At 34.1% G+C, this 71,816-nt stretch overlaps 6 protein-coding genes across 10 annotated transcripts in view; 5 read left to right on the forward strand and 1 right to left on the reverse strand.

Annotated features, from left to right (window-relative positions):
• The first annotated feature begins 9,340 nt into the window (after positions 1 to 9,340).
• On the forward strand, positions 9,341 to 24,028 carry LOC133291785 (protein PIN-LIKES 7-like). 3 transcript variants are annotated; one of them, XM_061490112.1, is made up of 11 exons: positions 9,341 to 9,459; positions 16,451 to 16,672; positions 20,760 to 20,839; positions 21,569 to 21,693; positions 21,933 to 22,054; positions 22,141 to 22,332; positions 22,666 to 22,785; positions 22,914 to 23,014; positions 23,110 to 23,162; positions 23,447 to 23,632; positions 23,739 to 24,028. In XM_061490112.1, exons 2-11 carry the CDS (start codon positions 16,535 to 16,537, stop codon positions 23,861 to 23,863), a joined length of 1,242 nt encoding a protein of 413 aa, XP_061346096.1. In that variant the 5' UTR covers positions 9,341 to 9,459; positions 16,451 to 16,534; the 3' UTR covers positions 23,864 to 24,028. The 3 variants fall into 3 exon arrangements, with proteins under 3 accessions (XP_061346096.1, XP_061346097.1, XP_061346098.1); XM_061490113.1 differs by lacking the exon at positions 9,341 to 9,459 and adding an exon at positions 17,434 to 17,524 and having other exon boundaries at positions 16,556 to 16,672; XM_061490114.1 differs by lacking the exon at positions 9,341 to 9,459 and having other exon boundaries at positions 16,645 to 16,672; positions 20,801 to 20,839.
• A 3,394-nt stretch (positions 24,029 to 27,422) lies between these two features.
• LOC133291789 (serine/threonine-protein kinase/endoribonuclease IRE1a-like) lies at positions 27,423 to 33,813 on the forward strand. The gene is made up of 6 exons (XM_061490120.1): positions 27,423 to 27,931; positions 28,488 to 30,055; positions 30,800 to 30,972; positions 31,311 to 31,557; positions 32,315 to 32,618; positions 33,372 to 33,813. Exons 1-6 carry the CDS (start codon positions 27,521 to 27,523, stop codon positions 33,513 to 33,515), a joined length of 2,847 nt encoding a protein of 948 aa, XP_061346104.1. The 5' UTR covers positions 27,423 to 27,520; the 3' UTR covers positions 33,516 to 33,813.
• Positions 33,814 to 33,974: 161 nt separating this feature from the next.
• Positions 33,975 to 38,944, reverse strand: LOC133291790 (glutamate receptor 3.6-like). Of its 2 annotated transcripts, XM_061490121.1 has the most exons (7): positions 38,810 to 38,944; positions 38,084 to 38,443; positions 36,637 to 37,991; positions 36,271 to 36,548; positions 36,060 to 36,091; positions 35,557 to 35,963; positions 33,975 to 34,713 (listed from the first exon to the last, which is right to left on the reverse strand). In XM_061490121.1, exons 2-7 carry the CDS (start codon positions 38,349 to 38,351, stop codon positions 34,273 to 34,275), a joined length of 2,781 nt encoding a protein of 926 aa, XP_061346105.1. In that variant the 5' UTR covers positions 38,352 to 38,443; positions 38,810 to 38,944; the 3' UTR covers positions 33,975 to 34,272. The 2 variants fall into 2 exon arrangements, with proteins under 2 accessions (XP_061346105.1, XP_061346106.1); XM_061490122.1 differs by lacking the exon at positions 38,810 to 38,944 and having other exon boundaries at positions 33,976 to 34,713; positions 36,637 to 37,983; positions 38,084 to 38,214.
• Positions 38,945 to 59,445: 20,501 nt separating this feature from the next.
• On the forward strand, positions 59,446 to 63,550 carry LOC133291769 (probable protein phosphatase 2C 47). Of its 2 annotated transcripts, none has more exons than XM_061490092.1 (4): positions 59,446 to 60,091; positions 61,654 to 61,848; positions 62,135 to 62,340; positions 62,502 to 63,550. In XM_061490092.1, the coding sequence occupies exons 1-4, from the start codon at positions 59,897 to 59,899 to the stop codon at positions 63,055 to 63,057; spliced, it is 1,152 nt and encodes a 383-aa protein (XP_061346076.1). In that variant the 5' UTR covers positions 59,446 to 59,896; the 3' UTR covers positions 63,058 to 63,550. The 2 variants fall into 2 exon arrangements, with proteins under 2 accessions (XP_061346076.1, XP_061346078.1); XM_061490094.1 differs by having other exon boundaries at positions 59,446 to 60,067.
• A 1,442-nt stretch (positions 63,551 to 64,992) lies between these two features.
• On the forward strand, positions 64,993 to 67,178 carry LOC133291786 (pentatricopeptide repeat-containing protein At2g17525, mitochondrial). Its single transcript, XM_061490116.1, has one exon. The coding sequence runs from the start codon at positions 65,245 to 65,247 to the stop codon at positions 66,817 to 66,819; it is 1,575 nt and encodes a 524-aa protein (XP_061346100.1). The 5' UTR covers positions 64,993 to 65,244; the 3' UTR covers positions 66,820 to 67,178.
• A 3,499-nt stretch (positions 67,179 to 70,677) lies between these two features.
• The window catches only part of LOC133291775 (amino acid transporter AVT3C-like), a 1,802-nt gene continuing 663 nt past the window's right edge, over positions 70,678 to 71,816 (forward strand). The window contains exon 1 of the mRNA XM_061490101.1: positions 70,678 to 71,816. This exon is cut by the window's right edge and continues 663 nt beyond it. Coding sequence (XP_061346085.1) covers positions 70,867 to 71,816 — 950 coding nt within the window. The 5' untranslated portion in view covers positions 70,678 to 70,866.

Consider the following 71,816-nt stretch of genomic DNA (forward strand, 5'->3'; position numbering starts at 1 on the left):
CAAATTCACTATCAATAGTAGCAAATTCAACACATGATAATCTGATAAATTTTACTATTTGCAAAGCAGATTAGTAAAAAATTGCAAAAAACTACATTGATCACTTTTCCCATGTGTCCTAGGTGGCTTGTAGCACCAAAGTTACATACATGTTGTTTCTTTGAACTCGAAAAAGAATAGCCTTTTTAGAGAAACCTACCTTGGCTTTCTTCGTATAAATATAAACCTCTCATGTCAAGTCAATTTAGTTTTTAAAATTCAACACACGCTAAGATGGTGTTTTCATCACATTTCCCCTTCCTATGCCACTTTTTGGGTTTCACCGATTTGTGTGTGGCAGAAACAATCACAGGCATTGATCGCACAAATGCTCAGATATCAAAGGGGTATATCACTACAAGTCCATTTGTTACACGTCAGCCAAGGAAATCTACAAGGAAGAAATGCGTTGGAGCAATGAGGCATGACTACTATTAGCATTTTGTGGAAGCATATATAAGCACATGCAGAAATAGAGATGCCAGCATAATCAAACACATTAAATGAAATAGAAAATTAGATGATAATGCAATTTACATTATAACAGTGCATCAAACTATAAGCTCTTTATGAATACCTTTATTAGATACATAACATATAAAAAAAAAAACAGTTCCTCTGTTTGCTCCTTATTATGAGCCTTTGCTCCAGCATGGATAAAAAATATCAACGTTAAAATCATGGATTTAAAGCGAGGGTAAAGTTTCCATTACTGACAAGTGATTTATGAACATTGAACAAGAATGTACCAAAGTGGTCATCTCAAGTTTAAAATATACAATAATCAATAACATGTTAAAATTTTATAAAAGGAGAAGAATGTAGTGTAACTTTAATGCAATGAAGTGGATCTTTCTAAAGGGTGAGGCTTAACAAATGAGAAATCATCGACATTGTTGGTTTCTCCCTCACCATGGTGTGTATCTTCTTCTGCTTGTTGGTCACCATGATCCACTCTTATAATCAAGTTCGTTGATGGAAATGTGCGAGACAACTGATCAATATCAGATTCATATTCATCTTGATCCTCATTGGTTGAGTGGCCAGTGGTTTTGAAACGGTGAAGTATGGGTCCCGGGAAGTGCAATATTGAGTCAACTGAGCTTCCCCATCCATGGTTCTTGCTATGGGCTTTCCTAGCTGCTCCCTGCTTCTTTTTCACAGCCATGAACCCATTTCTTTAAATCCTTGGATGTTTGTTCATCAAATATTGATTTTTTCATCCTTGAACCCATCTGCATCTGTTTTAGCGTGAATAGTGATCACCAATATCAAACTTTCATAGCCTGCAAGTACAAATAGTGTAATGTTACCTGTAATGATCAAATAATAAATGATGATACCCATTAATGCATAAAATGTACATAACATATTAACATATTAGAGATCACAGCATCAAAATTAAATTTTACTAATTCTTTTGCAAATATACAAGGCAAGACCTTTTATTTTAAAGAAATGGCACATGGCTGTGAAACCCATAGTAAGAACCATGGATGGAAGCACCGTTGGCTCAACATCGCACTCCCCCGGACCCATACTTCACCGGTTCAATACTACTGGCCACTCAACCAATGAGGATCAAGATGAATATGAATCTGATATTGATCGGTTGTCTCCCAAATTGCCATCCACGAACTTGATTGTAAGAGTGGATCATGGTGAGCAACAAGCAGAAGAAGATACACACCATGGTGAGGGAGAAACCAACAATGTAGATGACTTCTCATTTGTTAAGCCTCACCCTATAGAAAGACCCACTGCATTGCATTGAAGTTACATGCTTGTCAAACTCGCGAGTAAACTCGTACTCGCAAACTCGGACGAGTTTACGTTTCACTGCAAACTCGCTTTTGGCACTCAATCGGTAGAAACGCCGTCTTTTTGGCAAAGTCGTAAACTCTTACGAGTTTAACGATTTCAAGGAAATGGAGAAAAACCCATGGATCCGAAAATTTGACCAGAAACCCATCGTATTTAGGGTTTTTTTTAACACAAAAAACCTTAAATACCTGGTTCAGCCGCCATCGTTCTTGCTCATTGAGAGAGTTCTTGCTCATTAAGAGACGACGTTTTCTCCGGCTCCTGCTCCACTGCCTTCTCTGGCTCCGGTAAGTGGAGGTTCTGTGGAAATGCGAGCTTCTGTTAAGCTGTGGTTCTCAGAAACCATCGTTGTTGCGATGACTGTGTCTTAGAAGATGAGGCAGGCACTAGAAATCAGCGTCAGCGGGTGAAAGGGGAAAAGAGAAAGGAGGGGTAGAATGGGTATTACAAAAAAAGCTAGGTCAATTAACTAACCTAGTGGGCCAAGTCCAAAAGCAATGGGTGCTGGAAAAAAAGCAATGAGTTCTATCCAACTCCTTAAAATAATTTTAGTAGTTATTTTGAATGAAGGTCCAAAGCTTTTAATATTTAAATTTGAGAGAAAAATGCTGAAAATAATAATGTTTTATTACTTTATTTAATTGTATTAATAATTATATGAAATTTGAAATGTGAATGTAAAATATTTTTACACTTATAATACATGAAAGTTAAATTTAATATTATTTATGTATATTAATAACTCATTTTTTATTTAAAAATCAATTGTGATATTAAAAGAAAACATATTTGATATTAAATTTTAAGCAAAAAAATTTAATATAACTAACATAACTCTGAATATGAATTTTAAGTAAAAAATATTTGATATTTTGTTTTGGATTTTGATCTTTTGTGCTATGAATTTATGTGTTTGAGACATAATGTGATTATGACTATTGTATGACATTATTTTGCTGGTTGATTAAATTAAATTTGTTTATTATATTACTTTATATGTATATAAATATATATAAATATAATTTGTATCCTGTGTTACGATTCTATTATCCGTGTTACGATTCTATTAAGACGATTGGATCTCATGGTTCTCGCTAGGGGTGGCAATACAGATATTGACCTGCGGGTTGACCCGTGACCCGACCCGCCAAATCACGTGTCGTGTCAACCCGCGGGTCAGGGCAGGTCGTGTCAGGGTTGTGTAAATGTGACCCGTTTTTTTCGTGTCGGGTCACGTGTCAACCCGCGGGTTCGCGTGTCAACCCGCACATTGTCATTTTTTAAATTTTCAATTAAATATTTTATTATATTATTATTATTATTCATTTATATATTGATATATATAGTCATTGTTTAGTATAGAAAAGAATACAAGGAACTAAAAATCTCAAGAAACAGAAGCTAATCTTTTTTTATTTTATTTTTTATTTTTTATTGTTTTTAATTTATTTATTTTTCAAAAAATCCCACTTTTTTTTTAATTTTAAATTTTGCGGGTCGTGTCGTGTCGACCCGTGACCCGCAACGGGTCGTGTCAGGGTTCGTGTTTTGTGACCCGTTTACAAAACGGATCGTGTCAGGGTCGTGTCAAATAGTGTACGGGTCGAAAACGTGTCGTGTCGTGTCGTGTCGGGTTGACCTGTATTGCCACCCCTAGTTCTCGCCTCCACCAAACCCCTCAACGAAATTTACGACAAGAAAAAATGGCAAGACAAATAGCGAAAACAAGAAGGAAGACGTAAAGAACCACTTCAACCCAAAACGTTAAGGTGTTGTGAGGCTAAATTATTTATTTTGTATCTAACGCACCCCCCACGCAAGAGCCCTTAGGCTTGAAGCGTGAATATGGCACAAACCCATTTTGGTCGGCCTTGTGCTGCACATTCTTTGGTCTACCTTGTGCTTGTAACCTTTTACGTGCATCAATATCAAGTCAACTGAGAACTTCACTCCAGAATTTAAATATTGCAAATGGAATTTTGTAACAAGCTGTGCAGCTTGTCACCAATGATAATCTTTATTTAGAATGTGTTGATACTGGTTAGCAACTAAATATTGGGTTGTATTTTCAATTTCATGGGTTCTCAACTTTTTCTGATAATATATGAATTTCTGAACTCTGAATATGTAGTTCTCTCTTTGTTGTGGTAAGTGATCATTGGAATATTGGACTGTTTGGTGCTCTCTTTCTATAAATGTCATGTTCTTATTTTTCCATGCCAAATGGATCTTTTCTCTAGTGAATTTCAGAGGTGATACTTGTAATCTTGGGAGTAGTGAATCTAATTTTAAGAGGTAAATGTTTTATCTTGTAGTAGCTTTTGCTAAAAATCCGGCCTTAATTGATTTCTTAGGTTGGACACTCCAATTTGATACTTCGGAACTGCATGTGTTAAGAGCTTAGCAGTTAGAACTGACATACCTTACTTAGTGGAAAGATGTTTCAAGGATTGTGTCAATATTTTTTATCGGAAACCTCTGACCAAGCAAGAGGAAACGTGTTATCAGATGTGCTGAAAAATTCTTGAGGCTTTCAATGCTAGAAGACATTTTCAGATCTCAAACAAGGAGCATCGACAACAAGGAGCATCTCAAACAAGGAGGTTCTTCTGAATAGCCTCTGCACAATAATTTTTTGTATCACCCAGAAACATTCATATGTGAATGTGTTTTTTTTATGGTTATTAACCAGGAATTGTTTAATTTTTTAATGTAGTAAATTATGAGAAGCTTTCACCTCAAGCTTGCCTACATCTTTCTCAGAATTCAAAATTTCCTGCAAAATCTGCATTTCATGCTTTCATCTCTCAACTATCTAAGCTCAAAGCCATGATACTCCCAATTGTGGTTCAAGTGGTGTTGCTCAAAGGGGAGACACAGACAAAACCAGTGAACAGGATGTGTTGTATGCTAGCAATTTTGATCTTTCAGCTGATAATGACAAACTCAGAGCATATTTGCAAGGAATGCGGCGGAGGGTTATGGAATTACATGAATTCTGTAGGAAAATACAAACCCAGATTGACAAAGATCACAAAATCAAAAAGCACGTTCTGTGAATTGGAGCCACATTTTGGTTGTCCTTGTACTAACACAATTTATTTATTTTGGTTTTTTTAAAGAGGCACGGGTTCATATGCATTGGAATTAATAAGTGTATGATTTGTTATTTACTGAAATTCGAAGGTGTTATATAAACTTCATTATACCGCTGATGATTGAGTGAAATTAACACGTGATTTATTTGTACTATTTTTACTACACTTGTACATTTTATTATCCTTGAGCAATAGTTGTATTGTATAGTTGTAGGATTATAAATAGGAATTGAGGTACTTGTAAAAAGCACATTTAAAAATACGAAAGTTTTCCAAAATTTTCTTTGTTTTTTCAGTTTCTCATCGTCATCCATAGTAGTTAATGTACTCAATTTGTGATATCGAGTTCAAACCATTTATGTTCTATTCAATCTGCTTCTGTAGCTTGATAAGAGTAAAGATCATAAATGGATGAAGTGGTATGAGTAAAACATGATAACTTGAACAACCAACCTACAAAGGTAAATGAAGAAAAAACCTGGCTTATCAAAGCATTCATTTGCCAGTATGATGTGTGTAATTGGGAAAGGAAACAGTTGAGAAACCTACTAAAGTTCTTAACACTAACATGATGATGCAGAAGAAGAAAAGGAACCCAACAACCAGAAAGTTACCGAAATCTATACCATTAAACAACATCCACCATGTTCATTCAACTGGGATCATATCTTGAAGAAGTGTTGTGGGAAAATTAACCATAAAAAGGAAAAATACAAGTGAGCCTTTTCAGCCATGAATGCCGTCTTCTCTTAATCTTTTGGATACATTGGTATTTGATTGTGGCCGGAATAAACGTCCATAAAGGATAGCAACCGAAACCCGACTGAGTTATCCACGAGTTGGTCTATGTTGAGTATTGGGTATGAATCTTTAGGACACACTTTATTGAGATCAGTGTAACCCGTATAGTCCCTTCATTTTCCACTAAATTTCTTAATCATAACCATTGCTTAGCCATGTAGTATATTAAATCTCTTTTATGGAGTAGAACTTGGTTTAGTTTAAGTGTACCAAGAAGGGTGGCGCCCTAAGCAACTTCCAGATTACATGAAGGGTAATTTCAGGGTTAGAATTGTTTAAGATAAACTACTCATGTAAATCTAGGTTATTCTGTAACTAGTTTTAACTTAAAATTCATTTGCTATTATAACTAGCTAACGCATGAAGTTCAAACAAAAAATGTTGATATTGATGACTAAAACGAAGAGATGTATTTAATAAAGTCTTCATTATTTATTGGGCAGAATTAAAAATATGCGTGTAATACTCAATACATTTTGAAAATTTTATACATAGTTATGATTTTATTTATAATATTTTCATACAAAAACTTTTCTATAAAATCACTACGGAGTTTCTTTTGCGGAAAATTTATGCTACAAAGAAAAATTCTATCTTCATGAGATATTTTCGTTTGTAGAGATATTTCATGTGAAAACAAAACAAGTGTGTTTGGATTCAAACTACCACAATCCTGTCAAGTGGGTATGGGAATGAGTAAACTACTCCAGAAAATTTGTTACATGAGTTTGGATGGAGAAAAATTAAAATATTACACTTTTAATAAGTAGCAGTTTGGAAACTATATTCAAATTTATTGCACTTATTTACGTCCAAATTAAGCGTGATTATTCACGTCCAAATTAGGCGTGACTCCCAAAGCATTCATGCTTAATTTAGGCGTGAATCATCTGGTGTTGACACGTGACAAAAAAAAGTCAATTACGAACCGTAAAACTTTGAAAAGCCATAACTTTTGACCCGGGTATCCGAATAAGGTAATTCTTTTTTGATTCCACATAACTTTTCGAGATCTACGCAATGACATCTCATTTGATATATTTTATCTCTCAGAAACACAATTCAAATTTACAATAATTGTATTATATAGTGTATTACCAAATTATTTTAAAAAAATTATTATTAATAAGAAAAAGAAAATAAAGATTTAATAAACTCAAAAATCAATTTGAAAAATCTGTATTAATAAAGAAAATAAATAAATAAATATTCTAAACACTTGCTTTTTTAATAAATAATTACGAATAAGTTGCCGTTTCGAACCTAATTACGAATATATTGCACTCATTCACGCCCAATAATGGTACTATAACATTAAATTCAAAATTCAAATAACCTCCAATAAGTTGATTGCATTTTGTATTTAAATTGTGTTTTGTATTTAATAGAAGCTGATTGCGTTGTAATTTTATGAGTTCGTTACAGATTGTCTCCAATTCAAATAAATTTGCTGATGGTTATTTGAATTTTGAATTTAATGTTATAGGAGTTGATTGTGTTTTGTATTTAATAGGAGCTGATTGCGTTTTGTATTTAATAGGAGTTGATTGCGTTTTGTATTTAATAGGAAATTTGATGTCATCTTATTTATAGATGAGTTAATTCACTTTGGTGCCATCTTTATAGTATCATTGTTGTAAATTTGAATTGTGTTTGTGAGAAATAAAACATATCAAATGAGATGTCATTGCGTAGATCTCAAAAAGTTACGTGGAATCAAAAAAAGAATTACCTCATTCGGATACCCGAGTCAAAAGTTATAGCCTTATAAAGTTTTACGGTTAAACTATTAATTTTTTGTGCCACGTGTCAACACCAGACGAGTCACGCTTAATTTAGGCGTGAATGCCCTGGAAGTCACGCCTAACTTAGGCGTGAATAGTCACGTCTAATTTGGGCGTTAATGACTGCAATAAATTCGAATATAATTTTCAAACTGCTACCTATTCATAATTAATTATTAAAAGTGTAATATTTTAATTTTTTTGCGTGAGTTTTGGATATTGTACCAGCGATTGTATATTCTCATATTAAGAGAGGAGTTCATAAATATACGGTGGTGGGGCCTATTATTTAAAAAAGTACGATATAATTTTTGAAAATATGTAGGAAGAAAAATTATTCTCATGAGAATATTTTTTTCCATTATAATATGAGTTAATCTTTTATCATTAAATATGAGAGGAAAATTTTCTCATACTAAAATATCACATGGTGGAACCCACTAAATTTGAAAAATAATTAAAACATGAAAATTTTGATAGGTAAGTAGGAGAAAAATCTTCATGAGAAAAGGATGAACTCTTAGAATAAATACATAATCAAAATGAGCTTAATATTTTTCTCTTCTTTTCTTTTTCACTCAACTTCACGCCAGACAATTGTTTAGTTGTACAATAATTTTTTTAGATGTTATAATCTCAAATTAATGAGAAAAGTGTGTATAGGATATAAAGTTGTGTCATTCTAAAAGAGAGAAAGAGATAGATAAAGAAGAAGAGAATTGACAAAAAAAAATAAAATTGTGAATTCTATTTCTGTATAGAAGTAAAATAATATAAATTATGTTATTTAAAAATATAAACACTTTTTTCAAAATTAATACACATGTACAAAGAACCAATGAGAAACAAAAATTGGCCACGACTTTAGATCCATCACAGTCCAGTCAGGAATAGTTGGCTCCTCACAAACAATCAATGAGAAATAAAACTCTTCCATATGTTTTGGACAGATGTTGGCATGCTGCTAGCTGTCACGATCTCCAACCCAAATCTGATGACAACAAAGCACAACCAATGTGGGGACACTTATGGATTGATCTTTATTCTTCATTTATTGAAGTAAATTTTGATGGCTGCTGAACATGGTTCATGAATTTTGTTTCCTTTGATATTTAAGTCGGTATTAAATTTATAGCCATGTTGAAAATTTTATTTATAAATACGCGTTTTTGTTAATAATTCTTTGAATTCAGAACTCATAGAGTCTTCGCGGGCGTTTGGTACAGGAAAATTTTTTATTTGTCTGGGAATTTCGATTTTCAAAAATATGATTTTTGCATTCAGTTTACGATAATATCTAAAAATTTAAAATTTAGAAAAATTCAGTTTCCGAGAATCCTTCAAAATTCCGCGTACCAAACGTCCCCGCTTGTTAAAGTTGTTAGTCTCCCACTTGATAACAAACACTTCTGACTCGTATTTGAGTTGGAATTCTAAATATATTAAAAAAATTAATATTTATTATATTGTAAAAAATAAATTTTATTTTTTACACACAAAACATATGTGAGTCTTATTTTTTTTATTATCTTTTCTCCTCACATTAATCCATGTAAATCTTATATATTTTTATATATATAAGAGATAAATTTATCTCTTAAATTGTAATATCCATATCCCAAACAAACGGGACCATACATAGTATCAATCTCGTTGTGTTTGGTCAAAGTTAGAGGAAAGAAAGAAAAATCTTCCAGCATGATAATTTCATCTCTCTCGATATATATATATAATGAAGAGAAGGCACGTATAAACTCTATCCATTAAAGCAAAGTGCAAATAAACCGATTCACCAAAAAATGAAAAATACAAATAACCATAATAATCCAAAGCCCAGGAGTTCCAACCCTTCTTCTTCACAAACTCTGTTCTTTTGGGGAAGATTTTTGTAGCTCAAAGCCTCTGATTCCCAGGTTTTATACGTCACCCCCTCTCTCCAACATATATGCTTTGTATATCTCCTCTGTTTCTATCTCATTCATTAGTATTCTTTATATCGTCTTTGATTTAGAAAATATTATAATCATCTTTTTCATTTCAAATATATTAACAGCTTCTAACCAGTAATCAATTCCTATGGGAATTCTTATTGATTCTATGTCCTTCAGTTTCAAAGGCTTCTATATTTTCTTTTCTCACATAACTTTTACAATATTAAAAAAGTTAATTCATTTCTTCAGAAAACTTTGGTTGCTGTTGATTATTCTGTCGGGAGCTAGTTAGAAAATGCTCTGCTTGTGTTTCCATATGTCACTTATTGGTTACCTTTCTTTTTTTGGTGGGACATGCATGTTTGTTTCCCACTTACCCTTTTCCCGTGCTATGTACGTTGTTAATAATTTATTTCATTATAAACGAAATTGCAGTTTAAGAAAACCAAATTCAAAGCTCTTTCTAATCAGTTTCAACAATAGTATTTATAAATGGATAATATTTTTCTCATGTAATACATACTTCCAAGAGAATAAATGAGGAGAGATAGAAAAGAAAAAAGTGTGAGAAAAAATTTGTAATGAGACCCACATCTCAAACGTGTGTAAAAATATTTTGATCTCTCGTGTAAAAGGAAAGACATTAACCCTTTATAATTAGGCTTTATTATTTATACAGTGAATGTAGATAAGTTATTTACATTTGTTCTCAATAAAAAATTATAATAAAAAAGACTATTATAATCTTGTAATAAATTATAATTACAAAAATACCTTGATTTCTACCTCAAAACGATATCGTTTTGAACTCAGTGTAGACAAGTTATATAATTGTAGAAAAAGTGAATCTTTATATATATATATATTATATAACTTTAAATTAATTTTTTAAACACCTTGTAGGTGTGAGTAAAGATGCATGAAGTCACACCATAGTTATGTGTTACTATTTTGATTATTTAAGACATGACATTGATAATTTTTACTATTTTACAACACAAAGTTGGGCTCGCAATTTAAATCTGGATTGAACAATTCGAAAGCATAATTGTATCATGGATTGATACGCTAACGAAAGATGTCGAAAAGGGTAATAGATCACCGTGCATAATAATAATAATAATATATGATTAAAGTCATGGGGTATAAATAATGATAACATAATAGTAGATAATCAGGTGATACCTACCGAATAGGCTTAACCCTTAATTATATGCAAGCAATGTTACCTATAGATATAGAATCTTCCTTGTTGGAGGATTACATAAATGTTATTAAGGTAGTGTTTGGTTGAAAGATTATTTTGGGATTGATGGAAGAGTGTAAGTGAATATTGGAGAATACCACGTTTGGTTCAGGTTTTTTCAAAAAAATACTAGGCAAATGAGATAGATGGGGAAATGACTTTTGTGTTGATTTTTGGATGAAATTCATTGTTACAGAATACCACTTGAGATGTGGTATTTTGAGATAACTGGGGAAGTGAAAAAACAGGTGCGAAGTTTCTCCCGAACATAGATTTTGCAAATTTAAATAAATTTCTCTGGTAATATTTCGTTCAACCAAACAACTTTTTTTTATATTTTCTTACCAAACTCACTTTCCAACTATTTCTCAAGTAATTACATTTTCCTAGTATTCAAAAAATTTCTCGTCAATCTAACACCCTAAAGATAATTGATCCTATTCTTATCTCTCTAACTCATCACTTAAATCAAAAATTGAAATTATATTATCTTTTCTTAATCAAAAAGTAAGTGTGCCAGCTGGCCACTCTGTTCTCACTCTGTTCTCACCCTCACACCTTTTAAGAGATTCTCCCATCGCATGCATTTAGATTTATGTGTATTACATTTAATTGTGTGCGCCTTTTCCCGAAAATGAAATGAAGATTTAGTAGTTTAGAAAATATAGACTTCTTTCTTTCTTTCTTTTCTTTTTTTCTATTCAATCTGAAGTTTTGATGGTTTTGGAATTTGATTTAAGAATGACATATTATAAAATTAATTTTATTTAACACAAACGCGTCGTTGTCAAAATATACCAAATTTGGCTAGGTAGCATGAATAATTGACAAAATAAGTAGGTTAAACTAATTAAATAAAAGTAAACACAAATTATTCAATATTTGGTTGTCTCAAGCGTAAACTAAATAATATCATAAATAAATAATGTTACAAAAATATAAAAAATTTATTTATGGACATTCACTTGAGCTTTTGGTGAAATGATTGTTATTGTTTTACATAATAGTCACGCTACAAGTCTAAAAGTCTAAAAGATTATTGTATGGGAAAATTTGTTAAAGAAATATAAAAATTATTAGTGGACCTTTACTTACCTGCTTAAAATTTTAGGTGGAATTGTTGTTTGTAAATAATAATAATAATTTTATATGTTTTTATTTAAATGTTATTTGAAAATTATTTAATCTTCTCATACTAATTAATCAAATAAATTATCTAGATTAATATTTTTTAATTTAATAATATAAATAAAGACTTTAATATTTCTACATAGGATGTAGATAAGTTATCTGTATTCACTCCCAAAGCAATGTCGTTCTGGGTTGAAAGATTAAAAAATTATAATGAAAAGGACTATTATAACTTTAAAATAAATTATAATTACAACAACAAAAAGGGAAAAAAATTTCTAATGTTACTTTAGACAACTTTATCTAATGTTCATCAAAACGACGTCGTTTTGGGGTTGAAAAATCAAAAAATTAGAATGATAAAGACTATTATAATCCTGAAATAAATTAAAATTACAAACACACCATGATTTTCGCCCCAAAACAACGTCGTTTCGATGAACATTAGATAAAGTTATCTAAAGTAACTTTAGAAAAAACAAACCCAATTACAAAAATATATTGATTTCCGTCCCAAAACGATGTTTATTGCAGAATAAATGAACCCATAAATAAATAAAAATATATAAACCACAAATCAGTTTAAATAATTCACAAAATTCATATAAAGTGGAAATGAAAAATAATACGAATAAAATAATAGTAGCCGCCAAAAGTCAAAAATATTTACGCACTCTCCTGGCAAAAAAATTTAATTAACGCTTTTTAATAAAATAATTACGTATTTATTACAGTTTTAAAAATAATTATGGATCTATTGCACAATGTGACGCCTCTTTTGGGTTTCAATCAAGAGGCAATCACGCCTAATTTAGGTAATTTTATTTTTGAAAAACATCATAAGCCATCATTAATTTCAGACCACGAATAATAACCCAGAAGCTTATAACATTAATCATTAATTTTAATAATAATATCATTCTTCCTTAGAAATTTAGAATATTTATTTAATTATTTCCTTTATTTCTACAGATTTTTCAAATTGATTTTTTAGTTTAAATCACAAATCAAATCTTTATTTTGTTTTCCTTATTAATAATAATTTTTATTTTTATTTTGAATTTAAATCACAAACCAAATTTTTGTTATAATAAAAAAAATTATTATAAAAAAATTTAAATCACAAATCAAAATTTTATTTATTTATATTAAATCACAAATCCAGAATTCAGAGGCTTCTGAGTTTAACCGCTCTTACAATATCATTCTTGCAAATTAAAATTGTGTTTGTGAGATACAAAATATGTCAAATGAGATGTTATTGCGTAGATCTCGAAAAGATGTGGAATCAAATTTTTTTTTACCTGATTTGGATACTCAAGTCAAAAGTTATGACCTTTAGAAGTTTTATGATTAAATTAAGGGTTTGTTTTTTCTAAAGTTACTTTAGATAACTTTATCTAATGTTCATCGAAACGACGTCGTTTTGGGATGGAAATCATGGTCTTTTTGTAATTTTAATTTATTTCAGGGTTATAATAGTCTTTATCATTCTAATTTTTTAATTTTTCAACTCTAAAACGACGTCGTTTCGATAAACATTAAACAAAGTTGTCTAAAGTAACATCGGAAACTTTTTTCCGTTAAATTAATTTTTTTTTGGAAAAAAAAGTGGCACGTGTCAACACCTCATGAGAGACGCCCCATTTGGGCGTCTTCTCTTTAGGGTGAGACGCCTCACTGAGGCGTCACATGTGACGCCCAAAAGAGGCATCACAGTGTGCAATAGATCTGTAATTTTTTCCAAAACTGCAATAAATGCGTAATTATTTAATTAAAAAACATTATTTTAATTTTTTTGCCATTATAATCAATGTTATTAGAACTGGACCGGTTATTGACCCGGCCGAGGTATTGGGTCACTGGGTCAATGGTACACCGGTGGGTCACTGGTTGAACCGCATGAACCGGATATATATATATATATATAAATTTATATTTTATACTTAATTATATAATAAATATTTTGAATGGTGTCATCTAAAGAATAACCTGATGTAGTTTAGTGGTATTTGCTATGTTGTATATCCTCGATGGAAGGAGTTCGAATTCCATTGGATGCAATTTTTGAATTAATTCTCTAACTTAATAGTTATATAATAAATATATTAAATGGTGTATTTTATTCAAGTGATGATGGTGGTTTGAAGTGACGCTTCTCACTCCAATGTGTCGAGTTTAAATTCCACCTGTTGCGAAAAATTATTTTGTAGCTAATTTTAAAAACCCGGTTTTGAGTACAACTAGATACCAAAAACAATTTGTTTTGTGCTTAGCCCTCCCTTGTTACCAAAAATAAAATAAAATACAATTGAGAGTACAACTTTGCAAGTTGCAAATATAACTTAGAATAAGTAAACACTAGGCTGCTAAAATATGAATAAAATGTTTATTCAAACACGTTTGGTTCATTAGGCGTCACATGTATAATAAAATAGGCTAGTTCTCAGGTACATCTTGAACAACTTGTCTAAAGAAAACTCTTGTTTCTAAATCATTAGATTTTTTTTGCACCGTATAATGTTCTTGGACAGATCTTCATTCTTTGCCGTCTTGTTTCCCTTTTTTATGTTGCTATCAATCATTCACTTTTTCGAATAATTCTTTTGCAAAACGACACTAGAAGTGTGGGGGGAAAGTCAAACATGGAACAAACCTTTTTTATTTGGGGGAGGTGGGATCTGGGACGTGATTTAGGGTAAAAAAAAATTAAAAATTGCAATTCAAATAATAAATTACATAATTAATGTTATTTTTAAATATTTTATGCAATTAGTTGCATCTAGATTGTTGTGCATCAGTTTGCGAGCAATGTACCAGAACTTGACATGTAACACAGTGTTGTCGTTTGTGTAATATAAGGGTACCCTTAATGTTCCGTGGTTAGCTTTGGCGAGTTGCGCCTGATGCGCAATTAACAATTCACGAGAGCTTGTCATGTGATATATTGGTAGTTGCGTAAAATATTTGAAAATGACATTAATTTTATAATCTATTATTTAAACTGCAATTTTTAAAAATTTTAGCTGTGATTTAGTCACTACCCCTACTTGTATTCTAACAATCTAACCAATAAGCTGTTACAATTAATGATGTTAGAAAATGATATCTATCATATTCTGAATACAATTCAACTACATCAGTGGCTGACCTAGAATACAAATTTTTATGTTTGCACATTTATGTTAGAAATTTTTTTTAAAAAAGATTTCAAATGCATTAAAAAATAAAAAATATAAATAAGAAAAAAAAACTTCAACTTAACATAAAAAATTATTTTCAACACTTTTTTTTAATCAAGTTGATTTGTTATATAGCATTATAAAATATTCAATAAAATATATATCTTCCCACATATGTATCAAATCTGTCCATGCTACAACCTTGTTCTTTACATTAATCTTGGCATCATGAGAGATCAGTATTTCAACAATTTTCAACCAATCTTTGCTGGCAGCATAGTGTAAAGCAGTGCGACCCCCATTGTTTTTCAAATTAACATCAGCTCCTACCAAAAATGAAGAACAAGAACATTCAAGATACTTGATGAATCTTTCTGCATTGTATTACTTACAAATAAAAAATAAAAAAATTCATGTCCGCATGGGTGACCAAATAGGTCCGCCCCTGAACTACATAGAGTCATATATAAAGCGAATAAAAGCAGAAATTGTTACGAAAGGATAAACATGCATCTTCGAAGCTGTTATCTGAAAATAAGGATTAATGACAAAAACGGGAAGGAATAAGTCCTTTTTCCTATCTATACTTAGCTAATTGAACATTTAAAACTTCTAAAGTCGTTGCGAAGCTGGTGCAGTTGCTGTTTAATGTATCTAATAATTTGAATATTTTCAAGTCATTGCTGTTTCGGTTCTGTTGTTTGGACAATATTTGATAGAGTAACTTATATTTACAAATTCTTACAAATTAATTATCGAAAAGTACAAAAATAATTTGGGATATGATATTGTAATAATCAATTAGTATTATTATCAATGTTACTAGTTACTATCAATCAATATCATTCATTCTTAGATCAATTATCTTGATTCAATGATTATATTTATTTTCATCTTTCTATAGTTACGAGTCTTCATATTTTTACATTAAATATTAAGAATCATAACCATATAAAGATAAAAATAAATAAAAAGTATTAAATATGGAGAATCATAATCATATAAAGATAAAAATAACTATAAGTATTATATTAATATAATCTATCTAACAGTAAAATTAATTGATAGTAATATTGATTGATTGTTAGAATATCCTTTTCTTTAAAACAATTATTAAAATTGGAGAGTAGCGCACGCCTCATTTGAATTCTTAGAACAGGGGAGGGAGGGTCCCAGTAATCAAAGTTTCATTCACCACCTCAGGCATGTCTGTCGTACACTGCAATATGACGTTATCAAGTTTATTGAATTGGTCACTTAGTCATCGGTCGCTGTCCCTACATCCCACTAAAATCATTCATTGGTTACTGTCCCTACTTAATCACACTAATCTTTCATTGGTTTCTGTCCCCTACTTCATCACACTTTATTTTGGTTCTGATTTCTAATGTTTCATCTCTTATGTTCATCCTAGAGAATAGAACTGAAAACAAGAGTCCAGAATTAATATTGAACAGCAAACAGAAGAAGCAGATCGGCGCAAGAAAAGCAAAGGAAGATGGGTTTTTTGGAACTGCTGGTGGTGGCATCTATGCCAGTTGTTCAAGTCCTACTTATCAGTGCGTTGGGAGCTTTAATGGCAACTCAGTATTTCGATAATCTTCTTTCATCAGACTTTCGGAAATCCTTGAATAAGGTATCAGATGTGAACTAAATTAATTATAATGACTATACACTTGTGACTTGTTTAATGCTTCCCCATCCATTCCTTTCAACAAATACAACCCAAATACTTAAGCTAGTAAGTAATAACTATTAGAGTAGCATTAATTTGTTAGGATCCTGATTGTAACTATCACGGTTTGTTACCTTGTATATTAAAATAGATTAGCTTGATTTATGCTTTCTGTTCCTTAGTTTTAGCTGATTTCCTGATGTAAATAGATTAGCTTGATTTATGCTTTCTGTTCCTTAAGTTTAGCTGATTTCCTGATGTAACCAATTGTAAATCTTGGTCTATATAATAGACCCAATTTAATATATCATCAAGCTGCGAATGACAGCAACTTCTGTTATGGTATCAAGAGCTTGACGATCAACAAGCCTTCATTTTTTTTTTTCATCATGACTTCCGCACCTAAAACCTTCAAGGTTTCTGATTCTAAGTCACCCTTTTACCAACACCCATCTTGGATCATCGACAGTGGTGCATCCCAACACATGACGGGCACACTCTCCTATCTATCCAATGTGCATTCTATTTCTCCTTGTTCTGTGGGACTGCCGAATGGAGTTCATGATATTGCTACGCAATGTGGCAGCATTACTTTGGGCTCTTCTCTTCATCTCTCCAATGTTCTTTATGTCCCTTCGTTGGCTTGTAATTTGATTTCTGTATCTCAGCTTCTGCGCCAGTCTTGCTTGGCATTGTTTGTTAATTCTGTTTGTTTGATACAGGACCTAAAGCAGAAGAGGACGATTGGAACGGGTGTTGAACGAGAAGGGGTGTATATATTGTGTGCATCATCAGCTTCTGCTCATGTTGCCAGTACGTCAGATTCTGCAGCACTATGGCATCGTCGTCTAGGACATCCATCTTCCCGTTATTTATCTTTGTTACCTTTTATTTCCAATGCAAATAATTTGGCTCCTTGTGACGTTTGTTGTAAAGCCAAACAAACACGAAGTCCTTTTCCTATTAATAATAAACGTTGTTTACATCCTTTTGATTTACTTCACTGTGATATATGGGGGCCATATCATATGGCATCTACAACTGGTGCCCGCTATTTTTTAACTGTAGTCGATGATTTTAGTAGACATGTTTGGATTTTTTTGATACGCAATAAAACTGAAACTTCCACATGTTTACTTCGGTTTCTCCACTTGGTTCGCACCCAATATGATGCATCTGTTAAGCGAATTCAGAGTGATAATGGGACTGAATTTTTTGTCATCTGTAGTCCAAGAGGCTCTCTCATCCTACGGTATTCATCATCAATTATCATGCACTTACACCCCACAGCAAAATGGACGCGTTGAACGTCGTCATCGTCACATCCTCAACGTGGCTCGTGCTTTGCGTTTTGATGGTCACTTACCTATATCTCTTTGGGGAGAATGCATCTTGACCGCTGCTCACCTCATCAACAGGACACCGACTCCACTCCTTGGTGGTCAGTGTCCCTATGAAGTTTTGCATGGCACTCCACCAAAGTATGATCACTTACGGGTCTTTGGGAGTTTATGTTACACTACTGTTTTACCCAAACCACATGACAAGTTCGCTCCTCGCTCCCGTAAGTGTGTGTTTGTTGGCTACCCTTTCAACAAAAAAGGATGGAAGGTCATGGATATCTCCACTCATGAAATATTTGTTTCTCGTGATGTTTTATTTCATGAAACTATTTTTCCATTGGCTGCAACTTCATCTGCACCTTCTGTCCATGTACCGTCACCACAAGCTGTCTTCACCGATTATGATGTGGCACCTGTTACTGCTATTGATACTCCCACAGCGGAGCTTGATGACAGGGGGAGTTCGTCCTCCCCAGTTCCGGGTTCTATTACTTCATCCACGGATGTCCCTGGTTCACCGGTTCCGTTGACAGAACCCAACACTGCATCTGTGGCAGATATTCGTGAACAGCGTGCCAGACGTCCCCCATCTCATTTAAAGGATTATGTATGCAACACAATGACTACACCCTTTCCTCGTCTCTCCACTTCTCCAATCGACTCAGGTATTCAATATTCCATTGATCATTATGTTTCTAATGCATTATTTTCTTCGCACCATCAGATTTTTCTTGCCGCCGTGGATAGTAACCTGGAACCCAAATCATTTAAAGAGGCTATGCAATATCCTCATTGGCAGAAAGCCATGCAAGCCGAAATTGATGCATTGGAAGCCAATCATACTTGGCAAATTCAACCTCTCCCTTCTGGTAAGAAAGCTATTCCATGTAAGTGGGTGTACCGCATCAAGTACAATTCTGATGGAACCATTGAACGCTATAAAGCGCGTCTGGTTATTGCTGGGAACAATCAGATCGAAGGAGAAGATTACACTGAGACTTTTGCACCGGTGGCTAAAATGACAAGTGTGCGTACATTTTTATCTGTAGCTGTAGCTCGAAAATGGAGCATTTTTCAGCTGGATGTTCAAAATGCCTTTCTCCATGGCGATTTGGATGAAGAAGTCTTTATGCGTTTTCCTCCCGGTTTCTCCCAAACCAAGTCTGGTCACGCCTGTAAGCTTCAACGTTCACTTTATGGTCTCAAGCAATCCCCACGAAATTGGTTTGCTAAGCTTCGTAGTTCTCTCCTCAGTTTCGGCTTTGTTCAGTCTCGTGCTGATTATACGTTGTTCACTTACTCGACTGGTTCCCATTATGTTGCTATACTTGTCTATGTAGATGATATTTTGTTGGCAGGTAGTGATCCTTCTCTCTGTGACCGTGTCAAAGCTCATTTACAAACCTGGTTTAAAATCAAAGATCTTGGTCCCCTCAAGTATTTTCTTGGCATTGAATTTGCTCGAAGCAAGACCGGTTTGTTTCTTACTCAACGCAAATTTGCTTTGGATATTCTTAAGGAATGTGGACTTCAAAGTTGTAAACCGGTTGCTTATCCTATGGATCCCAATCACAAGCTTGCTCTTGCTGAAGGACCTCCGTTTGATGATCCTAAACGTTATAGACGTATTGTTGGCCGTCTTGTATATCTCACGATTACACGACCAGAACTTAGTTATGCAGTTCACACACTTTCTCAGTTTTTGCAGCATCCTATGCAGATACATTACGATGCGGCTATTCGTGTTCTTCGGTACATTAAGTCCAATCCTGGCCAAGGACTCCTTCTTCGATCTGACAGTGATCTTCTTCTTCGTGCCTATTGTGATTCGGATTGGGCTAGTTGTCCCTTGACTCGAAAATCAGTCACTGGTTATTTTGTTACTCTTGGACATTCTCCTATTTCTTGGAAAACCAAGAAGCAAAACACAATATCCCGCTCCTCTGCTGAAGCTGAATACCGTGCCATGGCAGCTGCGACTTCTGAGCTTATTTGGTTAAAGTCTTTTCTCAGCTCTCTTGATATTCCTCATGCAGCCCCTATGCAACTGTTTTGTGACAGTCAGTCTGCTATTCATATTGCTTCTAATCCAGTGTTCCATGAGCGTACCAAGCATATCGAGTTAGATTGCCATTTTGTTCGGGACTATCTTCTCAGCAAGACTATTTCTACTCAACATATCCCCACTAGTTCTCAACCCGCAGATATTATGACCAAAGCACTTGGATCCAAACAATTCGATTTTTTGACTTCCAAGTTGGGCATCTCCTCCCTCCATGCTCCACCTTGAGGGGGAGTATTAGAGTAGCATTAATTTGTTAGGATCCTGATTGTAACTATCACGGTTTGTTACCTTGTATATTAAAATAGATTAGCTTGATTTATGCTTTCTGTTCCTTAGTTTTAGCTGATTTCCTGATGTAAATAGATTAGCTTGATTTATGCTTTCTGTTCCTTAAGTTTAGCTGATTTCCTGATGTAAATAGATTAGCTTGATTTATGCTTTCTGTTCCTTAAGTTTAGCTGATTTCCTGATGTAACCAATTGTAAATCTTGGTCTATATAATAGACCCAATTTAATATATCATCAAGCTGCGAATGACAGCAACTTCTGTTAATAACACTCCACACATGATTCTAATCCAATGGTAACCTTTTCTTTGTTTCGTTTTTTTTTTTTTTTTTTTTGGTTACCTGTTTTGCAGGTTGTCTTCCTCGTATTCACTCCTTCACTTGTGTTTGCCAGTTTTGCCAAGAGTGTTTCACTTGAAGATATGATATCATGGTACGCATTGATTAATTTTCCACTCTAGAAACTTGGCATGACTTTGTGCCTTTTTTATATATGTATATTTTGGAGCTTTTTTTTTTCTTCATAAAATGCCTATCAAAACTTAATGAAAAAGGGCATTGGAAAGGAAAGAGTTTCTGTTTGATTCCTACATGCCTTCTTTGCGAGGGGTGTAGAATTTTTCTGCATGACCCGTCCCGCACTTCGGATTAGTCTCATGACTAGTTCAAAAAGTTGAAGCTTTGAATATAGGGGAACAAGTCTACCCGACTTAAAGAGATAATTAAGATATGTTTCCAAAAAAAAAAAAAAAACTTAATGAAAAAGCTTACGGAACAGAACAACACGGTTTTGTAGTTACATAATACATGAGCATCCTCGTTGAGGCAGAATTAAGAATGAACTTTGAGCTTTGCATTTGATCATATTGCCTGCAAGGCTAGAACCCTTTATTTGTTATCCTAAACGTTGAGAGCTATTGCACAAAAATTAAATCCCAATGAACCAAGGTGATTTTGAACCTGTGGCCATTGCTGCTTGATCGTTAAAGTGGGCTGCTACATGTCTAAAACAAAGCTTGTACGAAGCAAGGCCTTGTATTTAGGTTCAATTGGAGTAGAGTACAAGAAGAGAGAAAGGATATAAATTTCTGGACGCAAAAGGGCATTCTTTCTTTTTTTTAATTGTTTGTGTAAGCCATATCTTGTTTACTCATCTATGCAGGTGGTTTATGCCCGTTAACGTTGGACTTACATTCTTAATTGGAGGGATTCTCGGATGGATACTTGTTAAACTACTAAAGCCTAACTTGAAAGTGGAAGGTCTTATTATTGCTGCATGTTCATCAGGTAGCATATCATCATAATTATAGTATGCTTGGCAAGAGTAAAATTGAAAGGAATGGAGAAAATGGAGGTGGGAAAATTGACAATGTGTTTAGACATGGATGCATGCCTTGATACATTGTAAAATTTATCTCTATCCTCATTCAATCCTTCCATTTTCTCTCCTTCCAACACCTCTCTTAATTTTCTTAGAAAACCTTTATCGAAAGTCTTCTTATTTCATGAGTGCTTGTGTTAATCAGGAAATATGGGTAATCTTCCTCTTGTAATTATACCTGCAATATGTGATGAGAAAGGAGGCCCATTTGGTGCGCGTGATGTTTGCCACAATAATGCCTTCTCTTATGCATCTTTCTCTATGGCGGTAAGGCATCCTAATTATACTTAAAAGGTATTTTGCTTTTAGCATATTGTGTACCTTATTATCTCTTCTTGTTTTGTTAATTGTAGCTTGGTGGCATCTTCATCTGGACCTATACTTATCAGATCATGCGAAGCAGTTCTATGAGATTTAAGGCACTTGAGGCTAACAAAGATCTTGATCCAACTGCAGAAACTCTCCTTCCCAAGGAAAAGGAAAACGAAAACACAGTGTCAGAATTGCCGCCATCGAATTATATTGGAGACACTGAATACCAAATTGTAAGATCCCAGGCACTAGACTATGGCTATACTTGTTAATTAAAATAAGTTTGTACTTGCTTAGCACAAGAAAAAATGTGGGAAGATTAAAATGAAGTGCAAATCATTTACTCTTCACCCCCACAAAATTAGACTTTATGAAATTGAGTATCCACACAATCTACCAATTAACAAATTAACAATGATTGAAAAGTATAATCCTTCTATCCCACTGTATTAAGTCTCTTTTTTTTTTTCACCTACTAAAAGCATATAGCCCAATAGCCCATATCTATATCAAACATTCTCAACCATTTACTAGATTATAAAATGGATATGGATCTAAATTTTCAGATTGTGGACCAAGATCAGTCCAGTGTATCCAAAAAGGGGAAAGAATCGTATTGGCATAGAATGGTAGAAGTTCTGAGCGAGCTTCTGACAGAACTAATGTCACCCCCAGCACTTGCTTCAGTGAGTTCCTTTCTTTCCTTTTCTTTGTCTTTGCTTTGTTAGGTTTTGTATCTTGGTTTTTAGTTTCTAGTTCCTACTACTACTTCAATGCAATTTGACATTCAACTACTTCCTTATTCCATGATCAGTTTTTTGGTTTCCTATTTGGTGCGGTTGCATGGCTAAGGAACCTAATAATTGGAGACAATGCTCCTCTGAGAGTAATCCAAGACTCGCTTCAATTACTTGGGTATGTTCCTTTGCTTATAAAACCAAGTTCTTCTCCACTGTCTATTTCTTTTCAAACCACACAGTTATCTGACTGAACTTATTATTGTTTTGCAGGAATGGGACAATTCCTTGCATCACCCTTTTGCTTGGTGGTAATCTCACTCAAGGTATCAAGACATTATCTGCCACAAATTTATCAATTCAGGAAAAAAAAAATGTCAAGAATTATAATATAAATTGATTTATATGCCATGCTTCCTCTAATAAAAATAATTTTCATGTTTCAAATGGTAAATTATCCACACTTGAATCCTATAAACCTTTTAACATGAGGTGTATTCAAGAATAATACAATATAAAATTGTATATGTAATTTTATCTAAGAGCTTAAATTTTTGGGGTGAATTGATTAATGACAAAATGGTTTTGTTAACTTTGTCCTAAATTGCAGGCTTGAAATCATCAACTGTCAAACCATTGACCCTCATCTGCATCATCATAGCTCGACTTTTCTTACTACCTGTTATTGGATTGTTTATTGTAAAAGCAGCAGCAAATTTGGGCTTACTCCCCGTGGATCCTTTGTTTCAGTACGTGCTGGTGATGCAGTATGCCATGCCACCAGCAATGAATATTAGTAAGTGATAGATTCCATGAATGCTTTTAATTGAAGCACTTTACTTGTTCTTTCATTAGGCATAGATACTTTGTTGCTAACTTTAAAATTCAATTATATTATGCAGGTACCATGGCTCAGCTTTTTGATGTAGGAAATGAAGAGTGTTCAGTTATCCTTTTGTGGACATATGGTGCTGCAGCTATAGCACTCACTGCTTGGTCAACATTCCTCTTGTGGGTATTGTCTTAAGATTTTAGAGAGAAAAGGCATTGCTTGCTCTCATATCAACCCATGCCAGAAAATAAAGAAGTTAGGAGACTGACATGATTGGCTTTCATGTCTCAACAAAAGTCATATTAGGTGTTAAAAGTTAATTGATGTTTTTATGAAGTCCTCCCTGAAAAAAAGAAAAAAAAAAAAAGTTCATTTTGATTCTTTGTATTTTTTATTTATTTTTAGTTCAACCCTTTCGTATACTATAAATGCATCATCCATTGTTTGCAAGTTTACTGTGAGGTTACTTCTTTTTTTCATTCTCCCTCAAAAAGAAAAGGTTGATATACATCTAGTACTGCAAATTTTCGGATTTGATTATTTTAAAGTGAGGGTGCAATTTAGAGAAAAGATAAAATTTTAGCCATTGATTAAAAAATTTGCTATTGAAATTGTGATAATATATATATATATATATATATAATAAAATTATTAATATCTTATTTCTGTATTTGTCAATCAACAGTTATATACTAGTTAAAAATAAAATTTTATATAAAATTGAAAGGGAATAAAAAATTATAAAATATAAAATTATAACGTAATAAAAACGTAAAAGCACTAGAAATATTGGTAAAAATACTTTTGATGAAAAAAATTATAAAAGCATAATGATAAATTAAGATTTTAATTATCATCATTTTAAAAGAATGAAATTGTAATATTTATTTCGCTGACAGAATAAGTGCGGGAGGTAATAAGCTTATTTATAATATAATTATTTTGAAAATTTCAATTAATTATGCAACTATGGTTAGGTTTGATATAATTGATGTAATCAATTTTCTTGCTTTCATTTACTTTCATTTATGGGTTTTATAAGAGTTATGTTGTAGAAAAAGTGATTGTGTTATGTTATAGAGATTCGTTTTGCATGCTGGAGTTTTTTTTTTTTTTTTTTTTCAAAAATTGCGGGTCCCACAAAATATTGTGTGTGTAGAAAAATTGTTGTGGTCATGTTAAATGATAGATGCAAAACCCTTCATTATAGTTGTTAAAAAAGTTTTAGCAGGCTTTTATTTATAGTAATATAATAAGGGGAAGATTATATTTATAAATTTTTTGTTTACAAACTACATTAAGTATGATTGGTCATATTTCAATCAAGAGTGTATGACCGGTCATACTTAGTGTAATTTATAAAAAAGTTTGTAAAGAGATCTTTCTCCATGTAATAAAGATTTAGAGTGATAGTCTTTTAATGTACGCTTTTCTTCCATCTAAGAGGTGGCTCCACGGAAATTTCTTTGTGTCACGGATGCTGTGTAAATTCGGTGCATCTTTTATTTATATTGTGATAAGTGTCTTACTTTTATTAAATCAATAATAAATAATTTATTTTAAAATTAGGAGAAAGAGAATGATTTAATATAAAGTAAGACACATGTCATAATATGAGTGGGAGATAAACTGAGTTTTACATCTATAATACTAAGGTAGTGTTTGGTTGAAGGTTTATTTTAGGATTGATGGAAAAGTGTAGGTGGATATTGAAAAATACCACGTTTGGTTCAGGTTTTTACAAGAAATACCAGACAAATAGGATAGATGGAAAAATGACTTTTGTGTTGATTTTTGGATGAAATTCACTATTACAGAATACCACTTGAGATGTGGTATTGTGAGATGACTGGGGAAGTGAAAAAACAGGTGCAAAGTTTCTCCCGAACATAGATTTTGCATATTTAAATAAATTTCCCTGGTAATATTTGGGTCAACCAAACAACTTTTTTTACATTTTCCTATCAAACTCACTTTCCAACCATTTTCCTATCAATTACATTTTCCTAGTAAAAGAAAATTTCTCCCGAACCAAACACTAGCTAAAGATATTCTCGTGGCTCCACTGTTGAAAATCATCTCTTTTTGGCTTTTTGCTGCTTTATTCCCAATCAATTTTTTTTTTAATTTATTGCTAGTTTCCTTTTTTTTGATCTATTTTCAAATTTTAATTTCCTATCATTTCCCTATTTTTTTCATGGCAGTATTTTTAATTTTAAATGAGATAAAGTATCATATGTAATTAATTAATAAGTAATTACAATAATTTACATCAATTACCTTCAACACACATTAAAAAAAAACATCATACAAGCTAGTATAATTATAAATTAGAGTAAGACAGAATTGGACGAAACTGAACATTGATGGTGCAGTCTTTAAAAACAAAGCAACTTGTGGTGGCCTCATTCATAATCACTATGGCAAGTAGATTGGTAGTTTTCAAGCTTTTATTAGGTGCAGCTCGCCCCTCCAAACTAAACTATGGGTTATTCTTCATGGCCTAGACCCTAGAGTATCCTTGGTATTTTGGTTCATCGAAAGTGACTCCTATCAGACTATTAATTTGCTTATCTCTCTTAGTAATGAAGCTCGAAAACTGTCTTTCGTAGCTAGGATTCAAACGTGGCTTGACAAGAATTGAAAGATTGACCTCCTCCTTACTAATAGAGAAAGGAATTTTTGTACTAATTGACTTGCCAAGAATGCCTTAGCCAAGACTTGAGGCACTTACTACCTGTCTTCACCCCTTGAAGAATTAAAGAACCTGATGATTTCTGATCCAAATATGCAGCCTTCTAGTCCTTCGTGCGAAATCCTGACTGATGGAGAGCTGTTGATGTTTTTTCCTTTTGTCTCTTTATGTTCTGTTCTTTCTTTTGTTGTCTTTGTTGTTTTTCTTTCTAGTTGCACCTTTATTGTACTAAAAAAAATAAAAATAGAGTATGATAACAATATAACATCTTTATGTATTTATTTTTCTTCTTCTTTTTTCTATCAAATATAAAGGTAGAATATTCTTACTATCAATTTTTTCTACTTTTACTCTAATCATCATCGAATTATAGAAAAAGTTGAATGAAGAGAAAAAAAACTTTTAAATCCAATGATGATTATAGTAATAGTGAAAGAGTAATAAAAAAATTTGTAATAAGAATATCCTATTTCTCAAATATATAACTTTTGGATTTATTTTTCTTACTTTAATTTCCGTTTACGTCTAACACTCCTTTCCTTATCGGTTATAAATAAAACCTGTTACGCAATTCTTAATTTTGTTTAATCAATTTTCTATCAATTCCTGATTCTTATGTTTTAGTTATCTGCTTAATTAAATATTAAATTATTATGTATAAGATTCTACATACATTGGTCATATTAAATTATTAATTTATCTTCTTTCAAATTTAAATTCTTTTAATGAATTGTGCATAGTTTTTTTTATAATTTTAAATATTAAATATTCTTCTGTTAATCAATATCTTTTAGATTTTAATTTAAATTAATTATTACATATTCCTTAAAATCGGGAACATTGTTTAGTTAAGTAACATACAAAATCATCAATCAATCACGATTCAGTTATAAAAATCAAAAACATAATAAGTTGAGACAAGATGAAATTGAAATGGTTCTGACCTGGCGAGAAATGAATGGGCAAGCTCATAAAAATAAAACATAAAAACGTTCAACGTCATGTGACGAAGGATTGTGTGTGTTTGTTTGAAAAGTCCAATATGGGGGAAGTGGAATCGGCGATCCTAACATAACATAACATTATTGCAGGATACGATTCCGTCCCTTTTAGTTTTCGTTTGCAAATTGCAAATTGCAATCCACCATAAAACGCAGATGAGATTTCGCGTTTCAAACGCTCTGCGATCACTCATTGTGGTTTTCTTCATATTGAGCTTCATCGTTGCTGATGCATACACCTCACAATCCCAACAACTATCGCTTCTCAATAATGGATTCTCTTCTTCATCTCTTCTCTCTCTTCCACCTTCAGTTCCGAATTCCTTGGTCAGAAAACCAGCTACTGCACTCATCGCTGCCCTAGATGGAACTATTTATTTGGTTGAAAGTTCTTCTGGAAGGGTCATTTGGTCATTTCCAACTGGATCCCCAATCTACCATTCATATCAAGCACCAATCCTCAACAACAACAACCCTAATAACAATTCATCTGGACCTATTAGCGGTCTCATCGAATGCGGTGATGACTGGGAATTAATTGTGCATGACTCGCACTTTGGTAAAACGGTATTGTTATTTTGTCGTTTAGCATTTCAATTCCATTTGTCGTTGTTATGTTGCATCAATACTCAGTGCTTGCTTTTTTAAACTCAAGCTTCTTCTTTTTTGCTATTTTGGATGAACGAAATTGTTGCTATCTGTTCAGGAGTTTCATCATTCCTCATTTTGAAGAATGGCATCAGTGTACGTCTTACAATCTTGTTCGTGTGTAATATGCATTTCCTTTTTGCTAGGAATAGAGATGTTTTTGTAGTTTACCAAAATTGTAAGTACTGAATCGAGTGACAGAGAGATAATGTTGTAGTTGTGAGAGTTCTTCTGGGAATGGTAATATAGGTCTTGTGGGTATGTTTGTTGTGAGACATGCTGTAGTTGTTTGTTCGTGTCCAAAATGGAACTTTACCTTCTATTGGTATTCTGCTTTGCTCAAATTATTTTCCTATCATTGTGATGCTTGTTTGCGTCAATACTTACTGCAATGTATGATTAATAAGAAGTAATGTTAAAGCTTCTTTTGATGACAGACTTGATGTTCCCTTGATTGGTTTTTTCATGCCTGCAGCCACTCCAACAATCTATTGCAGATTATGTTGCTTTTACACCTACCATGACAACAGATGGTGCAGTTATAGTTGGATCCAAAATAAGCACTATGTTTGAAGTAGATGCTAAAACTGGAAGACTCGTTCGAAGCTATCCTGCTGCTGATGTTGATAATACTTTAACTGTAGTGTGGAGTGATGACGGGCAGAGTGTTACTAATGTCCTCAGTACAAAGAGTAATGTGCTTGCTGATCCTGCAAAGCTAAATACTCCTGAATTTATAATCAAGATAGTCAGGACAGATTACTTTTTAAAATCTGTCGGTCCCAAATCAGGAATGGTTTTGTGGACTATGGCTGTGGCTGAATTTAAGGCTGTATTACTTTGCCAACATAATGAAAATCCATCTGGCAGTGCTTCATTTGATGCAGAGGATGAGTATGCTTTTGACAGTGGCTTCGATTTTGCTATGCCATATGCATGTCGAGACAGAAAACTAAAAGAAGTCTATCGCCAACGAAAGAATTTTCTGTTTGAACCTGCTAACCTGGAAAGATGGGATAATCGAGACCGAATGCGTACTTCAGATCTGATGCTTCCATCACAGCCTAATATTGATAGATTTGTCCCTGGTCATGATGGTAATATTAATCATAAGATGCTTCCTGTGCTCTCTTTGCAGCCAAAAATTGGCTTTTATGACTCTAACGATAGAGCAGTTGTGCTCCATCAGCCTCATATGAAGATCACTTCACCAGGGAAAGTTGATCCAAATAGGGTTCAAAAAATCAGCTATGACCCCAACGATAGTGCAGCTGTGCTTCATCTTCCTAGTATGGAGATCACTTCACCAGGGAAAGTTGGTCCAAACAGGGTGATTGATTGGTCGACAGCACTACTTGTTTTATTGTTTATGGTCTTTTTCTTTGGGTTTTTTATCTTGTACCAGCCTCTAGTGGTTAAAATTCAACTTATATTGAAGGACCAAAACAGTGAGCCAGATTTAAAAAGTTTACCTCCTAAAAAAAAGAGAGCACGTAAGTCAGGAAAGAACAACATCATTGTTGACAAACAGGATAAGCATCTATCATCAGCTGAGGAGGATATACTTACACATAAGGAAACTAACAGTGAAGCATGGTTGCACTTTAATAAAGTTGATGGACGAAGGATCGGTAAACTATTTGTATCCAATAAAGAAATCGCTAAGGGAAGCAATGGTACCATTGTCCTCGAAGGGCTATATGAAGGGCGGGCAGTTGCTGTCAAACGTCTTGTCCAGACTCATCATGATGTAGCCCATAAAGAAATCCAAAATCTCATTGCTTCTGACTGTCATCCAAATATTGTCAGATGGTATGGGGTGGAATATGATCACGATTTTGTGTACCTTGCTCTGGAGCGTTGTTCATGCAATTTGGATGATTTGATTCATATTTACTCTGATATATCAGAAAACCCAGTGTTTGGCAAGGACCAAGCTTCTAATTTCTTTATAAAGGCTCAGATGGAGACAGGGAGGGATGATATGCAATATCTTTGGAAAGCAAATGGCTATCCATCACCTCTATTACTGAAAATGATGAGGTTAGTAAAACAATATCTTGATTTGATGAAATATTACTGGACATAATATATGGGATTTACAGTTGTCACATTTCCTTGATTAAAAAAAAATGTCAAATTCAAGCTATTGAACCTCTCGAAATTCTTATGTAAAGTTTGTATTATATGCTTGATGGAACTCTCCTGATTTTGCAAACAAGTGGATGCATGGATGATTGTTTTAGTTCCCATCAATTAAAATATTTTGAGATCAGAAATAGAAGCAAAGGTTTTATATGGTAGTTTGGTTTTAGGCTAAGAAAATCTACCTTGTTAAGGTCGTTGTGGAGGAGCATTGCTGCAAATAAGTATAGACAACTTCTATGAAAGAAAAGGATGGGTGATAAAAGGGAATTCTGGATCCAAGGTAGTCGCTTCAATGAAGAGAAGATGAGATGATTTTCTAGAATAATTTGTAATAGAAGAATCTAAGAGGACAAGAATGATAGAAGGAAGACATAATTGGAGGTAAAAAGATACGGTAGCAAAAAGGGTGGTGGAAAGAATAGCAGTGAATAAAAAATAATGATTAAGAATACTCACAAAGGATCCTGTTTAATTTCCCTTAAGGACTCGTTTAGTTGAGCCAAGCCATTGAAGATAGATAATTGTCTTCATTTAGTGATAGCTCAAACGTGGATGTCCATTTTCTATGTTTTTATTTTATACTATTTGTTTCTTTTTTGTTGACGTCATCTTGACTTTCACTTGTATATTGCAACACAGGGATGTAGTTTCTGGTCTTGTTCATTTGCATGAACTAGGAATAATCCATCGGGATTTGAAACCCCAAAATGTTTTGATAATCAAGGAAAGATCATTATGTGCAAAGCTTTCTGATATGGGGATTAGCAAACGCCTTCTTGGAGATATGTCTTCTTTGGATCATAGTGCTACTGGTAAGTAGAAGAATTTGTGTGTTTTTTTTAGCATGGGTCATGTGAATTACAAGTCATGTCTAGCATGAGATGGGCCTATCCTGATATCATATTGGTGATCTATATCTATGAGTCTCGTTCCCTGTAATTTTTCTCTCATCTTTTTCTTTCTTTCTGTGTGGGTGGTATGTTTTAGCACATGTTTGGTTTTGCTTAATTTAAAACAGCTTTTCAGCCACAAATTCTCTCGTTAAAATTATATGCCTTTCTGAACATAATATGCTAATCCAAAAAACGCATTAGTCTAATCCAGTTCATTATTCATAATCTTCCAATAAGTTTTTATGACTTAATTGCAGGCTGTGGCAGTTCAGGTTGGCAAGCACCAGAGCAGCTTGTTCAAGGACGCCAAACAAGGGCAGTAGATTTATTTAGTTTAGGTTGTGTCCTCTTTTTCTGCATGACTGCAGGAAGACATCCATTTGGAGAACGTCTTGAGCGTGATTTCAATATTGTGAAAAATCAAAAGGATCTTTTCTTAGTGGAGTTCATTCCTGAAGCTGAGGATCTTATTTCTTGTTTATTAAACCCTGACCCTGATCTAAGGTATATCATTCTCATTCATTGTGATTCTTAGGAGAATGGAAATATATACTCTCATATCTTCATTATTAGTTTGCATCTTGTTATAACTGAATTGTTATGTAGTATTAAATGATGTATTCACATATGAAATGTTATTGCCCCTGAAATCCAGCTTTTGAGTTTGCTAGGTGCTATCCATGTAAAATATGTCAATTGAGATTTTTTCTGTAACATTCAAAGTTCAAATCAACATGATGTTTATGGATAATTTAATGGAAGAGCATTATCCTATTTTGATGATTCTGCAATGATCAATATTTTGTATTTGAATTTTTTAAATATCTGCTGGGTCAGAATGGGTGAAAAGGAAATGATATGTTTTATGAAATTTTCATGAATAAGAATGGTTGTGACGCAATTAGACATGGAGGTATTCATCCTGAATGAACTGCGGAAAATAGTTAATCAGGTTGTTGTGGACCTAATGCTATCTTTGTTTCTGGTACATATTTACATTGATCTGCATGAATTCTGTTGAAAACCTCTGTTTAATGGCAGGATCTGAGAAAAATATTTTATATCCCTTGGAAGTTATCAATGGGATTAAGTTGCATGTGATTGCCAAATTGATAAATCTGAGATTTGATTGCATAAATTATTATCAGAGGGACTGTATGATAGCTCTCGATGATTAGAGGGACTGGATGAATATATTTGTGTTTTTGCTTGTCTGGTTGCAAGCAAATTTCATTGAAGAAATTATTTCATTTATTATCAGGCCAAAGGCAATTGAAGTATTGCATCATCCTCTTTTTTGGAGTTCTGACAAGAGGCTTTCATTTCTCCGCGACACCAGTGATAGGGTGGAACTTGAAGATAGAGAGACTAATTCTGATCTATTGAAGGCATTAGAAAGCATTGCTCCTGTGGCTTTAGGTTCAAAATGGGATGAAAAGATGGAACAAGCTTTCATTACTAACATTGGTCATTACAGGCGGTATAAATTTGACAGTGTTCGAGACTTGTTGAGGGTCATGAGAAACAAGCTAAATCATTATAGAGAATTGCCTCAGGAAATCCAGGTTTTTTCTTCGACTAGCATTTTCACAAGATGATTCTTTTTTTCTGTGTTTGAGAATTAGGTCTGTCTAAGAAAGTTGAATCCCATCATCCTCTATCATGTTTAACAGCCCAATTCCGTTTTAAGTAGTGTGCCAAATTAGGAAGAATTGATTATCAAGTTTTCCAAGGTGTCCATAACAGAAGTGAAAAAATATAGCTTCTCCTGCTCACAATCAATGACTGGTGGGGTCAATTTCATATTCAAAATATATCCCTAATATCAATTATGCCAAGTGGATTCCTGAATATTTTATGTATTTATTTTAGTAATTTTTTGCTTTGCAATATCCAAACAAATTATTTTCTTCTTTCACAATCAGTTCTTAGAAAAAATTTCTCCAATATCTAAACCATGCCCTTTCGATTTTTTTTTTACCAAAACAATACATGTCCACTTGAGCTTTTAATTTCTTTATAGTCGTATTTTCCTTGATTGTGCTTGACTCTGATTAATTTTGCATAATGAAGTTAATTGAAATCAATCATATGAATTTCTGAGAGATGATCCATATTTTATTTTCTGGCGAAAGCTTTTTATATGAAAAGTCAAAATGCATCTTTGTTAGTGGATGATATAATCCTCTAAGAGCATAAGCTTTTAGGATACTATATATTAACAAATGGTAATAGCTCTTGAATTAGCCAGACGTCTTTAGACATGTAAGCTTTCTACGTGGACATGTATGGCTTATAATTTCTTGCTGGCTTATCAGGAACTAGTAGGACCTGTTCCAGAAGGATTCAATGACTACTTTGCAAGTCGCTTCCCCAGGCTCTTGATTGAAGTATACAAAGTTATATGCATATATTGCAAGGACGATGAATGTTTTCAAAGGTATTTCAGAGACAATGACTAGTGCTTTATCCTTTTTTCGGATGGCTTGAGAATTATCGAAAAGAAAAGAACGGTTGTTTGCGCATTGGAGCTATTTATAACCTCAACCGGCAGGTTTTTCAAGGCGTGTAACATATTGTACATATGTCGCCACTCGATACTGGTTAATCTAACGCAATGTTACAATGGAAAACCATTTGTATAATCTCTAGTGTTCAGAGGAGTGAACTAAATGTATAGTAATATATTTTACAAGGCTGGCTAGGACCCTTGAACGATACAATATCTTTTTTCCTTTAACCCTCTTAGCCATATAGAATTGTAAAATTCAATGTGTCAGAATTTCTCATATATGTGACCTAGTTACCAAGCTCATGTAATATCGGTTGCTATGCTACAAGGAGGAGATGGAAGCCCGCATTTTGTCTCTTGCATTTTAACCAAAATTAGACATGATTATGACAATCTCAAAGGTATACCCTATTTGATTTTTCATTTGATTTCGTTATGTCGTATGTAATCTTCAGAAATCGTTAGGAACAAAAGTTGCAACGCCTCCCTGTTCCCTACACTCCTACATTACGGTCCGTTCCAAATAGACATTTCCTATACATATGTATGTACTTAAAAAGTATAAAAAAAAAAATATACTAGTAGTTGCAATAGGGATGGCGGGTGATGCGGACAAAGTTGGCATCAGATGCTAGAAAATGATGTGGAGGAAATAGGCAAACAGTTGTTCAGGCTTCATTAGCACAATAACTTCTGTATGAAGATGACTAAGCATATCCTTTATTGTAGTTGATGGAAGATCCTCCCTCACTGCTTCTGTAGGACATCCTCTCCATTTTCCTTCTCTTGGAACGGTTCTTAACGGTCTCTTCTTTTTCATCAACAAATGAAAGGAAAGTCCGTAGATGTGAAGATCCAGATCCTGATCCTTCTGGAGACTCAAGCTCGTCTGAATAGTGCTTGATGTACTGCCTTATTATCTGTATAATATATATGAAGAGAGCAAGCAAACAGGCACACCCACAGATTACATAGAGCCCCCAAAAACTTCTAAGTTCTAGTCTTTCCACTTCAAGCTTTGCACCTTGTGACAAACAAGCACTACTCAAAAGCCATTTGTCATGGATCCTTTGTAAATCTCCATTCTCTGCCATTTCCAAAATGGCTGTTGACAGGTCAACTGCTAATGGCGAGTCTCGTGGAAAGGCCTGAAGAAAAATGAAAGCATTAAGACATACTACCATAAGCTGACAACTTCAAATAAGGGGACCAACAATTAAGCGTGGTGTATTAAACTTAAACTAATATGTTGGAAGGTAATTTCCTCTTAACTTTTTTACCCCGCTTAAGAATAAAAGGTTGAATTCATTCCATAGATTAAGAATATGTTCTTGAGAAAAATAATCAAATAAAGCTTACTATACATAAAGAAAATCACATCTTTGTTTCTCCTCCTCATATATCACTCGTGTATGTGCTGTTGATGTTCTATGATTACATGATTCTACAAATTATACAATGTACTAGCGGATTCTTGAGTTAGCCTAGGGAAGCTGCTGTCTTTTTATAATCATGCATGACAGGAAGTACTGAAGAATTCAAAGAAGATTAGAAACAGCTAGGATGATATTTCTAATATATGCAAGTGTTATTATATGTGTTTTGCTATCATTTGCCTTTAGGATACATGTTAACAAATTAAAATTAGAAACCATTTAACACAATATATAAAAAACACTCCAAGCTTTTAATGTTCATTAGGAGTTAGGTATGATTTGGATGTAATGTCCTCTCTGCATTTAATATGGCTGTAATTGTATCATTCCAAGCACCCAAAACCCACCAATGCTTTCATGTTTAGCAGAGAATTAGTGTACTGGACAACATGAGCTGCAGAATAATGTATTGACCAGAATACTTGACAAAAAAAATGCATCTACTCTTTCTTCTTAGAAAAGGAAAAGGAAAAAGACAATAAGTGACGGTATCCAAAGTATGTAAAGATCAAGTAATAAAAAGAAAACTAGGACCATCACAAAGGAGATACTTACAAATCCCCAACCGTTTCTGGTGAACTCTTGACCTACAATAGTAAAATCACACCGGCTTGATAGGAAGAGATCCATGTAGGCACGTTCATCAACGTAAGCAGCAACACCACCATCTTGGGGACCCTTTTTCAGTGCTTTAGCAGATTCTTCTGGTGTTTTCAGTGGAACAAGCCTGGACTCATCAATGCCAAGTTCCTGAACTAAATAATTTCTAACAAAAGAAGCCTGTGTGTACCCAATAGGATCTTTACTATTTACTAAACTTTCAATGCCTTTGATGGGTGAAGAAAGCTGTTGCACTGTGAGGATTGAGGTTAGGCTTGCTGTGTAACTTGAGGTAATTATAAGAACTACAAATAACCATATAATCAGCACAAAGCGACCAAGTGTGCTCACTGTATTTTCCTCTGCGTAGTATAGAAAAAAGCAACTTGATTAATCAAAGGGAAGCTACCACTTGGACCATAGTTGTCGCAGAAGACAAATTAAGAACTGGTACTTACTGTGGGAAAAGAACATAGTTGAAAAACTAAACCTGCCAGATACAACACAAACAAAAGTTATATACAAAACCAAAGCTATATACAAGCAAATATAGTAGGAAAATTGCAGCCTCGATGTAATTATTGCATGCATCATTAACACAGGTTGTGTTCTAAAATGGTTCAATATGGTGAGCCATGGGGAAAAGGGGAAGATACCAGATTTCCTTACCATAAAATAGTAACTAGTTGTCTTTTGGGTGGACCTCTAAAATCATCATTCACCCTATGCTCCAAAATCCAAATAACAGCTCCGACTACTATGAAAGAGACAGCTGTGACAAACCACAAAGTTGGCGTAAATGGAGACAAAAAGGCCAAAGCACTGGATTCTGCCTTCTTAACTGGTGCTACTACCACTAGACCAGACTCAATATATGGCTGAGTAAAATCCACCATTCTTGTTCTTTCTGTAGTAATTGCAATGTCACCTACAGCACCATCAAATTCCTGTATGGGGAAAAGAAAACTGGTCTCAGAAGAAGATTTCCATAAAAAAAATCCAAACCACACAAAATATCATTGGTATGATACTCACACCCGTTGTGATGAGACGGACAAGCTCAGTCAAACTAGGATTGTTACGACCATCCCCGTATGGGACAAACTTATAGGGGACAGCATAAGGCAACAAGTTCAAAGCAGAAAGAAATACATCAATGCAGAATCCCTCAAATGAATCAGCAGTGCCTTGTACATGTGAGACAAATTCATGGTAACTAACACTTATTGGTACTCCAATTTTTAAGAGCCTTGCATTGTTTGGAAAAACCCAACCACGAGGCTTCTGGTCTGTGTCTCCAGGCCAAATCACAGGGAACACCTTTTGACTTATCTTAGAATGATTGGCTGGTTTGGAATAAAGAGCTTCTGGAGGAACAACTGATAATCCAGAGTAATTAGACCAATAACCAATCCTCCGAGACCCAGTTCCAATCACATTGATGATATCATATGCAGGGTTCACAAGGTCTCTATTAGATGTATACTTGAATGGACCTGATACACCAGTCATGTTAACCTCATAAATGCTTCTACGTAACAAATTTCCTTCATTAAAGACGTTCAAAGAATCAAGATGCAAGGTGTCTCCACGAAGTGCAGATAACTTTGAATCATTTGAGAACGAAATTGTGTTCCCATGTTTGAAAAATGCATCAAGTGCATGAGCAAGCAAATAAACAGTATCATATGCAAAGAGAGGTAAAAAGCTCAATCCAAGGGGGCCATTAGCAGTCTCTCCACTAGTCAAGTTTTTCCATCTAGAAACAAACCTTCTTTTGAGCTCAGAATCTGGCGTGTACACACGTAGTGTTATAACTCCTTGAATATCATCCATAAAATCTAAAGGGCGAGGACTATTCATATCAAGCAAAGCAGATAGAAAACCAGTGGCTATCCACACATAACCATTTTCCATCATCCCAAGAAACTTTGCAACACTAAACACCTTGGGACCCCCTTCAGTATTGGCATGAACAACTATAACCCTTGATTCTGCCAGAGCCACCTGAACAAGCACATTAGTAATCTCCTCCTGAGTTGCATTAGGGCTCAAAGGTGCTTTATATGAGATCCTGCAACGTCTCTCTGCAAGCTTATCCCCTAATGCCACTATTCCATTCCTCCCATTATCATCATCAATATAAACAGCAATAACATCTTTCCAACTATAATAGTTCACGAGGTCTGCTACTGCAGTCATTTGATAAAGATCACTGTGACAAGTTCTAACAAAGAATGGGAACTGAAGTGAAGAAAGGGTTGGGTCCAAAGCTGAAAATGACAGCAGAGGAACTTGGAGCTCATTTGCAATATGAGTTATCACGTGAGCTGTTACAGAGGTATGAGGGCCAATTATTGCCACAGTGTGTCTCGACATAACCTGCAAAACTGAAATGACAATTTGAAAGAGTTGAAGCAATTTGAAAGATTGTTTTCAAGCTTTAACGGATTAAAAAAGGGTGATGTTATGAAAGACATACCCTCAGAAATGCTCAGAAAACCTCTATATTTAGAATCTTCTTGAGGTGAGACCTTCAGCTTAGTTTTACCAAGAATATTTGGATCCGAATTCACATCTTCAACAGCAGCTTCTATAGCAATTCGTATACATCTACCAACACTGGTATTGAAAGAGAAGAGAGCTCCAATATTTACAAAATCAGGTATTGTGGAATTCTGAATGCCAGCCCCAGTTGAAGAAAACCCATTGGAGAGAACCATCAACGCCAAGAACCAAACTTTAATCATGGTTGAATGTGTTGCCTATAGAATAATAGCCACTAATAAATTATAAACTTCAGCTCTCAACCATGGCCTTGGTTGGTAAACAACAGGCACACCTAAAGCAAACAAAAGCATAGAGGTAGTAGTAACATTAGCACACAAAAAAAAAAAAAAAAAAAAAAAAAACATAACATCAGACATAAAGCAAATCTTAAACACACAAACGAGATGGGAAAGAATAAAACACTAAAAAGTATCAGATTTGAAACGACAAAACAGCAACACGTGAAGAACAGAAAACTTTATTAAAAAAGGCCAGTGAGTTACTAGATTCACAAGACAGGATGTGGAATCTATATTTAGCAGCTAAATGGTACTGAAAAACGTACAACTTGGTTCAATTTGAGAATAAGAAGATAAACATTAACCAGAGGCCATGAGTTGCACATGAAGAATGAACCAAAAGTAGAAGCAGTGCTTACACTATAAGCACAGTGGAAGACCAGGGCAGCACTGAAGAAAAGTTGAGAAACAAGGATAAATCTTGAAAGGTAAGGTTGATGCTATTGTTGGTGTTGAGAAATATTGTCCACAAAAATGAACAATAGTAGTAGCACTCTTCTGGGCATATTCTTGTTCTCATTGTCCTTTAATTTGTATGGGTAAAAGTGGGAGTGGCCCTTAGCATCAATAACTCGGGCATTGATTCGTTCAGTTCATGATTAATGTCAAACAGAACAGACACAACACCATTATTTTTGAGCAAATTGGTGTCAATGACGTGGAATTTTCACGAATGGAACATGACACAACATGTCATACTATTTTTATAACTTCCTTGAACAAGTAGATATAAAATGAAATATGTTACTCTATCTATTATTTTTTATGCTTACCTTTGTTTATTATCTTCCAACATCGTTAGATTAGAATCTCAGTATAAGAGAGAAATAATAAATGTAATTGAGATTCTAATCTAACAGTATTGGAGAGTAATAGGCAAAGATAGACAGAAAAAAATAATAAGTAGAATAACATATCTCGTATAAAATATTAAAAGTAAGTCTTTATTTTATTATTTATAAAGAGAATGAGTTTGAGTATACAAATAATTAAAGCATTGTTATTAAGAATTTATTTAAAGTTATCTTGTAGTTTGTCCATAACGATAAGGTTTTCTATCCTTAAAATTTAAGTTTAGTAAAATATTATAAAAATATGTTCCAGTGATTTTAAATGGTAAAATCTAAAATTACACTTCCTGTAATTACTTTTATAACTACAGCCGTCCACGAAAAAAAATGTGAATTTATATATATTTTTCTTTATAATAAGGGAGAAAATTTTCTATAAATACTTGTCATTATTTAAGTGGTGAAACATATAAAATTTTAGTAGTTATATTATTTCTTAAATATAAAATTCTAAACTTTGACCTGCATTTGATAATAATAAGTTAATTATTGATAAATCTCATGTATTAATTAGTTAACGGATTACTCTCTCTTTTAGGTTAAAAAAGCATATCTTTAACCAAATAATACACCTTATCAATTAATAATTAACTCATTAATACTGGGTATAGATAACAAAAAATAAGATTTCAACTGCAAATAAATATTTTCTTTATTTTTTTTCTTTATTTTCAAGTGCAAAAATAATATTATTTCATTTTAATATAGACTCGCTTGATCTTTAAAAATAGCCTAATATGAATATATGACATTTAAGATAATTAATTCTGTATTAAGTATGAATATAAATTGGGTTTTGTGTTTCTCTATTTGTAGAAGTTAAAATTTTAAAACGCTTTTTTTTGATAAAACGCTTTGTATTCTTTTCCTAAATTTCAAATTGATTTTTGAATGGTAAGAGATAATTTTATATTGACAAACACTTTTTATATAAATTTGTAACTTTAACATTTTTTTTATTTTTATGAATTTTTTACTTTTTCATATCCGTCGTTTTTCTTCTCTTTGTTGTTTTTTTTCTTTCTCTCTCCGTCATTTTCTATTCTTTCTATATTACTCAAGTTTTTTTTCTTTGACTTTTCTCACTTAAAATCCAAAAAAAATATGATTCACGTTATATGAAGGTAACAATTTATAATTTTTTTAATAAAACAGTACCAAAATTTTTTTATAAAGGAGAAGATGGTACTATTTTATAATAATTGTGTACTATAAATAAATAAATCATTGTCAACCTCTTCATGAACGTTGAAAAATTGAGAAGATAACAAAACTCCCATCAAATAGTCTTGGAGCCACCTGCTGTAAGGAATGACCCATTAGTACCAGGAAGGCCCACACCAAAGAAGAAGAAAAATCTGAGAACTTTACAATTTTACCATGCACAAAACACGTGATTCTCAATGGTAGAAGCTTCATAGTATTTGTGGTGGGGCTATTGTTGATTTTTAAGGTCCTTTCAAAAAAAAATAAAAAATTAGCACTTCAATATATTTTTCATTTTAACCCCTAGGAGGAAGATAAAAAAATTTATGTCTGAGAATTATGATTTCTAGAAATATGATAAGAAATTGAATTTATCGAGAATGGTATAATAAAGTTGTTTGGTAGGCGTAAATATTATCGATAATATTTGATGATTTTACTGAGCATATGTTTGATTGATGGTAAAATATTACTGAAAATATATGTTTAATTTATGACAATAACCTCAAATTTTCACTCAGTGGCGAAAAGCTAAAGGAGGTTAATTTTGTCTAATAATTTAGTAAATATGATATCCATTTCATTGGAATAATGAAATACCACACATTCAAGGAGAATTAGACTTCAGCTTTTCATGTGTTAAAATGATTTCTAGGAATCTTCATTTTCCAAATCCAATTTGAAACACCCTTCTACCAAATATGGAATTTTTAGACTGCTAGGGTTATTTTCCAAGGAACAAAAAATATTCCATCGTACCAAACGGCCCCTAATAACTGCTCATAATCCTTTCAACCTATATTTTATCCAAATAACACCTTTTTAATAACTGCTCATTCTATTGTAAATATCATATAAAGTAACACACATAAAGGAAATAAAAAACATCGGGGCAAAATAAAGAAGAAAAAAACATATAATTTTAATTCTCTACATGTTTAAAGGATGAGAGTTTTTCCATTGAAAACTCCTAACTACATGTTTAAAGCATGCAAGTTTTGGTGGGATTTGAATATGGTGACAGTGCACACCTTCGCGCAAGGTACTCTCAAAAAGGCACCTGATTTTTTTTCAAGCGCTTGATTTGTGTTTTTATCAAAAATATTTTTTTACGTCAATCTTGTTTTGCCTGATGCATTCAGGTTTTGCCCCTTTTATTTATAAAAAAAAATTGTTTCTCATAATTTAAATTTTTAGAAAGCGATCATAAATTTTTTTTTCATATATCACACCAATTGTGGATGCCACCGAGCCAAACCTCGTTCATCCTTTACATAAGCATGTGCCAAAACTCTCTTGGAGAGCTCTCGAATGTACTATCTCCATGGGTTGTTGTGTGTGATATTATGAATTTTTTACTTATATAATTGGTGATATAAAACTAAGATAACTGTTTAGATAACTGTTTATGTGAGTCGTTAAATATAAATAAAATTAAAGATTAAAATTATGTATAAAATTTGTTATTCTAATAGTGGTGTTGGTTGATCATCCCCTGATATGGGGAACAATCAATTTGTCTTGTGTAACAACAAAATTTCTTACATCATACTTGTATTTTTTTTTGGTACATCATCTTACTTGTATTTAATTGTTCATGTGAACTACCATTCGTAATAAATTATAATTATTAGATGCACGTAAAACTAACTAACAATAATAGATGTTAGAATTCTTATATATATATATATATATGGGTCATGATCATTTTGCATTAGCATAGGTTACATTCTCAATCTTGATCCTTGATTTTATTTATATCCAATGATTCTAATTTATTAGATATTTGAGTTATTAGATGCAAGTAAATCGATGATCCATATTTGGTATAAGATTTTTTATTCTTACTCCACTGTAAGAATATTCTTCTCTCTCTCTCTCTATATATATATATATATATATATATATATATATATATATATCGAAAAACATTTCTCCCGTAACCATTATTAAGTTTTCCTCCTCTTGTAGCCATATGTTAATACAAGATAACCATAAAATTAAAAACATATAAACAACATAATAAAATAAAATAACATATATATCATTCCATTACCATGAAATAATTTTCTTTAAACTTTAACACCATTAGTTAAATTTGGATGAAAAACAAGTAAATGGAGATAATTGATTATGAATCTGTTATGGACCTGAGTAAGGTCCACACCCACAAGAAGCTCAAACCATACAAGCCCAAAGGTAAGCACTATAAATAGGAGTTAAAGATCACAGGTACGACTGATCTCTCTCTAACCCTATTTTATGCATTCACAACAGCGCACACATACACCCCCTTTGGCTAAGGCCGTCATATAGTGTGTAGTGATCCGCTGCCCCCAAGATACCTAATTCATAGGTATCTAGAGAGAAAGCATTAGATCCAACATCAAACACCTGACCTACGGTTGGACATCTCTGCCTCAGGCAAAACAGAATCAAAACACAAGTAGTAGATGATAAAAAAAAATACTTCAAGGGTAAATGTTTTAGAAGCAAACCTCACGGGGGTTAATGAAGTTTTCCCAATAAAAAATGGACATCAATTATTTAGTATGATAAATATAAAAATTATATAATAATAAAAACTAGGTTGATTGACCCCTTTGCCGTTGTTTTTAAAAATAATTATCACTTTGCCCCTCTTTACAAACTATATGATACTCATATACAATGCATGTCAAGACTCCCTTCTCCTCACACATTATACATGTCTCACCTAACTTAGACAACATACATAATATGTTGAATACAACATAAAACATTAATAATAATAGAATAGACTAACTATTATAGGTATTTTTTAGGGAGGGACTAACTATCAGCGCTAATAGTTTATTATTATTACACAGATATCATTTTATATAATAATAATAATAATAATAATAATAATAATAATAATAATAATAATAATAAAATAATCAAAGTTTAGATAGGGGCGACTGACAACGCTCACCCCTCCCTCGATTTGCCTCTGGCAGCAAGTTTTCTCCTCCTAACTATAAGTGTCACTAGAAGGAGTGCTTACACCATAAGCATTGTGGAAGACCATTGGATTTGGATGAACGCTAAAATAATTTTTTAAAATCCTAATAGAATACCACATGACTTTTTTTTCAATCCTTTAAAATTTTAATTGAATACTAATGAATTTTTTTGTCCAAAAACAATCCATTAAAATTCATGTTAGTATTTCTATATATAATATAGTCTCTGCTGTGCTGTTATGACACATGAATTTATTCCAATATTCCTTTCGTCTCTTATTACTCTACATGGTAGCTAGAGTCTAACGAGAGGAACCTGCTTATTTTCTCCGGTGAACCAACTCTTCATCGCCCTTTTCAAAAAAATTTCGGATACTATCTCTTTGTCAATTTCTGGACGTCTCTTTTGTTCTTGGGTCGTCTTTGTATTGTTGCTGGCCCTTTCTCCTTGCAAACCATCATCAGAAAGTTGTTGACCATCATTTCCTCGTCGTTGACCACCATTGTCCGATGGTTTTTCCCGGTGACACGAGCTGTCGAACTGGCGCAAATTAATTAAATCAGGTTTATTAAAATTTTGTAGTAAAGCGTCATCCTGAGTCATCTCTCGAGGAGTTTGCAAGAAACTTAATTGCTCAGTTACAAAAATAAAAATAAAATAAAATGAAAACCAAATGAAAATGGAAACTAAAATAAACAAGAACTAAATGAAAAAGGGAATCAAATAAAAACGAAAAACAAATAAAAATGAGAACTAAATAAAAAGAGAAACTAAGGAGAAAAAGAAACTAAAGAAAAACGAAAACTAAAATGTGGGGTTTTAATATGATTGTCAATTTAAACGAAAATAAAAAAGAGAATAATCAAATTAAAAGCAACCAACCCAAGAATTAGGATTCCAAGGATATCCATCATTGGACAAATAATTACCAAATCGTGGTTGACCCTAATTGAATTGGAATCCTTGCATTCGCTTAGGAACCCCTCTCTAGACGATCGCCTAGCGTTTGGTCGAATACGACGTGTCTACTCGCGCAATCGCTAAGTATCAACCCGTTCGACTTGAGTTCATTGGATTAATCAACCTAACCATTAAATCTAATGGTTAATCACTTTCCCATGAACGCAATCACATATCTCATATTGAACACCCACAATCGCGCGATGTCAAACCGAGTTGGAAAGAGAGACATATTTGGTTCAAAATGAGGTGCAGGTCCTCATGATTCAACCATGAAATCCTCAACCCTTGGGTTGATTAAAGAAAAGAGGAGAGAAAAAAACAAAAATTATATTAATTTCAAAACTGTAAAATTCAAATTTAAACGAAAGATCATCCACAAGGTCCCTACTCTTGCCCTTTTAACCCATAATCAAGCTGGGCTTCGGGCTCTACAAATCCAACCCAAAATAAAAGGAAACAAAACAGAAATAATGGCTTTGGGCCTCATGTACATTGGGTTCAAAATTATAACTTAAATCCAAACGTCAAAATAAATTTCCAGCAAAATACGTTCATCTTGGGCTCAGGTTTCGACCATCTTACCGTCTGAATTGGGATTCAGTGGCTGAAATATAAATTGTAGAACTTTCTGTTATCTGAAAAATGCAACAAGAACAGAGTCAATCGAATATCTGTAGAGTGAGATATGACCAAAATACGAAAGTAGTGTAAATCTGAAAAATTATAACGAAAATCAATTAATCCCAATTAAAATCTAGAATTCTAATTTGACCCAAAAGACCTTTATTTAACTCAAATAAATCCTAAAAATATTAACCAAGAGTAATAAATAAGTCTATCATTGTGATCGCCTCGACAATACTGTCCTTTCTGTCCAGGTCACGTCACCATTGGCTCATGCATGCATGCATGGAAGTTAAGCCCCTCCCTTTAGTTGGCCAACATATGGAGGGCCTTTTCCAGCACAGATCGGTTAGATTTTTCTCCCTTCTCCTAGGCGGTTCTGGATCTGGTTTTGTTTTGATGTTTCAACTTCAGTGCAACACGAATCCCACTTCTTCCGGTTAGTCTTATGATCTGTCATTTCTGATTTTTTGGTAATTAAGGATTATACTTTTATCTATTCTTCTTTTAAGTCTCCGACTAGTCATAGACGTAAACCCATTGAGTGTCGGTCACTTTGCACTCATTATCATCAGACCAATCATACTATTGATCGCTATTGGAAGCTCCATGGCAAGCCACCTCAGCCTCGTCGGACTGCTCATGTTACTCAGGCTCCTTCTATTGCTCCTTATCCAGGGTTATCTTCTGCATCACAATCTCATGCATCTCTTCTTAATGAATTTGTGACTTGGTGGTCTGAGAATCAAGCATCTAGTTATAATGCCTCTATTGTTCTATCTGGTAATTCTTTTGTTGGGATCTCTTAATTTCAATCACTAGACCCTTGGAGTCTTGATTCGAAGGTTTCTAATCACATTTCTGATAATAAGTCTTTATTCATATCTCTTTATACTACTGGTTCATTTTCTATTATTACTATGGTCAATGGGTCTTTGGTCCAATCCCGTGGAATCAACATGGTCCTTCTTTTCCTTACTTTATCTCTAGATCATGTTCTCTATGTTTCTTATTCCCCTTTTAACTTACTTTCCATTAGTCGTTTGACCAAATCCCTTGATTGTGTGGTTTCCTTTACGAAAACTTCTTTCATTTTGCAGGATCGAAGTTCGCGAAAGGTGATTACCAGATGATATGAGTCTCACGGTCTCTATCAAATTTCTTCTTCTTCTTCTTCAACTTGTTTTGCTGTGGACTTTCCCATCACTATCCATGCTCGTTTGCATCATCCAAGTCTTTCCAAGCTTCAAAATATGGTACCCCATTTATCTTCTCTTTCTAGTTTACATTGTGAGTCATATTAGTTTGGGAAACATACTCGTAGTACGTTCCCAAGTCGTCTCAGTCGTCGAGCTTTGTCTCTTTTTTCTTTGGTCCATTCTGATATTTGGGGGTCGAGTCGTCATCCTTCTTCTTTAGGGTTTAAGTATTTTGTTACATTTATTAATGATTATTCCAGATGTACTTGGTTATTTTTAATGAAAAATCATTCTGAGTTATTCTTTAGTTTTCAGTTATTCTATAATGAAATCAAAAATCAATTTGGTATTCCTGTTTGTACTTTGCGCAGTGATAACGCTTGTGAGTATTTATTTCATCAGTTTCAACAGTTTTTTTCTTCTTACGGCATTTTTCATCAAACATCTTGCCCTCATACACCTCAACAAAATGGTGTAGTCGATCGCAAGAATCATCACCTTGTTGAGACTACTCGCGCATTATTAATTGATGGCAATGTCCCCTACAAGTTTTAGGGTGATGTTCTCACCGCATGCTATCTTATTACTCGCATGTCTTCTTTTGTTCTTCATCACAAAGTACCTCACTTTGTTTTGTTCCCTCACCAATCTTTATATCCTTTGACCCAACATATCTTTGGTTCTATGTGTTTTGTTCATCATCTCGGCCCCGACTTGGATAAACTAACTCTCAAGTCTAATAAATGTGTTTTTCTGGGTTATCCTTGGTCTCAAAAGGGTTACTGTTGCTACTCTTTGACTCTACGTCGATACTTTATCTCGACAGATGTTTTCTTCTTTGAATCAGTCTCGTTTTTTGACTCCACTATCGCCCCTATGGAATCTGGTTCTATTCAGTCGTCTTTCCCTGTCGCCTCCTTTGAATACCTTCCACCTTTCCCGATCCCTGTGTCTGACTCTCATTCGGTCACCTCTTCTCCTGATGAGTTGCAACATGTTTCCCAATTTTCGGTTTCTCTAGATGCTTCTGTGGGATCACATCCTATTACATTTCCTCCCTCGGCTTTGGTCCCACCTTCGGCTACTAACCTTCTGTAAAGGTACCCGTGATACCCGCTCTCCGACTAGGTATTCAATTAATATTTGTTACCATCATCTTTCTTTATCATATTTTGCTTGTCCTTCTTCTTTGTTTTTTGTGTCTATTCCTAAGACTATAAGTGAAGAACTTTCACATTTTAAATAGAGACAGGCTATGATTGATGAAATGAGTGCTATTTAGCACAATGACATATAGGATCTGATCCCTCCTTCGTCTGAGAAATCTATTGTTGGTTGCCGTTGGACTTATGCTGTTAAGATTGGTCCCAATGGTAAAGTTGATTGTCTTAAGGTCTACTTGGTGGTGAAGGATTTCACTCAAGTGTTTAGACAACATTATGGTGACACTTTTTTCTACTCGAACCTGCTGGTGAACCTGCCGGTGAATGCACACGTTAATAGTTCTTAATTTTTTGATTTTGAAATCAGTTTGAAGCATTGGCATGGCTGTGCGGGGGATTTGGATTTTTCGCGTCTCTGGGATTACTTGCCGTGTGAAGTACAAGGTTGTAAAAGAGGCCTTCTTGGTCTCTTAGTCATACTACATATCTACAATTGTGGATCTATAGGGATTGGAAGAAAACTGATAAAAGAAATGGAGAAATATATATTATTTTGACCAGATGCTAACTTTGGTGGCTCTGGATTTAGATTTGGCTGGCAACAAAGAACATGCTCATATGGGATTCGTAGTCTTTGGTCTACTTTTCATTCTTGTTTTGTTTTCTTATTGATTCCCCTTTGCTTATTGTGGCGTTTTTAGTCTAAATATGAAGCTAATTTTTAGCCAGAGAAGATTGACATGAGTTTTTTTGTTTTTTTTCCTATTTATACCTAATATATTTAACATGGTAGTTGCTGATTTTCGCTTTTGTTTATTGTTCTCTCCTGGTTCTAGATATTAAATCGAGATAGAGTGTTTAGTTTGAGAGAAGTGTTGTTACTATATTATGCATCTTCCTTCTTCTTTTTTTCAATTTTCTTTTCATCCATAGGAATATAGGATGGCTCTTGGCACGTCCTTATCATGGAGGTGTGTGGAAAGTAAGAGTCGAGTTGCGAGATGCTTTGTTATTATTAGCCAAGACATTAAAAAGGCATCCGTATTAGAGGAATTATAGAAATTACTTGTTTATTGTAGGGTTTTTTTGTTGTTTAATTTTTTTTTTCAAATTTTGCGTGTCTTATTGACCTGTGACATGCAGCAAGTCGTGTCTGGATTCTCATTTTTTACCCGACAACAAATACGCGTCGTGTAGGTCACTTGTCAGGTCGTGTTGACCCGTTTTGCCATCCCTTCACTTTTATACCTTATAATGATCAATTATCAGATGTATTTACTAAATTTTTGAGGGTCCTTGAATAGAGTGTATATGTAATAAGCTTAGGGGTTCTTGAATAGAGTATATGTATGTAGCATGCTCGGTGCTTATGATTTATATATTCCAGCTTGAGGGGGAGTGATGCAGTGGCGGACCCAGGAAAATTTTTTATGTCCGCACATTTAGTGGCGGAGGTTCGGGGGCAGCGTTCCCGAAATTTTTTTTTATAAAGAAAGTTTAAATCAACGCTTGAATCCGCTCATAATCTAGTTGCTTCCATAATAAGGGAGGCCAAATCTGTTCAAAGATAGATACTGGATAGATACTTTATATGTAATGTTAATAAAGGGTATCCTTGTACTGTGAATCATGTTTTAGTTTAATTAGATTTTGTAGTTTCTGTTTGATGAAAAACGCAAGCACTTAAGTATGCATAGATGCTATGTTTAGCGTATTTAGTGGCTAGTAAGTAGCGATTACATTAAGTGTTTTTCTTTACAATAAATATCTTATATCAAATGAAAATTATTTCCTTAGCATCCCCACCATATGTACTGGATGAGTGTAACAAAGGCTATTTTTTTCCTCTCTTTTTTGAGCCAACCCTATCTCGGCTCGGGTCGAGTTGGGTTGGGTTTTTTGTCTTTTTTTTTAGTCAACCCTAACCCGACTTGTTTTTTCGGGTTGCAAACGTGTTAGACCGGGTCGAGCCGGGTTGGCCCGTTTTTCCATCCCTATATATATATATATATATATATATATATATATATATATATGGGTCATGATTATTTTGCACCGATATATGTTACATTCTCAATCTTGATTGTTGATCTTATTTATTTCTAACAGTTCTGATTTATTAAATATTTGAGTCGTTAGCTGCAAGTAAATCAATGATCCAGATTTGGTATAAGATTTTTTATTCTTACTAAGAATACCCTTTCCTATGTATATATATATGAAAAAACGTTTCTTCCATAACCATCGTTTTTTTTTCCTCCTCTTGTAGCCATCTGTTAATACAAGATAACCATAAAACAAAAAAAAATATAAACAACATAATAAAATAAAATAACATATATATCATTCCATTACCATGAAATAATTTTCTTTAAACTTTAACACCATTAGTTAAATTTGAATGGAAAACAAGTAGAGGAAGTTAATTGATTATGAATTAAAACACAAGGGGTAGATGATAAAAAAAAATACTTCAAGAGGTAAATGATTTAGAAGCAAACTCCAGTGGGGTTTATGAAGTTTTCCCAATAAAAAATGAACATCAATTATTTAGTTGGATAAATATAAAAATCTTATAATAATAAAAATTAGACTGATTGATCATTATGCCCTTGTTTTTAAAAATAATTATCACTTTGCCCCTCTTTACAAACTATACGATATTCATATTCAATGCATGTCAAGACTCCATTCTTCTTACACCTTATACATGTCTCACATAACTTTGACAACATACATAATATGTTGAATGCAACTATAAAAACATTAAGAATAATAAAATGGACTAACTATTATAGGTATTTTTTAGGGAGGGGCTAACTATTAGCGCTAATAGTTTATAATTACTAGACAAATATCGTTTTATATATAATAATAAGATAACCGAAGTTTAGGGAGGGGTGATCGACACTCGCCCCTCCCTCAGTTTGCCTCTAGCAGCAAGTTTTCTCCTCCTAACTAGAAGTGTCACTTAAAATATGCATTAAGTGACTATATCTTAAAGGAGTCACATGTTACAAATTTAAATATATACTCCTCATATTTAAATACTCCTCATATATTCTTTAAAGTAAACAAAATAACCAGAATAAATAAAATTGTACATAAAAGAAATGGGATATGATTAATTAAGTGAGACTTCATGATAGCATTCATGACCAAAACCTAAAGGCTTGCATTTATTTCAGCAAAATTAATCCTCTGATCAGTATCTGAATCATATCATTAGTATAGTATTCAAATTCCATACATGCAAGAGTAGCGTAATTCTCTATTCGGCGTCTATGATTTGTTAAGTTGATGGAGGTGTAGCGGTTATATTCTCTTCACGGACTTGGTCAGTTGAAGGAGTAGTTCCAGCATCTCCATGCATGACCAAACTATAACATTCAAAAGAGTAAATGAGTTGTATGCAAAAGACAAGGAGAAAATAAAGTTGGACCTCATTGAGAGATCTAGTCACCCATGATGAACATGAATTTGACCTGCATATTAAGTATTGGATATAAGATTGTAACTTAAGCAATATAGAACTTAAAAATACATATGTAAGACATAACTAAATTAGAACTTAATTACTTATACAAGGTGAATAATATCATCGGCCCTTAAATATATAATCCAATTTGTCGAAACACCATGTGTAATACCACATGGAGTATCACATACATATAACTCAAAACACACTCATAGTCATCTAGATGCAGTTCAAAAAGAAAACAATCGTGGTTTATTTTTATTTTTTTGGTAGCTCACAACCTTGCTTTTTGGTTTGCCAAAAATTATTCTCTAACAGTAATGTGTTTTTGGTTGGGAGAGGCATTTAAAAGATCAAAAAAAAAAAAAATCATGCTCACACGTTAATTCACTCTTAGGGTGAAGCTATTCATACGGGGATAGTTTGACAGCAACATTTTAAAACTTATTATTTGATAATAGTGCATTTGGATTCTGGAATTGGATACTTGAAAATTGAATTCCTTGGTACGTGTGAAATTAATGTTCGTATCAGTGTTAATTTGATATTGGTTCAATAACACTACTTTGTGCCTGGACAAGTGTTTAAGAGTTAATTCTAATATTGATTATAAAGGATTTTGTGAAACTTTTTCTTGTTTGATTCATTCGTATAAAGTCTCTTAAATAGACTTTTGATGTTACAAAGCTTTGCTGTTACAAAACAGAAAATAATATACAAAAAAACTATAACCAAAATATATGGCTCTCCTATACAATCGAAAACTATAGCTGAACATATTTGCAACAACCAAATAATATGGCAGCAACCAGCACATGCAGCCATAACAAACCGCAACAACCTTATCAAGAGAATAATGCTGTTAACACTCCCCCTCAAGTTGGAGTGTGTAGATGCGAAATACCCAACTTGCTTAATAAAAATTGAAACTGACTCTTGCCTAAAGCTTTAGTAAAAATGTCCGCAAGCTGTAATTCGGATCGAACATGAGAAGTAGAAATAGTATTAGTCATAATATGTTCACGAATAAAATGACAATCAAGTTCTATGTGCTTTGTTCGTTCATGGAACACGGGATTGGCAGCAATGTGTAGTGCCGCCTGACTATCACAACAAAGGCGCATAGGAGAAGAATGATATACACCAAGGGCAAGAAGAAAAGACTTTAACCAAATACGTTCTGCAGTGGTGGTGGCCATGGCCCTGTATTCGGCCTCTGCTGAAGATCGCGAAACAGTGGGTTGTTTCTTTGTTTTCCAAGATATAGGAGAAGAGCCAAGCATAATAAAATATCCTGTGACAGAACGGCGAGAAATAGGACAAGAGGCCCAATCCGAGTCACAATAAGCCGTAATACGCAAGTCATTATCTGCGCGTAAAAGCAAACCCTGTCCTGGATTATTTTTTAAATAACGCAACAACCTGAGAACAGCTTCGAAATGGGCGATTTTAGGATGCTGCATAAACTGAGCCAAGACATGGACTCCATAACTTATTTCAGGACGGGTAATGGTGAGATAAACCAAACGGCCAATCATCCTACGATATCTGGGTGGATCAGAATAATCATCAGAGTCTGTAGTAGCTAGCTTATGATTTGGTTCTACCGGAAAGGCTGCTGGTTTGCATGCTAAAAGACCAACCTCTTTAAGTATGTCAAGTGTATATTTTCGTTGGCTCATAAACAATCCTTCTGATTTTCTTGCAAATTCTATGCCGAGGAAATATTTAATAGGACCAAGATCTTTGATTTTAAAACAACCATTCAGATAGGATTTTAACTTTGAGATAGCAGCAATGTCGTTTCCAGCAAGAACAATATCATCAACATAAATGAGGAGTGAGAGAAAAACCTGATCATGTTGAAAAATAAAGAGAGTGTAATCAGCTTTAGATTGAGTAAAACCATACATGCGCAAAGCAGAAGATAGCTTGGCAAACCAATTTCGAGGTGATTGTCGAAGACCATATAGAGATTTTGTCAATCGGCAAACCTGGTAAGGTTGGGTAGTAGAGAAACCAGGTGGGGTCGCATATAGACTTCTTCTGATAAATCTCCATGCAAAAACACATTATTAACATCCAGCTGATGAATATGCCAGTTTTTAGCAACAACGACTGACAAAAATGTGCGGACACTAGTCATCTTGGTAACAGGAGCAAATGTTTCTCCTACATCCTCTCCTTGCACTTGGTGATTTCCAGCAATGACTAGTCGAGCTTTATAGCGTTCGAGGCTGCCATCAGACTTGTATTTTATTTTAAAAACCCATTTGCATGGAGGAGCCCGTTTTCCATGAGGAAGAGAAGTGAGTTGCCATGTTTTATTTTCTTCAAGTGCCAAAATCTCTTGTTTCATGGCATCACGCCAATGCTGATGCTGGACCGCATGTTTATAGCTTGTGGGTTCAACCCCTGCAGAAACAACTGCTAGAAAGGCCTGATGTGCAGGTGAGAATTTGGAGATAGATACATAATTATCAATAGGATATAAAATACCTGAAGAAGGAGACTGATTGGCACTGCTAGTGATGGAGTTATGTGTGTGAGTAGCATGACATTCATAATCTCTCAAATAACTAGGTAGCCTGTGTTCCCTATGTTCGCGTCCAAGCTGACTTTGTTCACTGCTTCCTGTAGGACGGTGTGAGGTTTCCGAAGACATATGTGGAGGATGCTGTGAAGAAGTCGAAGCAGGTGGCTGACTCACGTTATCATGGTCATCAGGTGACGCGGCTGAATCACGTTGTGTAGGGCTATTATGGAACGCAGGTAATACGGCTGAACTCCCCCTTGATACGGAAGGACTGGAAATTCTCGGTGGAGTTTGAGGAACATCATTCACGACGGACAGCACAGTGGGAGAGATGGTGTCGTCCTTTTCAGAAGAATGCAATTCAGAATAATAAGGCATGGATGTGGGTAACTTGGGGAACGAATTTGACGTAGTGTTGTGGTTCTTTGTGGCAGTAAGGTAAGGAAAAACATGTTCATAAAATTAAACGTTGCGAGAAACAAAAACTTCTTCAGATTCCATATCGAAAACACGCCATCCTCTCTTCCCTATAGGATATCCAACAAATACACAACAGCGAGAACGTGGTGCAAATTTGTCTCTGGTGTTTGGGCGCTTCTGGGCATAGCATAAACAACCAGTGATGCGCAAATGATCATAACATGGAGGCGTACCATATAGACACTCATACGGTGTTTTTCCTTGTAGAAGTTTGGAGGGAGTCCTATTGATAAGATGAGCAGCACTTAAAATGCAATCACCCCAAAACCGAATTGGCAAATGGCCGTGAAAACGAATAGCACGAGCCACGTTCAAAATATGGCGATGCTTACGTTCAACACGGGCATTTTGCTGAGGTGTGTCAACGCATGTTGTTTGATGAAGGACTCCATGATCATTAAAAAATACTTGCAGATTATGATTGACAAATTCGGAACCATTATCCGTGCGCACCACTTTTATAGTTTTATGAAATTGTGTTTGTACCATAGCGAAAAAAGATATCAGAAAATGGGACGTTTCACTCCTCTCTGTAAGCAAATAAATCCACACACCACGACTATGATCATCAACTATGGACATAAAATAATTAGCACCTTGAATAGAGGCAGTAGGATATGGACCCCAAAGATCAACATGAATCAAATCAAATGTAGCAGCACTTTTATTAATACTCAAAGGAAATGAGTTTCGCGTTTGCTTTGCTAAATGGCAAGCTTCACAAACAATTTTATTTGAAACAGAAGAAAATGATTCATGAGCAAAAGGCAAATAACGAAGGCATTGAGATGATGGATGTCCCAAACGCTGGTGCCAAGTCCTTGCAGAGTGCGTCGTAGCATAAGACTTCAACTGCTCTCTTGGACACACATAAACTCCATTAGCAAGTTTGGCCAGACCAATCTCCTTCGTCGTGAGGTCTTGCAAGGTACATATATTATCAGAAAATATGAGTTGTGCAGAATATTGTTGGAGGAGCTGTCCAACAGAGATGAGGTTGCAGGTTAAGCTTGGAACAAAAAGAACATTTTTGATAATAATAGAAGAATTTAGAATCACTGAGCTTTCTTTAATAGCCTGAGTTGTGGTACCATTTGGTAAACCAACAATCAATGGTTTAATTGAGTGAGTGTCGTGTAAAGCATTCAGATCACCCGTCATATGGCGTGAAGCACCACTATCCACTAACCAAAATGAGGGAATAAATTTATTACCAGATAGAGGCTCAGGAGAAGAGGCTACTGGTTCCACTAATGAGAGGAGACGCTGCACGACCTCAGGCGTAAGAGCAGAAGACGCAGAAAGTGCAGGTGCAGGCTGGTCTATAACCGTAGCATTAACAGTTTGGGTAACTTGAGGAGGTTTGTTTCGGTTACGACCACGTCCAGCAGCTGATGAAGGGTAGCCATAAAGGGCGTAACAGCGACTAACGTCATGATTCTGGCATCCGCAATGGGTACATCCGCGACGCTTGTTTGAGGAAGACGGATGGGAACCAGCAGCAGGAGCAGACGAGGGTTTGGCAGCAACCGCAAAACTGACGGAATCAGATTGTTCAAAATAGGAACGGGTGAGGTTCTTATAAGTTTCCTCTTGAATTACCATGGCATACACCTTATTCAGAGACGGTAAGGGAGAAGTGTTGAAAATCTGAGTCCGTAGATGACCAAAAGTGGACACATCAAGTCCCATTAAGAACAAGTAAGTGCGTTCTTTTTCAGCTTCATCAACACCATGCTTCGTAGCCGGGCATAATTCGCCACTAGGGCAAGCTGCGACAGTTTTGCATGCTTCAAGCTCATCCCATATTGCACGCAGACGAGTGTAATACGTGCTGACAGTGTTACCTTGTTGTTTGACACCCAACAAAGCACTCTTCAATTGGAACGTGCGCGGGACATTCTCCACCGAATAGCGTTCTTTAAGGTCGTCCCAAAGAAGTTTTGCTGTATCAAAATAGCGTATGAAGGGCTGAAGAGCAGGATCTATTGTATTATGGATCCAGCCACTGACCATCAAATTACAAACGGTCCAAAAATGAGCGTCATCAGAATCTGGATCCTCAGGAGCACTCACAGAGCCATCGATGAAGCCAAGTTTGTTCTTGGCTTGCAAAGCGTTCTTCATGGCTTTGCTCCAATTATCGTAGTTAGCATCTCCTCGTAAAAGGACATTGGTGAGTAAGACACCAGGGTTGTCAGATGGAGCAACATAAAATGGGGAGCGTATGTCAGATTTCTGAATAGGTTTAGTTGTGTTTGAAGTTGCCGCAGACTTAGGGGAAGACTCCAAATTGGCCATGCGGAAATGAGAAAGAAAAAAAGACGTAAGCGGAAGAAAATTTTGGATCGTACTTTAATCTGATACCATAAAGGATTTTGTGAAACTATTTCTTGTTTGATTCATTCGTATGAAGTCTCTTAAATAGACTTTTGATGTTACAAAGCTTTGCTGTTACAAAACAGAAAATAATATACAAACAAACTATAACCGAAATATATGGCTCTCCTATACAATCGAAAACTATAACTGAACATATTTGCAACAACCAAATAATATGGCAGCAACCAGCACATGCAGCCATAACAAACCGCAACAACCTTATCAAGAGAATAATGCTGTTAACAGATTAGAAACAGTATTTGAAACCTCCTTAATTCATTTTGCTGCAAACTGCACACTTATCATTGCCTACTTCAGTGAGTGTGATAAAAAATTTATTTTTTTATTTTTTAATGAATACTCTTAGCATATAACTGGATGTAGCTTATTGTTTTTTACTCCGTCAACTACTCAACACTTGTAGATAGCCTTATGTGGCAAGTTGGCATATTGAGTTGGACAGTATTTCAGTTTGGGCATACCACTTAAATTCTTGCAGAATTGGATTTATATTGTTCTTATCATACTAAAGTGCTATATAATTTTGTCTTTATATAGTTGTTTTGCCATCTGGGCATATATGATGGCCTTGTTGATGTAGCATTTCCCTTGTTTCCTGGTTGGTTGTTCTGATTGATTAATGATCGTTGGGGTAGAATAAATTGGTCTTATACAATCACCATCTGCTGCCTTTGTTGCCCTTTCATTTCATGTGTCGGAAATTAGACAGTCCTGTTCGGACCGATACATGTAAACTAGCACTATATATAAGTCAATATTTTACCAAATTTGGATCATGATAAGAGCCCTGTTTCGTCATTAACTGCTGGAACAATGGGAACTGATAAAGCTGATGTTTTCAGCTATGGAGTGGTTGTGCTTGGAAATGGTTAATCTGATTAATTGGGTTTGGGGGCCTGCATACTAAAGGAAAGATAATTGAAGCATTAGACAAAAGGTTTAATGCAGAATTTGAGGAGGACACTGCTTGAACAAAAGGTTAAAAATGAGCCTATATTACAGGGGCTAATATTCGTCTATTTTAGATTTTTTTTTTTTTTTTTTTGGTTTGTTCATTTGTTAGCTACAGTTTCCAAGTCCCCGTATATGAAATGCTTTTATGTTTAATTATGGATTTTCATATAGAAAGCAAATACTCTTGCGATTAATTAAAGGTTTTAATTTACATTATTTTCCAACTGTTTCTGAACTCTTTGTTATAAAAATTTATTTACCACTATACTTAAGCAACTAAAAAAATAAAATTCTATAATTCCTAGAAGGCTTCAATGTTTCTACAGTGAAATATAATACATTCGCTCCCAAAATGACGTCGTTTTGGGTTGAAAAATTAAAAAAATAAAAATAAAAAAGACTATTATAACCCTGAAATAAATTATAATTACAAAATATCTTGATTTCCGCCTCTAAACGACGCCGTTTTAGACTCAATGTAAAAGAATTATCTACATTGATCGTAGAAAAACCGAACCTATTTTAAAAAGCTAAAATGTTATTGCTTCTACGATTAATTTTATTTTTTTATTGGAACTTAACGTATGAATAAAATATAATTTAAAAATAAAGAAAAATACATAGTAAAGTGATAAGTTATTATTCTAATAATTTCTTATTGATAAAAATTGACCATTAATGTTGAGAAATGATGGTGCTGCACTGTCAGATTAATAGTAAATGAAAAACTACACTAGTGTAATAAAATTTTAAAAAAAATATATGGAAAAAAATGCAACAACATCACAAACTGAAGAAAACATTAAAATTATAATTAAATAATAAAAAAGGAAAGAAAACTAAAAAAAAAAATAGACGGGTTAACGAGACGAGACGTGCTGACTTGCTTAGCTCACTATAAAAAACAGGACGGGACAAATTGATTCATTTGTAAATAAATTGATGACGGAAGATGGCGTGCGGCTAGGGGTGTTAACGGGACGAGCCGAACTTTGGTCTTAAAAGGCTAAGCCTGTGTTTAAATGTGTTGGCCTTACCAAGCCTGTTACCTGTTACGAATATAATTATCGGCCTGTGACCTGCCTTATTTACAAAAAAAAAAAAGAAGAAGCCTGATTTAGCCTGTTAGAAAAAAATAAGACAATAAAATTTTATCCAAACAGAATATACAATCAACAACACTAGTAATTCTTTAAATATTCATAAATTCAATATATATCCAAAAAATATAATATAGAACAAAATCATTCAAAAAGTCTGTTTAACTAATAAAATAGAGGTGAAATGAATTGAGAGGAGAGAGAGCTATTACAAATAATATAAAAAATGTAAATAAAAATAAAAATTAATATACTAGGCCAGCCGTCGAACTTTTGAATTGGAACCTGAGGTCTTTTTACTAAACGAGCTTTTATACAAGTCCAAGTCTGGTTCTAATAACCAATATTAGACATATAAGCTCAGACCTTCACGAAATGAGCCAAAGACCCCTAACTTGTTTATCATCCCTACGTGCGACCCATTTTGTCATCTCTTATTGTAACAAAGCACAATTTTTTTTTGTTTCATATGGGTCACACTCTTATACTTCAAAATGTTGCCTTTAAAAGAGTAAATCACTAAATCATCTCAATTTAAAAAGTAAGATAATCATTTCATCAGAAAGAAAGTGAATCGAATCAAATTTTATGTACGTTTAGGAGGGAGTTTGGTACGCGGCATATTTTTGAATTTTTGGAAAATTAAATTTTTTAAAATTTTTAATTTTTGAATATTATTATAATAAAAATTATATTTTTGAAAATCGAAATTTTTGAAAAAAAAAAATTCTTCTGTACCAAACGTGGTTAGACTAATGCATTAAGACAAAATCTAGATAAAATCTATATGGCATAACAGAAAAATGAAATTAAAATGGAATTTATACATTCATATAATAAAATGTAGATCAAAAGATTCTAAGATGTTCGCACTGCCACAAGGCCATACGGTCAACCAATGAACACAAATGGCGAGCACAAGAAGCCACGTGTAACTTGCGCAATCTCCCTTTCAAGCGCTACAATGGCGAGCGCAAAACCTGCAATTGCCAATCAGTTTATAATGATATATATTTACCTGCCACTTCTTTTTTCCTCTTAACGGTTCCCACTTCTCTCTCATATCCATTTATCTCTCTCTCTATTTGGGTCTTCGTTTTTCTGCTCTTTATTCTTCGTTCACCCTTTGATCTCTAATGCTACAAAGCTCCGACATTGGCACGACCATGTGTTTGGTTCTATAAATTGTACAAACTAATAGAGGATACTCTCTTTCATCCCTTGGTCCCAAAAGAACATGTTCATGTGATCTGTGTTGTGTCTCTCACGTTGTTGGGTTTTCCTGAGTGTTGGCTTTTTTCTTGGATCAAGTGCAAACCACGTTTGGAATAGCTGTTTCTTGCTGTGTGATCTTCTGGGGTTGTTTAAAAAATGGATTTTCTGTCGGCTGTGGCAGTTTTCTTTTAAAAAAGTTTTCTTCTTTGGGAAACTTGTGGTAAAGGACAAATCTTTAAGCTCTTGTTTGGTTTTGGGGTGATTGGGAGATTTGTGTTATGGGACAAGGATGGCACAAGGGACTAATTGCACGTCTCAAACAACTATATTGAGTGGTCGTTATGCCATGGAGGATCAGAATGGTGATACTGTGGGGAATTTAAATCAAAATATTGGGAAACCTCCAAGGGATCATTCGGTTATGCGCCATTGCAGCAGCTCTTCATGGTTGGCTGAATCGGTTAGTATAATGAAATCCCATGTTGTTTTTATATTCACGCTTGTTGTGGTGTTACTTTGGTGAGGATGAATATGCTGACGAATTTTGCAGCATACCTGTATGTTTTGGATCAGCATTTGCATCCCCCAAACTTACGTTTTTCTTTTCCCCCTACTTAAATTGTCTAGCAGAAAATTATAAAGTGCTGCATGCCACTAAGTTAATGAGTCAGATGTCTGAATGAACATGTTGGAGTCAAGTGAGTTCAAGTATCATCGTACATTCTGATAAATTGATGATGCAGCTTTGAACTACTAGCTGTCCCCTTCTTTCTTTGATTAAAATAATCGATCTCGACTATTGACTTATAGCTACTCTATGTTTTTTAAGATGTCGCAGCTGAAATGAGATAGAGTTTAACCTATGAATGATACCTCAGCATAATTTGTAATTTAAAACCTGTGCAGCATACACAGCTTTTCATTTTGCATATATGAAAGCGAAATTTGATAGAAATCTAGGATTTAGGAAGGCTTAGAACAGATTATTTCCTTAGTTATTGGGACTTATTAGTTGTTGTACTACAGAAGAGGCTAGGATCCTACTGAATCTGAAGCTAATTGCAAAATGTCAATAAAGTTTCTAGTGATTTTTGTGGATGATAATAGAAGCTGCAGTATTAGGATAGTTTCCCTTGGAAGCTGGTAACATGGCGCTTTCCTGTTAAACTTTAGAGCAACTTCCTGTGTATGTTAGTTCATATCCCTGTTTTGACCACTTTGTTTCAAGAAGAGTGTCTATGTCTGTGAAAGCTTGGAAAGAGAAATGCATTTTTAGTTCTGTTAAGAACCTTGAAGTCACCACCCAAAATCTAGGATTTAGGACAGCTTTTCATTTTGCATATATGAAAGCGAAATTTGATAGAAATCTAGGATTTAGGAAGGCTTAGAACAGATTATTTCCTTAGTTATTGGGACTTATTAGTTGTTGTACTACAGAAGAGGCTAGGATCCTACTGAATCTGAAGCTAATTGCAAAATGTCAATAAAGTTTCTAGTGATTTTTGTGGATGATAATAGAAGCTGCAGTATTAGGATAGTTTCCCTTGGAAGCTGGTAACATGGCGCTTTCCTGTTAAACTTTAGAGCAACTTCCTGTGTATGTTAGTTCATATCCCTGTTTTGACCACTTTGTTTCAAGAAGAGTGTCTATGTCTGTGAAAGCTTGGAAAGAGAAATGCATTTTTAGTTCTGTTAAGAACCTTGAAGTCACCACCCAAAAGCTAGCTCAAAGGGTGGGAGTGCCCAAGACCTTATAAACTCCACATTAGTTGCACATACAACCAATGTGGGACTATATATCTCAACACGCCCCCTCACACGAGAACCCATTGAGCTTGAAGAGTGGACAATGCAACAGGCCCAGCCTACTTGTGCTAAGAAACGCCACAAGAGAAAGTGGGGGGCGGCGAGGCTCTGATACCATGTAAAGAACCTTGAAGTAGTTCCATAGAAAGATAATGGGTTGTTTATTTGTTCAAATTGTGGTATACTTTTTAAACCGAAATATTTTGTTATAGTTTTAACTAATAATTATTTTTTGTCAAGGAATCAAATATTGATATTATTGGCTTGAAATCAAGCACAGAAGAAAAATCTGAGTTTTCACCTATATTGCGGTCTGGAAGCAGCTCTGATAAAGGACCAAAGCAGTACATGGAGGATGAGTTCATATGTGCTGATACTCTTCATGAATGTGTTGGTCCAAAAGAGGACCTTCCTTCTCCAGCAGCATTGTATGGGGTATGTATCTTCATGTTGAGTTAAATCGATCATTTTATTTACCTAATGGAATGATTCTCTTCATAAGTGGAGTAATCTCCAAGATACTTATTTCCAGGTCATACAAATGAATTTCCTGTCACTGATTAACCACATGGGCCTAAAAGATTTACAACAATTAAAACAGGAACTTCATCTTGTAGAAATTATTTAGTTGACTATATGCATTGGTTAATATTCTAATCCGCTAGCCATTTGCATGCCTTTTTAGAAACTCATGGAAGTTGTGTGTACTGTTAATATACAGGTATTCGATGGACATGGTGGTATTGATGCAGCATCATTCACCAGAAAGAACATCCTTAAGTTTATAATCGAAGATTCCAATTTTCCATCTGGCCTTAAGAAAGCTGTTAAGAGTGCATTTGTGAAGGCTGATCTTACATTAAGAGATGCTAGTGCTCTTGATAGTTCTTCAGGCACCACCGCTCTAGTAGCCATTGTGTTGGGAAGGTGAGGACTAAAGACCATGTTATTCTCAATTCAGACCTATGCCCTTTTGCTTCTTGCATATGGGTTTTCATATATGCTAGCTGTTGTAAAGTAATAGTTGTTCAATTACTCTCTTTTTTTTTTTTTTTGTCATGGACATTCTTGATGTTGTAATTTTGCAGGGCCATGCTAATTGCCAATGCTGGGGATTCTCGTGCTGTATTGAGCAAACGAGGAAGAGCCATTGAACTTTCTAAAGACCATAAACCAAATTGCACTTCCGAAAGATTAAGAATTGAGAAACTGGGTGGTGTGATCTATGATGGATACCTCAATGGCCAATTATCAGTGGCTCGTGCTCTTGGAGATTGGCACATAAAAGGTTCAAAGGGGTCTAAAAGTCCCTTAAGCTCTGAGCCTGAGCTGGAGGAGATTGTGTTGACAGAAGAAGATGAGTTTTTTATAATGGGTTGTGATGGATTATGGGATGTGATGAGTAGCCAGTGTGCTGTTACAATGGTGAGGAGGGAACTCATGCAGCATAATGATCCCACAACATGTGCAAAGGCACTTGTTACTGAGGCCCTCCAACGCAACACATGTGACAATCTTACAGTTGTTGTGGTATGTTTCTCTAAAGATCCACCTCCTAAAATTGAAATTCCTAGATCACATAGGAGGAGGAGTATTTCAGCTGAAGGCCTTGATCTTCTCAAGGGTGTCTTGAATGGGAGATGAATAAAACTTGTTAGTGATTTGTACAGATTGAGTTGAGTGTTCATAAAATATGTGGGGATTTTTCTGACTAACTGCTATCCCTGCTGCTGCCTTTGAAGATTGTTGTTTGCTTAAATGTCAATCATATAATGTTTCACAACTTGAATTTGGAAGTACCAATCAGATTCAGAGCCTTCTTCACTTGTATTGTACTATATGATTATTACAAGAACTATATCACCCAGCTTCCTTTAGACATTCTTTAGGCCTTGTATACACAGCAAGCTTCTCAAGTCCAATTTTTGAGAAACGGCTCGTCAATAAGTCTCCTTCTGCCAGTTTTCTCATTTTCTATGGTGAGAAGGGATACAAATATACAACAGAAACTTTCATTCACAGGTGAAAAGAACTATGAAGTAAATGTTTTGTATTTTTTTTTTCCTTTTATTAATTTATCTTTTTCATCTTTTTTGAGCCATTGTAAATTTGTAAGAAATATTCACCTTTTTATTTATTGTTGACTTTGACTTGTTTTCACGTTTAGTAGAAGAAAACCAACAAACGGCACTTCTGCATTTGGCATAAAAAAACACAGAGTGTTACTTTTAAAGCTATAATACAATGTACACTCAACTTTGTTGTATAACAGCTCATAGATGGATTGAATCTCAAAAAAAAGGAAAAAATAAAAAAGCTTGATAGTGTTAAGAGTAAAGTATTTTTTTGGTGGTCAAAAAATATCATGATGCCTATTTTAATCCTTTAGAAAAAGAAAATCTAGTTGTTGTTGTTCCGAAATTCAAAGTAGTTTCACTTAATCAAAATTGTAGTCTCTCTAAATTGAAAAAAGATCCACGTTAGTCCCTCAAAAATATAAACATGAATCTATTTTGAATTTCGAGGGACCACGAGTCCACTTTTTTCCATAAAGAATTAAATTGAGTCTTGTGATATTTGTTGAAAATTCGAAAGGTACTTTATCCTAGTGTTAAATAGGGATGTAAATGAGTTGGATCGAGCCAAACTTGTCTTAAATATGTCAAATTTATGTAAAATATTTTATGTCTCGCTTGATCTTTTAACTTGATAAGCCTATTAAAAATTCAAGAATTAAAAAAATAATTAAAATAGTATTATTTTATTATTCAAAATTATTTAAATAATACTTTTATTTGTTTTATTTAAAACAAATAATAATAATAATATTTGCCAAATTATAGGCTTATAAGCCTATTAAAAGAAAGTTTATGGCATATCTTTTTAAAAGGTTTAAGCATGATCTATTTAACTAGATAAAGTTATACTTACAACCTATTTTCTTTACAACCTCTTACAATCATATATCTTAATCGTTGATTTCTGTCAATCAACGGTTATCATTTATTGTGATTTAATAATTAATTAATAAATTTAATTTGCGAAAATCTTAACTGTTGATTGATGAAAGTCAACGGTTAAGATATATGGTTGTAAGAGGTTGTAAAGAAAATAGGTTGTAAGTATAACCTTCTCCATTTAACTATATATATTAAGTCAAGTCTAACATAATGTAAGTTAGGTCATAAGCCCCTCACAAGATGTGTGACTTATTTATACCTGTAGTATTAAATAAATAAATACTAGACTCATGTGAACATAAATATTCAATTACCCTCATGTTAAAAAAAGAGTTAATCAGTTAAAAAAAAAATTAGAGGATTATATGAAATTTTTGTTATCATTCTATTTTTGACCCATTTTGATTTAATATTTTTTTCTTTTACTTTTTTTAAGAGGCAGTTTTTCCCAAAATAAAAAAAACAAACAAACAAACATGAAAAAAGGTCATATTGGCGAGAATGATTGTTGCTTCCAGAATGCTCGAAGATTGTCCTATTTTCCTTTCAACTCCAAAAGTAAGTTTTGGCGAAGCAGAGACATCATAAGATGCTTAAACTGTGCAAGGCGTTGTCATTTTCTAAATTCTCTTCAACCCCTTTTCTGAGGTGTTTCACAGTGCATTCATCTTCAAATTCTTCTTCAGTCCCAAGCCATGAGCATGTTTCTCAGCTCATTCTAGACCAAAAATCCGCTTCCAAGGCGATTGAAACCTTCAGATGGGCCTCCACAATCCCAAACTACGTTCATTCTCAATCCACATACCGCGCCTTGATCCACAAGCTCTGTGCTTTTCGGCGTTTCGACAATGTCAAGCAACTGCTCGACGAAATGCCCAACTCAATAGGCTCTCCCCCCGGCGACGACATCTTCATCACCATCATCCGTGGCCTCGGCCGTGCCGGAATGATTAGAAGAGTCCTCAAAGTTGTTGACTTGGTGTACAAGTTTCATGGCAACCCATCTTTGAAGATTTTCAACTCAATTTTGGATGTCCTTGTCAAGGAGGACATTGACATAGCTAGGGAGTTTTATAGGAAGAGTATGATGGAAAGTGGGGTTGAAGGGGATGATTATACTTTTGGTATTTTAATGAAAGGGTTATGTTCCACAAATAGGATAGGTGAAGGTTTTAAGCTTTTGCAGCTCATCAAGTCTAGGGGGGTAACCCCGAACACTGTGATTTACAACACTTTGCTCCATGCACTTTGTAGGAATGGGAAAATTGGGAGGGCTAGGAGCTTGGTGAATGAGATGGAAGAGCCCAATGATGTTACCTTTAATATTTTGATATCTGGGTATTGTAAAGAAGAGAATTTGGTTCAGGCTCTTGTGCTGCTGGAGAAGAGCTTTGGCATGGGTTTTGTGCCTGATGTTGTTACCATAACTAAGGTGGTGGAAATTCTATGCAATGCTGACCGTGTAACAGAGGCTGCTGAGCTTTTAGAGAGAGTTGAGGGCATGGGAGGTTCACTCGATGTTGTGGCTTACAACACCTTGATTAAGGGGTTTTGTGGAGCGGGAAAAGTGAAACTTGGACTTCATTTCCTGAAGCAGATGGAGAGTAAAGGCCATCTTCCGAATGTAGATACCTATAATATACTGATATCTGGTTTTTGTGAGTCTAGGATGTTGGATTTGGCTCTCAATCTTTTTAATGATATGAAAACAGATGGGATCAAATGGAACTTCATTACGTTTGATACAATAATTAGAGGTTTGTGTTCAGAAGGAAGAATCGAAGATGGTTTTTCTATTTTGGAGCTAATGGAGGAAAGCAAAGAAGGCTCTAGAGGGCACATCAGTCCTTATAATAGCATACTATATGGTCTATTTAAACAAAATCATTGTGATGAGGCAGCTGAGTTTCTAATAAAGATGGCAAAATTGTTCCCTAGAGCTGTTGACAGAAGCCTGATGATTTTAGAGCACTGCAAGGAGGGGACTGTTGAGGATGCAAAGAGGGTATACGATCAGATGATTAATGAAGGTGGAATTCCAAGTATTCTAGTTTATGACTGCCTTGTTCATGGATTTTCCCAAGAAGGTAGTGTCCGAGAGGCAGTTGAGCTGATGAATGAAATGATTGCTAATAACTGTTTTCCCGTTCCATCTACCTTCAATGCTGTCATCACTGAGTTTTGCAGACAAGGAAAAGTTGAGAGTGCCTTGAAGTTCATGGAAGACATTACCGCAAGAGGTTGTGTACCCAATACAGAAACTTACAGTCCTTTGATTGATGTCCTATGTAGGAAGGAGGACCTTCAGAAAGCCTTGCAGGTCTTTATAGAAATGGTTGGGAAGGGCATCCTTCCCGACCTTCTTATTTGGAATTCACTGCTACACAATCTGAGCCAAGAAAAACATTTCAGTAAGAAAATGTTCAACATAGATGACCTACTTTAGTGATCTCTGCTCTGGTGGATTAGGGAAAATTTAAATTTGTTCCCAGTGGTGGTTTCACTTGAACAACTGTGACATCAGCTTGCAGCATTATATTGTCAATACCATATGGGTTATTGGTTTTATGTGGGAAATTTCGTAGATTATTTCTGGATGGATCATCTGAATTCAGCAGAAGTAGTTTGTCCGGTGTAATTTCAGATTTTTTGCTGAACTTCAAGGAAGATATTAGTATACACCATTATATTGATGACTGACACAGATAGCCTTAGATATACTGTACTCTGTCCCCCATAGTGATAGAGATTTGTGCAAACTAGCCTCCGCAATTAATTTCTTAGGTTAACACTCTTAATACTCACTACCCTGTTAAATACGTATTCTTGTAACTTGTAAGTTTGTGACGAAATCTTCTAAAAACTATAAAATCTTTGAAAACATTTGATCTGCTGAAAACATGTCCCTTTGTGCAATCTTGTTGATAAGTTTTGGGTAGGTGACCATCACTACCTCCCTAATTTACTAGGTAGAAACGGTGTAAATGCTTATCAACGGTTTTTAAATATAACATTAAGCACTTCCTGCAGACCTTATCCCAGCAATTATGGGTCTCCATAACGTGGTGGAGTCCTCTTGGGTGAAATATTGAGTTGTCTTCTACAGAATTCACCATTTCTAAGTGTGAACTAAATTCTTCTTGGTTCTCCATAGTCCACACTATTATTCTTCATTTTCCTTTTCTAGCATCATGGTTTTGATTCAACCTGAGATCACAGCTCAATAGCTGCCTCTTATCTATCTGTGTAGCTTCTTGTTATGCAGAAGTCACATATTTCACATTTTCTTAGTGTTGTTAAACAACATGAGATAATGAACTGGATGACGTCAAAGTTCAAACTCATCAATGGGCACACGGACACTTGACTAGTTTGGTTGGTGATGGCTAGGCAAGTGTAGTTAGCCTGTCACTGTCTTACGCCCTGGATATTTAGCTTTTTTGCTTTGCTCCTCATCTTTAAGATAATTTCCAATGCTTTTTCTTAGCTTCTAGTGAACATGAATGATGGTACAAAACTTACACACGTCTGTTGAAAGGTGTAAAGAATCGACATAAAGTGGCTGTCCTTTTCTTTGGTCTTTTATGAATGTAGTTCCAAGTTATAAAGGATGATGTAAAATATAATGTTAGAAAAATCCTTTCTCGCCGACAAAGATAAGTACATTTTATTAAAACAAAAAAAGATAAGTACATTTCGCTGAGGATTTGATTCATATCTTATAAAGATATGGGTTCCAATCCATTAGATTGATATCAGAACTTTATTAGTGGAGTTATATATAATTTTTCAAAGAGGTTAAGAGTCTTTTCTAATTCTGATAAAATATTGATATCTAACTCCATTTAAATTTTTAAGAAATTAAGAAAAATTCTTTCCTTGATAATATCTGTAGCATATGTAACGTTTTATATTCTAATTGTTTTGTTCATTTCTTTTTCTATTTATTACATATGCATTTTTCAACTTGATATTATATGATATGTATAGATTTTAATAATAAGTTTTATAAAAATCAGGTCATCCACACTGAAAGTCCAATAAAACGTTACTTAAATGTCTTACAAAGAGCTTTTTTTTTAATCACATATTTTTCCTTTTTTATGGGATGCTTCATCCTGCGACTTCTTTCTTCCTGTGGAGAAGAATTTTGGTGCTTTGGAAACATTATTGATGCAGTGGTACGAAGCAATTAAAATTGAACAATGGCTAAGGAAAAAGGAGAGAAAAAAAAATATTTTTTTTTAATTTCTTGAAAAAAAATATTTGTTTTATGTCAATTCCTTAACAGAAGGAGCACATACGCCCAAAACACTAAAAATTGTTTTCTTGTGGTGGAGAGGAGTGATGATATGTTTATGCCTGAATGACACAACTATGAGAACCCCCTTCAGGTTATAACATTATTGTTGGCGAAAAAAATTGTATTACGTTTGAACTTCATATATTTGGAGAGAGGCGGGGTTATATTTATAACTTTTTTTACTTATAATCTGTTATGATTAAATTTTAACGGTTAATTTCTATCAATCTAACGATTATAATTTATTAGAAATTAATAATTAATTAATTTTTAAAAAATATTAAATAAATATGATTTATTTAATTATAATCGTTAGATTAGTGAAAATAAATAATTAAATTTAGTTGTAAGATATGATAAGCAAAAAGAGGTTGTAAATATTAATGAAGCACAGACACACACAAATTTTAAAAAAATGTGTGTCGGACAGATGTGGTCATGTGGGACACCGATACCGCGACATGCTCATACAAGTTCAACATTTTGGGACACGCGATCAACGCTCCGACACGCAGTCAACTTTTTTCGACACGCGGTCAACGTTCCAACACATTTTTTTTAGGTCTATATTTTATTTTATTAATTAAATATAAAAAAATAATTTATAAATCAATTTTTTTTGTAACGAAATTTGATATGAAAAATTAACAAAGTATGAAAAATTATTATTTTTTTATATTTATATTATGAAATTTGAATATTTGATTGTTTATATGACTTATTATGTGCTGTTATATGTATTAAATATAAATTACATTATATATATTAAAAACAATATTTAATATCAAAACGTGTCTCAACGTGTCAAAATATGACATTTTTTAAAATTAACGTATCGACATATCGTGTCTCGTGTCCCGTGTCAGTGTCGATGCATCATATAATATTCTTTTTGTGGTTGATAATTGATGCATCTGTAATATTTAGATATGCATTACGTTAAAAATGGTTTCTAGCAATGCATGACGAAATATGTGAAACTAAAAAAACAAAAAACGTAAATAAAGTTTATTAGGTATATGTGATATTTTTATGGGTATTATTAATCTCATGTTAAAAGAGATAAATTATCTTATGTCATAGAGTTAAATTTGTGGGCTCCATCACCTGAAAAATAAAAAAAATAAAAAAATGACACAGTTATCGAAAGGTATGTAAGACGAGAAATTTATCCTATGTAACATGAGAGTAATTTTTTCCTATTTTTTTTAATAAAAATATGACTTGTGTATTATTTTTTGATTATTTCATTCTTATTTTCAAAAATTTCATAATTGAAGTATAAAAAATAATACACATACTATATTTTTATTAAAAAAACAATACAAGCACTCGAAAAACTTTTGTTAAACTAAAAAATCTCCCATAAAAATTGTTTATACGAGAATAATACACATCTTATATGAGGCCTATATTTATATTAAAAGAAATACAGTACAAAAATAAAAAGATCATTAGTAGAGGAAAAAAACATCTCCAATAAGGCTATAACATAACAAAATATTTTTTCTTTAAGTTAACATTGAACAATGTAACGACACAGACACACAAATCTAATAAACCATAGCCGCCGCTATTAATGTTGGTTGATTATATCATCATTTACAAATCTAATAAACCAATAGGATTATTTTATTAGATTTGAGATGCAGACGGTGGAATGGGATCAGATTCAAAACTTTCAACTATAAACTCGAAATTAGCAGGGAAGGACATTGGCAAGTTCCACCTGAACTCTTAATTGTAATAAAATAATATTTTCTTCTTCTTATTATTAAGTTCACATTTTCCACCTTATATTATTATAGAATTTTGCATCTATCATTTAATATGACCACAACAATTTTTCTACACACAATATTTTGTGGGACCCGCAATTTTTTTTTTTTAAAAAATAAAACTCCGACACACAAAACAAATATCTATAACAGAACACAGTCACTTTTCCTACTATATAACTCTTATAAAATCCATTGTTATATTAGCGTTTGCGTACATATCTCGTAAAGTCTTAAGTCGGGTCAAGATCATTACAATCACAAACTCAATACACCATCTTCAAGAATCCTTCAACTTATCAGAATTTCATTCTGCTGCAGATTCAATTCAATAGCCACATAACAACTCAGAATCACACAGATTAAACAAAGCATATCCACTCACAGAATCACAATCAATTACTTGAAACCAATGGGGTTTGAGAATGAAGCAGGTTCATCATCTTATTCACTACCACCTTACCCACGAGAAGATACTCCTCTTCTCGCCAAGGCACCACCTCTCTCTTCCAAATTCAAGACCTTCGCAAACATCTTCATCGCCATAGTAGGCGCTGGAGTCCTTGGCCTACCCTATAGCTTCAAGAGAACGGGTTGGGTCATGGGGTTACTCATGCTCTTCATAGTTGCGTTTCTCACATACTACTGCATGATGCTCCTTGTTCGCACTCGCCGCAAGCTCGAATCCATCATGGGGTTCTCCAAAATCGGTTCTTTTGGCGATCTGGGCTTCGCCATCTGTGGCCCATTTGGTAGATTCCTCGTTGACGCCATGATCGTGCTTTCTCAATCAGGGTTCTGTGTGAGCTACCTTATTTTCATTTCCACCACTTTAGCGTTTCTCACCGGAGAAACGGCGCCGGTTTTTCTTGGTTTGACGCCGAAGGTTTTGTTTCTGTGGGCTTGTTTTCCGTTTCAATTGGGGTTGAATTCTATTCGTACTCTGACCCATTTGGCTCCTTTGAGTATATTTGCTGATGTTGTTGATATTTCAGCTAAGAGTGCTGTGATGGTGGAGGATGTGTTTGTTTTTCTGAAGAATAGGCCTGCTTTGGAGACTTTTAGGGGTTTCTCTGTGTTTTTCTATGGGATAGGTGTGGCTGTGTATGCGTTTGAAGGCATAGGAATGGTTTTGCCCTTAGAATCTGAGACTAAGGACAAAGAGAAATTTGGTGGAGTCTTGGCTTTGGGGATGACTTTTATTTCTCTCTTGTTTGGTGCTTTTGGAGCTTTGGGTTACTTTGCTTTTGGTGAAGAAACCAAAGATATTATCACTACTAATCTGGGTCCAGGGCTGATAAGTGCTCTGGTACAGTTAGGCCTTTGCATCAACCTGTTCTTCACTTTTCCTTTGATGATGAA

This window comes from Gastrolobium bilobum, unplaced genomic scaffold, assembly GCF_033153095.1.
Source record: "Gastrolobium bilobum isolate Gb01-03AN ecotype WA unplaced genomic scaffold, APGP_CSIRO_Gbil_v1 utg1885, whole genome shotgun sequence".
NCBI classification, from domain to species: domain Eukaryota; kingdom Viridiplantae; phylum Streptophyta; class Magnoliopsida; order Fabales; family Fabaceae; genus Gastrolobium; species Gastrolobium bilobum.

Bases quoted from the DNA above. Each gene is read 5' to 3' on its own strand.
- LOC133291785 (XM_061490112.1), top strand. From the start codon at position 16,535: ATGGGTTTTTTGGAACTGCTGGTGGTGGCATCTATGCCAGTTGTTCAA. The intron at 22,333-22,665 runs GTAAGATCCCAG...CTAAATTTTCAG, and splicing joins GAGACACTGAATACCAAATT to ATTGTGGACCAAGATCAGTC. The intron at 22,786-22,913 runs GTGAGTTCCTTT...TTCCATGATCAG, and splicing joins CACCCCCAGCACTTGCTTCA to TTTTTTGGTTTCCTATTTGG.
- LOC133291790 (XM_061490121.1), bottom strand. From the start codon at position 38,351: ATGATTAAAGTTTGGTTCTTGGCGTTGATGGTTCTCTCCAATGGGTTT. The intron at 37,992-38,083 runs GTATGTCTTTCA...TTGTCATTTCAG, and splicing joins TTTTCTGAGCATTTCTGAGG to TTTTGCAGGTTATGTCGAGA. The intron at 36,549-36,636 runs GTGAGTATCATA...TTCCCCATACAG, and splicing joins TCCGTCTCATCACAACGGGT to GAATTTGATGGTGCTGTAGG.
- LOC133291786 (XM_061490116.1), top strand. From the start codon at position 65,245: ATGCCCAACTCAATAGGCTCTCCCCCCGGCGACGACATCTTCATCACC.
- LOC133291789 (XM_061490120.1), top strand. From the start codon at position 27,521: ATGAGATTTCGCGTTTCAAACGCTCTGCGATCACTCATTGTGGTTTTC. The intron at 30,056-30,799 runs GTTAGTAAAACA...ATTGCAACACAG, and splicing joins CTATTACTGAAAATGATGAG to GGATGTAGTTTCTGGTCTTG. The intron at 31,558-32,314 runs GTATATCATTCT...ATTTATTATCAG, and splicing joins AACCCTGACCCTGATCTAAG to GCCAAAGGCAATTGAAGTAT.
- LOC133291769 (XM_061490092.1), top strand. From the start codon at position 59,897: ATGGCACAAGGGACTAATTGCACGTCTCAAACAACTATATTGAGTGGT. The intron at 60,092-61,653 runs GTTTTTATATTC...TTTTTTGTCAAG, and splicing joins GTATAATGAAATCCCATGTT to GAATCAAATATTGATATTAT. The intron at 61,849-62,134 runs GTATGTATCTTC...GTTAATATACAG, and splicing joins CTCCAGCAGCATTGTATGGG to GTATTCGATGGACATGGTGG.